Genomic DNA, 58,358 nt, shown 5'->3' with positions numbered 1-58,358 from the left:
TTTCAACGGAAAGGTCTAAAAATAAAAGTGACTCTATAATGTCAGGAATTTACAATCCTGTCACCTTTTTGGTTTCTTTTCAATTGTGGTTCGTACGAAGTATCAATATTGTGATAAGGACAAATATTTTAGTATTAGGTACATTGTTTGTTTGGTATTTAGAATCGTTTATTGGTCTAACATATTGCTTCAACTTGATGCGTCTTTACTCAAACTTTGAATTAAAATATACAATCATTATTTAATTTTATTCTAAAGTAAAGAGATGATAATGGATGAAACAAAGAATTGCCTGTTATAAACTCATCTGCGCACAGCTAAAAGAAACATTATTTATTATTTTAAACTTCAGTGTCCTTTCAATGTGACAAAGCAATTTTTGTTAATGAATACAAATCAGCATCATTTCGCAGTCGTTCTCAGTGTTGTCCTGTTGGTGTGTAGCGAGGTCAGCAACAAATCCTCTATAATGGATACTAGTATTCTCTTCTTAGTTAGAGTAATTAATAAAACCTAAGCATCTTATTCTTTTGTTTAGGAATTTTAACAGAAACATGACTTAGATCTCAAACAATATAAGCATATTTTACTGTAGATAAAGAACATGAAAACTTATAAGTAATCTAAGTAAAATTCCAAATCTGTCAAAATATTATGTTAAGTATGTGTGCTCACTTATTGAGAGTGTAAAAATGTGTCACATAGAAGTAAATTTTATTTCAAAGAAAGAGTCTTTACGAGCAATGTTGTTGAGGAAATATCCTTTTAAAAAATTTTGTTTGTATGTATATGAGAATATTTCCATTTCCCAGTGTCTTTGCCTGTGATAATATTACGTATCGATTTTGTACTATAAAACCCAAATTGAGGCGCCATCGGGGTTTACTTATTTATATTTTTTATATTTAATCGTACGATGGCTTAAAATTATATAAATAAAAGTAATAAGGAATCATTCTTTGAATATTATGAGGTGATAATTTCGGTCGGGGTGTGATCAAATCTATCATAAAGCCCTTAGGGCTTTATTGGATTTGATCACGCCCCGACCGAAATTATTACCTCATAATACTCAAAGAACTATTCCTTATTCCTTATAAATGTTTAAAATTTGTCAAGTCATGACACTTTATGCAAAAATACGGAAACAAAATGGATATAGATATATAAGTTCCGTGCCAGGCATTATATCATCCAATACTCTTAAAATCATTATTAGTTTATTAAACGATGAATCGTCGATTATGGATGTTTGTTGTGCAGTGCTTGATCTTTCCCATGACTGTCTGTCAAAATAAACAAGGCGATGTTTTTTGCATGCCACCGCAAAGGTAATCTTTACTTCTTCTTACATCTTTATTTGTACCACGTGGTTTTTGATCGACGGTAATTGACACGTGCTGAAAACTACAAGATCTTCGCTTGACTCAGTCATCATAAAAGGGACTCTCTAAACGGAACGCATTACAACTTTCTCGATAATCTATAAATGGTTTACCAATTTCAGTTCAGTTTAAAATGAACAGACAAAAAATGTTAAAAAAAACTAAAAAGTCCTCACTTTAAAAAAATGTACATGTACATGCTTTCAAAGTAATGAATCTGGTTATTTTAAAACCATTATATAATCATTTGCTGGGAGAAGCAAAAAAGACGTATCTCTATCAACAAACATGTCCAGGAGAATATTCGCGAGCCCTGCATGTTTTCTATTATTGTTGATATGCATGCGTAATACATGTAGTAAAGAAAGTGGAACTCCGTAACACGTTGCAATGTATATATTTATGGGTTCTGCATCATTATTAATATCAATTTAATAATTAGATTTATTTCATGGAAAAAATTATAATTTTTTGAAAGTTTAAATATTTCTGAGTAGAACAAAAATACCAAACTCGATCGGAAAATTTGTTCAAGCCGGGTTTTTAGTTAGATGCGCTATACTGTCTCATTAACATTTTACCAAAATATCTTTCAATACAAATTGCATAATATTTATCGATAGTCTGTGACCAATTAAAATGTTTCAGTTTGTGTTAATTTTTTTTTTCGTATTTATTTTAGCATTGCCATTGTATGTTGTATAGGATTTTATAATAGTGGAGACAATTGTATAGGTACATGTATGTATGATTAAATTTATTTGAGAACTTGTTCAATATGGTAAAATTGTTCATCTTTTTAAAAAAGATCCCACAACCAGGGAGCGGCAATGGAACATGGTTTTTATTAGTTGCCGTGATTATAAATTGAATGCACAAGTGCACTTTTTAGTAACCGCTTCCGTTTGACGAATTAAAAACATATATATGAAGAATGCGTTTATCCTAGCATCTCCAAATATGCTTTTACTTGGGCGTCTTACTCAATTAGACTTAGATCCGTCTATTCATCGGAGAATCAAAATAATCATACACATATATGCTAACAGATATGGCATGTGACACATTATATTTAATTTTCCCTCGAAAATAATGCAGAATGTGAACCAGGCACCTCAGGTGAGAACTGCTCCTTGACCTGTCCACCAGAATTCTTTGGAATTCAGTGTACAGATCAATGTAACTGCTCCCCGGACGAGTACTGTGACCCAACAAGTGGCTGTTTGGCAAACATCACAGTAGTTACATCTACAAATTTAGGTATACTATCATCATTCAAAGAAAGAGACTTAGCATTTTCTAAAAAGTATTGATTCAAAATTTTAGACTTAATTAACATACTGAAACAAAATCTCTGAATGTTTTGCTATTTTTAATTGTAAATCTTGGCTTGAATGACAGGACTAAAAACGTCTGATACAATGACAAATATTCCAAAAGTTTCTGACTCAAATCACTGTGAGTTTTCTAGAATATTGGCTTTTTCCACTTCATTAAACAAGATCATTCTCCATTTATATGTATCCAAACATACATGTATTTGTATAAAGACTTGCATTACAAAAATTTGTATATTATCTTTTCAAGATTATTATGTTGACGATGTTTAAGACTATGTTTTTAAAAAAGAATCTGTTCAGATTTTATAAATACAAACACTTCCAAGTTACAGTGTAAGTTTTAAATTGTCAAAGTCAAGTTCGACATAGCCATTGATTGTCGTTACAAAAAAATGAAATTGTTCTAAATACTAAAAAAGGATAATCAGACGAACTTTGAAATATTTATTATAACAAATTATCAATAGATCATTTTGTTGCTTTAAGCTGTCGGAGTGTGAAAGTGAGTTAACATTTTAACATTGTGTCAATGTTTATTACTAGCTGATACAGGAACTGGGTTCCTAGTCAAGTTTGTTCTTCCGTTCTCACCTCTCGCCATTGTTGTTCTGATTGTTGGAACGGTTTGCATCAGGTATATTGAGTTAATATTTTGAAATGATGTTAAAATCGATATATTTATTGTATTTTTATGATTTTTATTATCTTTTTATTGTCATTAAAGGAGATGGCACGTAAAAACCACGAAGAAAACAAAAGGTAAAACTATACTATGAATATATTATTAAGGGCTCTAAAAGAATTAAATAGGACGAGCAACAAAACCGAAAAATTGTTACTTTTTACTCGGATATTATCAATGTTATCAAAACTCGATTTGATTAATTCTAACAATATATACTTTATTTATTAATATATGATGCATTTGAATATGACAGTAGCTTGCGTTGCGGAGTATGTAATATTTACTGTGATGCCTGCTACCTTAATATCCCAATTAAGCACCAAAATATCGTTATATTGTTTGTATCAACAATTAACTTAATTACTTAAATAACTATGCATCGCAATAGCGGGTAATATAAATTCTACGATCCTAACTACATGTATCTTCATAGGTCAAATGAAGCATTGTATTGTTTATGTTATGTCTACTATTGAATTACGTATTCAAGTATCCGTTAAAAGTATTTAAACTAATATCATTGTCGATGAATACGTTATACAGAGAATCCGCATATTCATTATATAAGTAAACGTTTCTAAGGTTACTCGAAAGGTCTGAGATCGTTAGCTTTAGCTTTTGTCGATCGAGTAGATAAGGCACATAGGCAGAAAAGGTATAAAAAGACATCAATAAACATTGTAAAAACATTAATACTTAAAAAAAAAATCTATTACGTTTTTTTAATAAAAATAATGCGTTTATCTTCATACCGATCGTTTGTGCTTTGGGTGACCTGTTTTTCTTTGCTGTAGATGAATTGTCATTATCGAAAGATGTAGCTGATGTCGACACCGAAACCCAACAATCAGCAAGGAAAGGACTTAGTTCCAGAGAAAATATATTACAAAAGAAATTCCCATGACAAAATTAATCACAATGCGAATCTTAGTCAAAAGGAAACCATGGCCACAGGGGGAGGCCCACCTCCCTGTCCTGGTCCATCACCGGATGTCTCATCAGATCAGAGGGAAGAAAATGTCCATATCAACTGGTGTTCTCTCGGCACAGTTTCTGAGAGAAGCAATGAGGTCTTACAAATAAGTTGTATCGACAAGGGTACAATTCAAGAGCAAACTAAAGACCAACAATCATATATTTATTCAATTTCGAGCAAACACTCAAGAAAACAACTACATTGTGATAATTCAGATTCAGCATGTTCAAACGTAACCTACGATGAAGAATTGTATGCAAATAACCACAGTATTGAGTATTCCAACAGTTGTTTTGGACAGGAAGGGGATTCTGATGAGTACTTTGACGTCAGCTACGATAAACAAAAGAAAATGTCTTGCATTGTACTACCTAATCTTGACGCTTAGGAACTAAGTCATATGAAACTGAACATTTTATGTCCGATTATATAACTGTAAAACAATTGTTTAGGTTTGATACTCAGTGACATTAACATACATTTTTTATACTAATGCAAATCAATGCGTTAAATGCGCTATATATTTTAGCAATTTATTTAAGATGAAAAAATCCGGGGGGGTTTTATAAACACGTCAGTTTTTGTTCGTTTTTTTTTTTTTGGGGGGGGGGTATCATAGCCTAAAGCCAAATGAAATTGAAAACAGGTGATACATGTAGATATTAAACATGCGGGATTTCACAATCTGCACGACATCTGCCATACTCTTACTCTAATATGCCGTGGTTGTTTAATGATTCATCAGTAATTGACTCATTATATGTTGGAACTATAAATGTTTTTATTCGTTAATGCCTAGAACAATTAAAATTTTATAAAACCAGCTGTTTGGGTAGGAAGTTTGCTTCAAAATAATTGAGAGGAATATAGCTGTCTTTATATAGATCAGTTTTTTAACTCTTGTCAGAACACAGGATGTGTGATTAAAATACATTTTCTGTTATCATAATTGTAGCATTCCTTTTTTTTAAAGTTGAAAAATGAAACCCATTACAGTACCTTTCAATGACTTTTTTCAAATTAAGTATCGCTTTGGCAGTCTAGCGTTTGCTTATAAAACTATTAATTACCTAGTTCTCTGTAATTATACCACAGACGGAGTTAAGCATGATTTTATTTTGTCGATTGTTTTAAGATTACGTTTTCAAAAAAACATATGATATATTAGCTGTTATTACTTGTTATTAGAAGAATTTAATGTAAGTAAATTGGCTGTGTTTTGTTGTTACAATCAACAATATGATTTGCTATGTATAGATAACAGTAACTTGAAGAAGAAACGTTTTTCCTTTAGTGTTGTTGTTTATGTTTTGTTAAAATACCAAGATATGTGTAAATATACCGAGGTGTTAGGAAGAAATAATGTTAACACTTTTTACTGTTGAAATGATGCGTATACAAAAATATATTTCCAAACAAAAGTTCACAGTAATGATAAGCAATACAGTCTTTTATATTTTGCCTCAAAAATTAAACCTTAGGTTGATAGATTGAAAACAAAATGAATTTAATTTCTATGTTAGCAAGCGAAGGAATGTAGTCAATCATGTACATTGCATCAATTGCCACAAATTTTAATGATTTAAGAAATGAAGATAATAATTTTTCTATTGATCGACGTATCAAAGAAAAAATTGACCGGAAAACTTCATCAATGCACGTAGCGCATTGATGAAAACGTTTTCCGGTCAATTTTTCCTTTGATACGTCGATCAATAGAAAAATTATTATCTTCATTTCTTATCATTTAATAAAACATTTTCAAATAAAAAAAATGTGAAGTGTCATTGATGTAAATAATGTAAATGAAGCGGCGCGTATGAATACAAAACAACAACAGCAACAATATTCAAAATGGATGCACCTTCAGCTGATGCAAAGCTATTGAGCTGAATTTGATGGATTAAACACTAATAGTGAGTTAAAATCTGAACCGGCTGAATTGAAAACGAAAGGAAAATACATGCGATAGCTTGTGATATTATTCACTGTGCAGAAAAAATCGTAATAAAACTAATTTTCATGTGAGATTGCTGGAATATGCAACTGGACAACCATCCAAGGAAAGGCGATCGTGGACGAAAATAGCTGATATGTCAACAAAGAATAGTATGTATAAGCGACTTTTGTAAACGGTGTGGTAACTATAGATAGCCAGTGATGTACTTAAATGGTATATCTGCCGCTTGGAATGCGCCGAAGGAGTTGATGCATTACTCATAGCTTTTCTTTACGACGCTTATTCTGATGAACGATCATGTACGTGTGAAAATTTAAAAATTATTGTTACCAAATTTGAACAGCAGTGTTACCGTGAAAGTTTATAGGCCTATATGTTCGTTATAATATTCCTGGAAAAGGAACAGCCAGCCTCGCTGTAAATGTTGATTGATCTCAAGCAGACGAAATCGTGAGAAGACGCTTAATTTTCTATTTCGTGAATCAAATAACGTGTTTTGTTTATTTTTGAAGGTTAAACTTTCAAGTTTTGTATATTCACAATGTTGCATTTTCATTTTGTTTGCTTACAATAAAACAGACTCAACTTTGCATTTTGTTGATAGTGTTTATCTTGGAAATTCCCGTTCTATAAATAGTGTAAGATCAAAACAGTTGAGAAAAGTAGATCCGGCAAAAATGTTATTGATGCAGGTATCAAAGAAATTGTTCGACCAATCAGAAGCGCCGATATCTCATCAAACGAATAAATATTAAGTGATATATGTGTAATTGAGAATATTTAAAACAATTCCTAGGTAATAGTGTTATTTCAAAAAGAATAATGTTACCTATAAGTTATAGTGCTTTGCTTGCAAATCAAATACTTTGATTTCAATTACAAAAAGAATAACTCCAGGCATATATAACAGACATTAAACCAACTGTTTCAATACATCTTTACTTTGTTAGTCCTGGCTGTAGGCAGGCAAATCGCCAATGTCACTATAAATTGCACAACTTTAAAAGTATACAGAAAACCGAACAGCTCAACGTAAAAGCTTCCGCTATACCGATTAGTTACACAAAGAGCCACGTTTTGTCAAAAGTGTTGGTTTTTTTGTTTGTTTGTTTTTTTAATTTCAAGAGAATTGTCTATCTGTTTTAGTTTACTTATTAATTACGTGTTTCAAAAACAATAATATGCACTTTGGACACATACAATATGCGCATGAATTTTCCATAAAGACACACCAAAAGAGCCCGGCTTTCAGTACTTCAGTACTTTGATTGAAATTTCCACCAATAATTCTTCTCATTTAATCTTTATCATTATGTGGTAAACACAAGCTATAATTTTATTTTCTTCCATACTATCAAATGCTGTTTTGAAATCGAAGCTGAGGAATTGCGAAACTATCAATAAGGAAATCAATCCAAAAATGCAGATAACAGTTCCCACTGATAAATTATAGATAGGAATCATACTCGCAACAAACACAGGAAATATGCTCAAACATTAGGTTATACATTGTGTGTCATCACTTTGTACTTCGTTATGAGATACACAATGTTGTATAAGCTGGTGGTTTATTTTCTGTGTTATGTAACATTCTCGTTGTTTGTCAAAGTATAAGTGGAACTGGGATTTGTATGAATCCAAACAGGTGGGTGAATTCTTCGATAACGTACATTTTCTTATTTTAATATGAATTTTTAAAGTCAGCGGTTAATTTAACGGTTAATTTTATTTAAAGCAAATGTATTTTTATTTTAATAATATATTACAATTTAATTGTAACATGTTTTAATAAACCTGTGCAACACGTTATAAATAACTTTTGCATTACGGTAACCATACATGTGTGTCATATTTAAGTTAAAATATAAATAATGTTGATCCTTGAAAGCATTAAATTTTTAGCGATTTGAAATATTTCCTCTCTGAATTAATTTTTTTCGACATATACTTCTATTTAATGTCTGAATTTTTTTTATTTTTACTCCTGGGTATGATTAAAAATTTTAAAAAATGCCACAATAGAATACACACCAGTTTTGGGCTGCTTTTTATGATATCTTTCTTTATTCTTTTTTGAGATCATTTCAAATGACATCACATAAAGCTTCTTTTACAATTAACTTTACAACACTTTTCGATCGGAGTTATTTGGCTTCGCACGAGCTATTGCATACGTTGCACGAGCTCTTGCATTCGTTTCATGCATTTGTGTGGTCGCATCAACTCATGGACATGCACACTTTTTAGACGAGACCAAATGCGATCCAATTTATTGCAGTTCAATGCACGAACATTAGCACGAACGTTTTACAACGTTCTGTGTACTCACTGTACTCGCAAGAGCGATGCACATTTTTTTAACGATAGTAAGATAATACACAGCTGTTTATGCGTGCGTTGTGCGAACACGAGACTGTTGCTCAACCTGTCTCATGTAAACTTGCAATGTTTGCAAGATTTACTGTTTTAGTTTCCATGCTTTGCCAATAATGTATACAGGATACAGGGTCATTTTCGCCCTGTGATATTTTGGCTTTTACGTAGGTTTTGCCTTGTCTTGAATTTGCCCCAGCAATATTGTGGTAAAAAAAAGAGATAATGTGAAAAACTTGGGATTGGCCAAGTCTTAATCTGCTAACTGACAAAAAAAGTGAACTGAGCAAAATTAAAACGGGGGCGAATAGTTCACTTATACAGTATAGACTGAATAACCATATTTGTTTCAGACCACAATCGACCTTGATTTTTGGTTGTCGCTTTTGTCATCTTCTTGGGTGGTATCTTATCTTGCATTCAAATTATGTCAACCTAAAAGCGTCGGAAAAGGCGGTATATATAACCGTCATTATGCATTGGTGCATATTCAATCGTATGATCATCTGGTTCTTTTGTGCGATCCCATCGCGTCATTTTACAACACTCACTTCCATTGTACAACATCCGCATATAGACGCAATGATTTTATGCTTTTACATCGCACTACGATTGCTCTGAATCGTGCGAGTTTCGTACGAGTACTTGATTTATTTACGATTATATTGGAAACTGCTTTAAGGGGCTTTAATCATATATCATATTACAGCATACTACGAAACGTGTCTTTAGAACTAAATTGTTTAACTAAATACGGGAATGGCTAAACCTAATAAAGAACGATATTTTGAGGAATATTTACGATTCTTTAAAATAAAAATTTATTCCCGCTGTTGATTTAAATTAAAAAATTAGGAAAATTTAAACAGTTTAGTTTCGTTTCGTTAGGTATTCACCTTTTTTCTATTTGTTTCAGCTCATCGATTAGATGTTGCTCAAATTTTTATTTGAAGGATGGTGAATGCTTAGGTATGTATTTGTGATTTAAAGTACTTGATAAACTTTGAGAACGACTTGAAATACAAAATAAAATAATTTGACATTTTTTATGTTTTTGAAATCAAAACACAGTCTTTTGTACCCAATAATATTGGACCTAATTTTGCACCCAATAATATTTTTTGCTTTCACTTCATAATACAGTTTTGTAATTTGGATGTTAGAATACGAATTATGCAATTCTCTCATATACAATATTTTTGCATGAGAAAAATATTAAAACCATAAAAACAAGATATAGATTTATCAGATTAAATAGAAAAAATACAAGATCGTAAATAAAAGATTTAGATGAAATAAAATAGATTTTGGCTTTAATGATATTATAGATGTATTTCATAATGGTGACGGAAATATGAACAGTAATCCCCCCCCCCCCCGATAAAAAATATTTCTCGAAGGCTTTGCCCTTAATATTTTTCTAACATTTATGCAATAACGTTTTTATTATACCGAACAACAAATAATTATACAGTATACGTCGATTTCTAATAGTTTTTCGACTTTTCGAAAGATAAAAGTCGTGATTGTTCAATTTCTTTAGGTCATTAGGTCTTTTTACCTATCAGGATTTAAATTTAAATTTCTTTTGTTTCAAATGGAATAGAGAACGTTTCCGTAGATATAGTAGGTCTTCTTATTACATTTCAAAATATAGCCCCTTTGCTCCTATTTTGTCGAAAATAGATCTTACTGACATAAAGACATGATTTAATTGCTACTCCTCTGAAACCACAAGAGATAGATACTTTGAACATTGACATATGTTTTCAAAACATCTTAGGAATGTTTCAATCTATTCATATCGGAAGGATCGGAGGCCCTTTTTTGCAGTTATTGCCCATGAAAGTATTAAAATTTATATAAAATCACGTCTACCTTTTTACCATCTAATTGTATCATTAAAAAAACTTCGGACCACTTAGAATGGAAGCGTCTGCCTTAGCTGAAACAAAATGACATAAAGTTCAAAGGTCAAGGTGATTTGTTAATCTATTGATAATTATTCATACCGTTTTATTTACATTGATGAACAAAAACATCTTAAGACATTTTAAAATAGACCCCCCCCCCCACTAGCTTTTACCGTGACACAGTTACAGAGTTATTACCCTTTGAGAAGGACAAGCTTGTAATCGCTACTCCTCTGACCATTACAGATAGAAACTTTAAACAGTGTTTTATGTACACTTATAGGGTTCTTCAATCTATTCATACCAAAAGGATCAGTTAATGGCCCTGAAATTATTTTTAAAAATCCATAAAATCACTTCATCCTTTTTATAGAGAATTCAGACCAATTAGAATAGGAGCGTTTCTCTTGGCTAATCAGTATGACATAAAGGTCAATGGATAAGGTCATTTTAAAATCTGTTAATCACCTCACCGTAAACAAAAATAAGATAAAAGAGAATATCTCTAACTGTTCAAGAACAGTTAGTCTGCTTGTTGTATCTCTTTTTATTCGTTAATTTGAATCATTGATACTTAAATTGGGTTCTGTGATATTAAGATAATTAAACTAATTTTTATTTAATCATATTTGTTTTTATCGAATCCTCATACTATTTGAAATGAAAAATCCCGAGAAATCCGAAGAGGTGCAATATGATATTCACACGGTGTTCTGTTTACCCTGTCACGTGATTTTCTAGATCGATCAAATGACGCGTTCCATAGAAAAACAAGACTAAGACATAATCAACTCACTTGTTTATTCCCAACTTCAAGTCGCTTAAACTCTGTTTTAATATTATAGAAACGACTTTTACTTTTAGCATTGATAAGTTTCTTGTATTATATCAGTGATGTTAAAGCTTGTCTAATTAACCAGCTAATTCCCTGATGTTAATAAGTGGAGTGTTAATGCAATAATCAATCAAGTATATACAGGAAATTATCAATGCAACTTCGTGTTTCATCTAAAGGGTTGATAATTTTAATACAGATTTGATATAAACATTAAAAAAATATTTTTAGCATTAAATCATTTTCATTCATCATCATAGAAATTTTGACAGACGACATGAGTCATGAATGTTTTAAGTAATGCATGCTCCAAATTTCCTAAATGAAACAACGAGGAGATCCAGTTTTAAATCAAAGAACTAAGATTTTTCATTAAGAAATACTGATATTGAACCTTAAATTTGTAGAGTGTATGCCAGGCTACAGAGGTGTAAACTGTTCAGAAATTTGTCCACCTGGATATTTTGGACGTCTTTGTAAATTACAATGTCACTGCTCTTCGGACATGTATTGTGAACCGACAGCAGGGTGTTTGTGTAACGCAACCAGTGTCAACTGTACAGATCCAAGTCAATCAAGCTATCTCCAATTAAAAAAAATATCTCGTCATTTATTAACGCGGGTGATATCAAAACACACTGTGTTAAACAGAAACTATCGTTAACATGTTGCTTATCTTTATGATATTAATTAAAAACGGTCTATAAATTACAGAATACATTACAGAACAAGGTGTTACAGAGGCAATAACCAGTGATGCACAGGTTTCTCAAGCAAAACACTGTGGGTAAAATAAATCACATTGCATTACGACAAGATTTATTGAAATAATGAATGTAAATATATTAAAACAAAGACAATTTCCAAAAACGATGATTGTTGAGCTACTCTTCCTACTTTTTAATATCGATTACAAATGATACCAATATAGAATATTCAGAAGTGTTTAAATAAATTTAATTCGATTTCAAAAGAAAAATTGTTTTACTTGTATCTGATTTTTTTACAGATGTCTTTGAGACTTTGTCCTCTTTAATTGTCATTGTGTGTTTCGTAGTCGGCTCGGTATTTTTCAGGTAGAAGTTCTCCATTTATTCATTTTTATGACTTCGAAAGTTTCCATTGCTGTCACTGTCAACAGTACAACTAATTTTAAATCATTGTAGGAATATAAAAGTGCAGAATAGAAGAAAAGGTAATTTGTCATATAATTTTTGAACAATCAATATGAATGATAAGTGAATCTGAAACATTCAAACAAAATATATTGAAATAAATTGCATGGCATGAACGTATGCAAAGCGAATCGATTTTTTTTACTTCATAGAATCACATTCAAAGAGCAAAGTGACAGACTTCAACACCGGAGCACAGTTTCCAGCGATAGAAGAGAACAGCGTGACATCATCCGATGTTTACAATCATTTGAACCTTAGAGCTGACTGCCCAAACATATCTCTTTACCATTCCGGCAAGGCGGACACATTCACAGACCCAGTGCCATGTTCTAGAGGGACACTGACTAACACCTGCCATTCGCATGAGGAAAGTATTCATGTCAGCTGGCGTCAATTTGACACTGCTCGTAAAAACAACAAAAATGGGTTTGTGAGAACCTCTAAAAATAACACTCACATGATAGAAGTCAATGATCAAACGACAGATACAGAAAAACATACTTACTTCTCATCAAGAAAGTATGGTAATACAGAACATCAAGTAAGCAATCAAAGCAAGAGACAACAGAAATTTTGCGACGGATCAGCCATGTTCGAACTCAAGCAATCGGTTAACAACACAGCTTTCCTCGAAAACAAATCAAAGAAAGACAATGCATCATCGGTTTTATCCAACAATCAAGACTTATATGTAAACTATGATGATATCGGGTATGCTAACTGTATCTACGGACCGGAAAGTCCTTCAGACAGCGAGGACTCTGACGTCTACTTTGATGTCAGTTATGAAGGACAGCTAACTGTGCCTGCCCCCACAGATAATAGTTATTGTTTTCAATTACCTTTTTCATCTGAAACTGGTCAAGAAATGTCAGATTATATTAACTGTGGCTCAATAATCTAATTTTCAACACTTCAAATCAAAGCACATCAAGTGCAAAATAAATGTTGTGTATTCAAAATATTTTAGATAAATACACACTAAAAGCAGGAAGTTACAAATTAACGTTTTCAAAAATTACATCAAACTTGTGTTAATTCTCTGCAGTACTATTTCCGAGAGCAACGGATACACTTTGAATTGGATATTGAATAGTATTTCACCATTCATAATGTCAATGAATCAAACTCCTAAAAAATATGTAGGATCAAGAACGTAAATTGATAAACCTTGCATCAATATGGTAATCTTTTTTAACTTCGGTGGTCAGGAATATATATTAATGATGAAATTAAAAAAAAAAAATTATCAGTTACTTCTTTTTAAATGATTGGTTTGAATAGATTTTGTTTGAAAATGTTTACTTCACTAATCATAGATGTAGATTTTGTTTAACAATTATATGTAATTATTACACCATTCCATCAAATTTCTGTTCGATCTCAAATATCATATTGATTTAGTCATGCATACCAATTAAAACACTTAACAAGATACAGATCGTTCCATTGATGGTTGTATTTAGAACAGCCATATGAAACATTGAATTTATGGCAAGTACTTATATCACTCTATATTAAGTAATTTAATAGCGTTTAACTCCAAGAAATTACCAATTTCTAATGAAAACATCTGGAAAAACAGATAAAGCTCATTCTTATTCGATAGCTATTTTCATTTAGCAAATTACAGGAATGAAAACTAGATGATGTAACAGGTGGCCGTATAGCAAAATTATCAATTTTCTTTTCCTGATGATGATCAAGCAAACAATTGTATTCCCAAATCAGAAAAAGTAGAACATTAAAACAATTTTTTTACGTGCACAAAGTCAAAAGATACTAAATATTCCCATTATCAAATACAAAGATTGTAACAACTGTCATTTGAAACAAATTGAGACGTTTCTATTACTTTTTGCATATGATTTCAGAAAAAGGAATCCCACTGTATCTTATGTGTTGTAACTTTTTTCTCTCTTTCTCTTAACTTTACAAGCGTTTCACTATCATTGAGTTTTTGGTTTTTGTGTCAAGCCCCCCCCCCCCCCCCCGAAAAAATTGTCCTCAAAGGAATATGAAATTATAATAAAATATACAACCTTAGTTTAATAACTGTCATTGATTCGATGATTAAAACAATATTTTTATCCCTATTGCACAGTTAAGAAAATAAGTACTTTGTTTTTAAAATTTTCTTTAAAAAAATGTTTTCTCTGTGTAAAACATTTGAATACATCCTCATTAAAACTATTAAACAAGACAATTCATTGACTAGAGTGTAATTGACTCATGGTCCTGTTCCCAATAAATTAGAAAAATCATACTCTTTTGTTAAAATGAAAACTCAATTCAAACTATTAATCAATTAGAATTGTTTTGTTTTTGTTGGTGTTGTTTTTTGTGTGTTTTGTGGGTTTATTCAAGCACGAGAATGGGGGTCGGGGCACCAGGAGATTATAAAGAGAGTAAAAGACAAAATACTGGTAGGTTCGAATTCGAGACCGGAAGCAACTCAATTTTTGAGATGTAAAATAGTATAATACGGATTTTTGGAAATGAACTTTGTGCAAAATTAAATTCGTGATTTCTGTGTTGAGCTAAGAAAATTACGACGATCTGTTTTCAAATCCTTTCTTAATTTCTTGTTTGTTCCTTCATATAACAAAACAAATGTTGACTGAGTTTTCGGGCAACATTGATTATATTAGCCCCGTTCGGACGAATATATTGCCCTTCGCTTCACATCGGGCAAGAGTCTAAGATTGATACTAATATTACACTGCGAAATACGTAGTTGCTTTTGATGAATAAAGCTAATTTTCATATCAATACTACAGGATGAATTATTAGTTTAATAATTGAGATGCCAACTTTTTGAAAAGCAAAATATTTTTTCGCATATAATATCATGAAATATCCATGGACTCTTTAAATGCTGATATTAAAGTCTTCGATATTTACATTAAACCCCTACATTGTTGCAAATAGTGTTTTCAATCTCCCTGGATTTAGATAAAATTAGTTTTTTTCTTTGTTCCCCATCAAATGACGACGGCGCTTTCTTACTAAGTCTACATTCTTTTCATAATCCACGAGATGCTCCGTTTTTCTTTTTATAATGTTGTTAATTTTCTTCTTACCAACTTGGAACGTTTTCGCCTTCTTTCCAGATTATACACCTCCTTTATCTGATTCAAGAACTTTCATTTTTTTTTTACTTAAATAGATTCAATTCTTTCATTTTTACGTTCAGAGAACTGAAATCTATAGTTTATTTTTGTTGTAAAATTGAGAAAGTCAACACAGTTGAATATATCTATCTTAAAACACACAAATCCATGCTTAGATAAGCAAAATAATAGGGATCTATAATCAGCTAACTTTGGTGAAATATCACGTTACAGACGTAATTTGTTATTTTTATAATGGACAAAATGACTGCTAAATGCAATGTAATTAAGTGATCTGTTATCCGATATTTATAAATCTGACATATATAAAATAGTAGTTACAGAGCTGACATCAACTCATATGATATATTGTTTCATAATTTCATTATAATTATAGATAACAAAAAATCAAATTCAAATCCTTGATTACTTTTTTTTATCTTTTTTATTTATCATTTAATTTTACTAAATGTTATATATTTATAAATGCTACATAGCACATTTTCATAAATTTTGTCTCAAAATGTGTTTGTTTTTGATGCACACCGAAATCATACTTTCATACAAGTGAGCTATTACATTGTAAAGAGGAAAAAGTGGAGACAAACCTTATTGGTTTATTAATCTATATAACATGGTTTCTTTCTAGTTGGAAAGAATCATCTCCCTGTGACCTAAGAAAATATCTATTAATTGACAAGATTAAGTTCCAATAAAAAAATACCCCTTTAGAAACTCGTACCGCTGAAAACAAAGTAATGGCGGCACACTACTAAAATCGGTATAGTTAAATTGGGAAATATTCCGGAGAAGTTCATGTATCATCAACAGTATGAACACTTGATGATGAGTGATTGGTAAGCTGTTTATCGAATATAAGCGTGTATAAGTGACTTAAGTCTATTAAATTTACTTTTGTTTTGTACTGCGTATCTTAGCTTTGATTACATTGGTCACAAAAGATGACAGAAGATTAAAAATATTAACACTCATTTAATTTCCCAGTTCTTTATTATCAATATTTATAAAGTAATGTATTTGGAAACAAAGATAACGAAAGTAGATGACTTGCAATTTAATATCAGAATACCATAAACGGCAATTCATATTGCAGTACTAATTCTCCCATAGATTCGGCTTTACCCAGCTGTTTTTATCTTTATTCAGCATAGGGAGGAAGGTTGATATGATAACAAAAAGGGAATTTACGTTAAAGTTAGAGTGATATATGAGTTTTGAGATGGCTAACAGTTTGTGTGTTATTGTGACTTTTCATACATAGGTAAACTGGTGACTTTATTCAACAAATGTAAATTTCATAATCATGCCATGAAAAAAAATAATTTGTTATCCAAAAATGACTTATTTACTTAACTTGTTTTGCTTTGTTTTTTATATATGCGTTTTTATTAGTAGAATTAAACAGAAATAACCAAACTTCCTTATATTTCATTGTGGCTCTTTTTTCTGTCAACATAACATATGTTCCCTTCAAACAAGTCTGGGGTTTTGTCCAAAAATCCTGCAAAAAATCAGAAATGTGAATTGTTTTCAAGTAATCAGGATACGTTCTGTTGAATATCGTCCATTAAAACTATAATCTATCAAACAAAATTTATTTTTAGCACTTTCTAACATTTTCTGTAAATTGAGATATGTACGGCGATGATGATAATATGATTTGCAAAATCAAAAATCCAAACTTTAACTATATTGTTCTCTATCATTCGCAATTAAATTCAACAAACTGTATTTTGTTTTGCTTCGAACTAGAATGCATCGACGACATTGGATTAATTGCGTCACGTGATCGCTTTATAAATTTCTTTACATGGCGAGTGTCAAAATTTATACGGCAACATGGCGGACGTTACGTTATTTGAGCTTATTGTTTACACAAACGTTCAACCATACATTTAGTTTTTAATCCCTAAAATACTTAGAGTGACCCCTTCCCCCCTTTTGCCCGTGACGTAGTTATTACGATCCTACAATGGCATCCAGGTTAGCACATATGACTAACGAGGAAGGTAAAAAAAATAGAGAATCAAGCTATGAATTTAATTGCTTGTTTACATATCAAACTTCGGTCCTCGACAAAACAAAATACTTACTAGGTCGGTTACTCGGCTCCGCCACGCCTTCAATGGACTTTACTTCCCCACGCATTTCTGTAAACAGTCAGTAACAAACATAATAAGTAATATTGTGATTATCACTGGATTAAAATTCAGGTGTAATGTTTAACAATATTCTTTATATTCTCCCGTTAGTTTTTTCTCACAATTCATTGCAAAAATGGTGCCAAACAACAGCAAGAAGTAACGTACCCAGATTCGATTATGAAATAAACAGCAAGTTAAAACGTTCATCAGGATATTAATTTGGTTGGTCACTTAATCAAATCCTGATAAGCCCGAAAGGTATTTACGTTTGAAAATGTCAAACCGTTCAGAATTATTAACATTACCTGTTTTTATGTTTACACTAATGCAACAGTTAAAAATGAACCGCATGCGGTCAAAATTTCATTTTTTTTCATTGCATTTTATTCAAGAAAATATGTCACAGAATGCCATCATTACACATATAAAATAGAACAGATAGAAAAACAGACAGTTTCTCAGCACTATGCACTTTCATTGTGAGTCTATTAAAAAAAAATTCACAAAGAACTAAAAGTTTTTGCCATTCTGTAAGTTCATATAAGTGTAATAGTCAGTTTACATGGAACCATTTTGTAACAGGGGTCCTTGTAATTAAGGTATTCCATCCATAACTATCATATTTCATATCTAAAAGATTGCAAGTTTGATCACTAAAATTTTAGTGTGATTTTGAGAAGTTTATCAAATAATAAAGTTTTACCTTTGAAATCTTTAAAAAAAAATAATTTTGATAAATTTTTCATATGTTGAAGTCTATGGAAAAAATGCATTTTTAAATATGTTTGTTTAGTACAAGTTATTTTCTCACATTTCTCTTGGTAAAAAGTTGCAAAAGCTTTCTCCTTCTTCGAATATGCTAAAATAATTTATAGTTTACGATACATATTTTCAGAAAATGATTTTTTAAAAATTTTCCTAAAGGCCAGACAGCTCTTTAAAAAGTTTTAAGTGCAAAACTTTCATTTAATTGACTACATACATACACCCAAGTTTGGTTTATGTCAGCCTCATATTAGCTTTAAAATATGTATTTGATGTATTATAGATCAATCAAAATTGTTTAATTCACCTTAGTTATGGATGGACTACCTTAATGATCATGCAACGAGTTCGTTGATATATAACTTATTCACTATAGTTTTGATTCAAAAATAATCCTTGAAATATACATTATATCATTCTGATACATAGTTCATATAAAATATATATATAACTAATTTTGCAGGCATAAAATATGCATAATAGTTCAGTGCTACATATATTCCCTGTCACAGTATCTGATAAAAGATTGATTCTTAATATGATATATTTACATTTTCCAGTGTCTTTGCCTGTGATAACACTACGTATCGATTTTGTACTATACAACCCATAATACAAATGACGCCAAATCGAGGCGTCAGTGGGTTTTTTTTTATTTATATTTAAATATATTATCGTACGATGGCTTAAAATCATATAAAATAAGTAATAAGGAATCATTCTATGAATATTATGAGGTGATAATTTCGGTCGGGGCGTGATCAAATCTATCATAAAGCCCTTCGGGCTTTATTGGATTTGATCACTCCCCGGCCGAAATGATTCCTTATTCCTTATATAAATGAAATTTAACTTTCTAAACTGTTAAATTTCCAATTAGATAGATTTTGGTTTGTAATTTTTCCCTGTTTGTATTTTGATATAAAAATATGATGTAACAAAGCCACGTATGGTTATCTCTATGATATCTACTTATGTATATGGAATAGTGCAGAAACATATTAATCTTTTGAACTGTTTGCTTCAACATATACCATTCAGTCTTTTAATGATGACACGCTTAAAATTACCATCACGTATGAATCTATAATTAGGTTATCACAAGGTTCTGCACTTATAAATAAAATATTTCTGATTTTATGCCCAAATTAAGACACGAAATTGATAAGGAGGAAAAAAACACATATGTCTTTGTAATATCACGATGTGAGCAGTCAAAAAACGTGTACTATGAGTTTATGAACAACAAATAGGAAATGCGATCGGCAAAGGTTGGCCGTTCTCTGTGAAGAATCGTATCAAACATTTATTTCTTTCTGCGCCTATGTAACAACAAACAAGACTAGTAATGGCACAATGTTTATTTACATGTTTGTTGTATTGTGTAAGCTTTACCTTGTCTGCAAGCATAGACATAAGTGGGCCTGGAGTTTGAATGCCACCGAACAGCAGGTTGTTATTTGCTTTAATCAACGTGAATACTTTTTTTTAAATGAAGTTATTCTGTGTCTTAGAAAACATGTATTTACAATTTGTTTACTTACTCTGATAAAATTAAATCTATACATGTAATAGCAATCGTCATTTTAGTGAGAGATTTCATTTTTTTAAATGTGCTGCATGATTAACAGCTGCAAAAGTCGTAACTATCTATCGTAACTATCTTGCAATCCTTTATAAAGAATAAAAATATAAATTGCAATTTGATCTCAAACTACAAATGGAACACAGATCAAACAATACATAATAGTTTTATAATAAGAACCCGTTTGTTCTTCTCATCTTGTTATTCCGACTTTGATTTGAAAAAAAATATAAGCAATGATGAATTGAATCCTGTATTGAAAAATATTACTGGTTGGTACACGAGGGTCAATAACAAAATAAAAAAAAATGTGGCTGTCCTTCATATATTTTTCATCAAAGTCACATATGTCGAATTAATTTATGCAAGAACCGTTTTTGTATTGAAATACGAAGTTCCATTCCATTTAATGAAAAGGTGATATTATTACACAATTTTAAAAACTTTATATGTTTTTATTTATGTCAAGTTGAAGGTAATTTGAAGATATTCTTTGTGTTTCAGCACCACCAGTAAATGTTGTACAGGATATATTCTCGTAGGAAACATGTGTGTAGGTGAGTAAAATATATTTAGATTTATACCCAAAAGAAATTATCAAACTTTCCTACTAATGATCGGATAGATTTGAGACTTTTCCATACAACTTAATTTGAATTGTAGATGGTCATTGGGCATCCAAATCTATTTGGCGCAAATTATTTTATTATTCTCTCTTTTCTCGATTAGTATCAAACTAAATATGTTAACTAAATGTAGTCTAGTAACTGAAACAAAAAAGGGTTAAACCTTTATATGGAAAGCCTAAATCAGTTAGATGTCTTCCCTCCAAGACTTTTTAATGTAAAATGATTTGTAACATGTTAAGTAAAGTCATTGATAATATTTATATTATTAGTCTATGATATGGTACATACCGTGAGTTGAAGGTTTATATATATATATATATATATAAACGGAAAACTCTGTAAGGCAACAGGAAAGAATATATTTCTAATACGAATTTGTCTTAAATGTTTGTTAAACGGTCTGGTAAGGAGTCGACTCCTAGAAAAATACTTCACAAACTACATTCTATTCCATAACATATTCTGTTAAAGATGCAAGACATTAAATTTTTCATCAAGAAAAAAAAAAGGTTAACCCTTCGAACATTACTCCACCGGGACAAAAATTTTAAATTTTAACCTCTTTATAACTTGTTTTAAATTACACAAAAAACAGTTTCCATCTCTAGAAAGCTTCCTATAAAGTGCTATTAAAATCATGTAAAAAGTCATTTCAGAAGGAATTTCAAGAGCCAGAGGACCAAAAATTTGATCTATCATAACTCAAAAATATTTTCAAAAAAGCAATAACAGATGAGGTTTGAAAATTGACGTTTTAGACAATTTATTTCTATAAAACATTTTGTTAAACGACTCCGGAGTTGTAGCATAGACGTTGACATTCCTCCGCTTGGTTTTTCCGGCCCAAATATTTTTGATGTTTCTCCCGGTGCAAAAAGAGTAAGACTTTTAAAAAAGATTTTTAATTCTATACAGTTTTCACTCTCGAATTTTATTCAATTAAAACCCTTCTATACCTTTACCTTACTATGTTTTTAAAAAATATTTTATTTTCAATATAACATAAAATATTGATATTTTAGTAAACTTTATGCAAACTGGAGAAAAAAAACTTTATTCAAACTGTCACCTAATTGTTAATTGTGTACAGCATTTGTAAAACATACAAAGGTGAATAGAAACGTCCATATCAAATTGATTTTCTATAGGCATTTTTTACTTGCTATCATCAAGAATATATATCTCAAGTTCTACAAAAGATTAAAAGACGTCCTTTATTTGTATCACAACTTTTTCAACGTGTTACACACTTTCCCTTATTCAAATTGACACGTGTAAAACAAATATTATTTGATGTATGTAAACAAAAATCATTATTAAATCAAAACGCCTATATGAACTCTTGTAGAATGTAACCCTGGCTACACCGGTGAGAACTGTTCATTGACCTGTACATCCGGGTACTTTGGACGAGGGTGTAATAAACGATGCCGCTGCTCCCAAGATGAGTATTGTGATCCAGCAAGAGGATGTATGTGTAACTCAACAAGTGATTACTGTAGAGAACCAGGTATAACATTTTGACTACAATTATGCAATTTCATTACCTGAAACCAGTGGCATATTCGTATCGGCGTTTATTTGACACTAAACTTCGGAACCATTTTATTAACATCATATCAATTTTTACGATTCATAGGGACATAAGAAATTATATAAAATCCTACTTGATGAGAAATAAAGTTTTATCTTACCAGATATGGAAACGTGTATAACTTCTAAGCTCGAACTATTAAAAAGGTTTTACACTTGCAAATGTGTTTCCCTAATATAAAAGTATTTGAAGATATCGTTATTATTTTCAGCATAACAGCAATACCAGCAAGAGGATACTGCTTTTCCTACATAAAACAAAAACTAACCGACTGTTGTTATAACACCACAGATATGCTACTGAAAACAAGTATACGTAGTTTTAACATATTTGATAAGCTTCTTTAAAACATAATTTTTTGATGAGGGCATTTAGCATCGGGTAGGGGGGGGGCAATAGGGAAGGAGCTTTTTCTCGCAAACATTTTTCCTCACCATTACAGATAAAAGAAAGGTAAATTAACATAGAGGTGCCCCTACCTCAGTCTTTTGGGAACATATAAAATAGAATTAATGTTATACGAAGTAATAGGTACGTAATGTTTTGCCCCGTAATGCTTTTTGGAGTTCCGTGTTGCTCTGTTTTGAATTTGTATTTCTTTTTATGGATTTTTGAGATGGTTGACGGCTTGTTATTGTCATATTTCATAATTGTTTAACAACATTTTTGAAAATAAAATAAAAAGATAAATAAAATGTTGGTGTGTTCTGGACGGACACCGAAAATAAGTTTTACCATTAAGTGACCCGTTTAATTTTAAAACTGTAAAGTTGGTTACAAAGGTCACCTAATTAACGACAGATATTATAACATATGTATTCAATGACAAGAATAAGTTCAAATGATGAACACCATTTAATAAACTCGTACCGCAGACAACTCAGAAAGTGCGACACACTGCCAAAAAAACGGTTAACGATAAAGTTTAAATCAGAAATATTTAGTAGGAGATCATGCAACATAGATGAAATGGACACTTGATGATGAGTGATCGGTTAACTTTGTTCTCTAACATAAGCGTGATGTAATAAGGATGGTGACAATTTCACTTTAATCCACCAAATGTATCTATCAAAAGCAGGCAGTTTCAATGGTACACTTTTAACATTTGTTACCACGCTGAGCATCAATAAAATCAGTTGTGGATATTTCATAGACTGGCTATGTTTTGCTATTGTTGTTACACAAACGATATACCTTATTTTAATCTTATCATTTATTATGCACATGCTGAATGCATACCATTCATTCTTTTATTTTTTTCTCTTTATTGGTTTTAAATATTTTATTTCGCAATGCTGGTAAAGAACTTAAATAATTATTAAGAAACAACGATGACGTCTGAGATCTAGAGAAGTAATGCATAGTTATTCACGTTGAGAGGACATAATCAAAATGTATGTCCTCTTCAAGAGTGTGCAAGTAGTCCAGAAAAACTTGATGGTAGATTTCAGTGAATTTCTTATTGGTCAGATATTCAAAACCATTTTCTAAAAACCCTTTTAACAACTGTAGAATATTTGTAGAGATTAGGAACTGATCAACCTATGGAGCCCTCTCAGGTCAAAGATCCTCTGTGATATTTTTGGTCACAAACGATGACAGTTGGTAAGAAATTAACAGCCAATTTCCTAGTTCCGGTATCAATATGTATGAAGTATTGTATTAGGTAAAAATTATGATGAAAATAGAAGCCTTGTAATTTAATATACATCCGTAAAAGGCAATGCATGTTACAGTACTAATTTTTCCATGAATGCAGCTTTTCCCAGTTTTTTTTAAATTTCATTCAACAAAGTAAGGACGATTGATGTGCTAACCAAAATAAAGTTCACGCTTAAGGTATAGTGATATACATATTAAGTAAACAGGTGAATTTACTATGTAAACGTTGATTTAATAATCATGACATGAAGCAAAGCAATTTGTATCCATAAATGATTCATTTACGTAACTAGTGCCGATTTGTTTCTGATGTAGACGTTTCTAATGATAGAATCAAAGAGAAATAATAAAACCTTCTTATACCCCATTGTAGCTCAATATAACATATATTACATAAGATATATTTGGGGTATTGTGCAATATGTCTGCAGAAAATCATGATTATTATTTGCTTAGTAGTAATCATGATACTTTCAGTTGAATCTTGTCTATTAATACTATGTTCTAAAAAACAAAATTCATTCATTTGAACTTATTGTATCCCTAATATTTGAAGCATATTGAGACGTCACGGTGCATGATGAAAATATGATTTGCAGAATCATACACTCCTATATGATTATTTTGTTCTCTATTTTCGCAATTAAATTCAAAAACTGTATTATGTTGTTATTACAGGTTTACAATTCAGATGAAATATTTTGAGGATAACAATATTCTTTAGATTCTTTGGTTATTTTTTTTTTCAAAACATTCTTGTGTTTCAGTTCAAGTTAGCTTTAGATAATGTGTCCGTTGTCTTTCATCGTTGTCTTAAACGTTTTACAGTTTAACTTCTTATACAGAACCACTTGGTAAACTTCAACCAACCTCGGCACAAAGTATCATTTAGTGAAGGGAATTTAAGTTTGTTTAAAGGAAGCGCCACGCCTTTTCTTAAGAGGAGACAATTTTGAATTGTTAAAAATTTGTTGGTATTTTTCGAAAATCTTCTTCCCAAAAACGATGTGGCCAGAAAAGCTGAAACTTGTTTGGAGACATTTTCAAGTAGTGTAGATTCAAGTTTAGGCAAATCATGGTCCCCGAAAGTGGGGTAGGCGATGTGGCCTCTGGACTTCTTGTTATATTAACAATAGTGCAACATTTACATCTAAATGAGAAGTGCATGTGGTTATAATTGTAAAGTCATTAAAAAGTGCACACAGAATTGTTCATATTAAAGTGTAATAGTCCATATACGAGGAACCATTTTGTAACAGGAATCCTTGTGTTTAATGATGACAACTTCGGGTTTGTTGATATATAATTTATTACCTATAGTTCTGAATAATCACCCTGGAAATATACATCAATATCATTCAGTTACATAGTTCATATAAGAAAATTTATTTCTTTTATATGCATAAAATAAACATTATAGCTTAATGCTATAATGTCGAAGAGTTATTCCCCTTGACACAGCACCTGATAAAACATTGAATCCTACATGATTTGAAAAATATTTCAATTCCTAAACTATTTGATATAATTAATTAATTTAAAGGAAAAACTTTTAACTTGTAATTTATCCATGTTGGTACTTTAAATTCAAAAAATAATAAAAACAAAGCCACATAAGCTAATTTCTATCATAGTATATCGAATACTGCAAAAACATAATGATCTTTTGAACTGTTTACTCCCACATGTACCTTCAATTTTCAAATGATGCGACGCTCAAAATCACCATCATCATGGATGAATTTATAATTAGGACATCAAAGGGTACTGCACTTCTATATGAAATATATTTGATTTTATGCCCAGATTAAGGACACGAAATTGATAAGGAGGAAATAAATTTATCCGTGCTTGTATTTTAATGAAATAAGCATTCAAAGAACGGGCATCCGTGACAAAGGGTAACAAATAGGAAATACGTCTGTGAAAGTTTGATCCTTCTCTGTGAAAAGTTGTAACAAATATACGGTCTTTTTCTGCGCCTTTGTAACAACAAACAAGACTAGCAATGGCACGCCGTTTATTGATTTGTTTGTTGCATTATGTAAGCTTTACTTTGTCTGCAAGCTTAGAAATACGTGGGTATGGAGTTTGTATGTCACCAGATACGTAAGTAATTGATTTAAGTAATCTGAATAATTTTTCAAATGAAGTTTCTTTACAATTACAAATGAACAAGCTAAAACATTGCATTTTTTGGACGACAAAGTAATTCCATGTGTTAAAAAACGTAAAGTTGCAATTTGTTTGCTTTTTTATGAGATTAGATTCGAAGCTGTTTTCACTGACTTTATATTTTTTTTATGTCGGTAATTGAAGAAACTCTTTTTTCAGCAAAATTATTAAATGTTGTACAGGATATATGCTCGTAGGAAACATGTGTTTAGGTGAGTAAAATTTGATTTAAACAAATGCCATTTATTAAACATTCATAGTACTGATATAAAGTAAAGTAGACATTATACGTATCATCAGTAATTACAATTATTAATTTTCAAATTCCGTCTTGAAAAGCAGTAAATATTTTTGTCATAAGACTTATGTTTTGAGTTTGCCTAAACAGGAACTGATGGACTTTGAAACTTTTCCATACAACTTAAATAGTATTGTAGTTGTGTCATTCGGCATCCAAATCTGTCTGGCACAAAAAGCACCGACAACAAGAAAATTTTTAAAGAGGCATTCCTGATATTTTTCCGATTATTTCTTTTCTCGATAATTTTCCGTGAACACGTTCAGTATTTGAACTAAAAATGTTTATAAATACAATCTAGTACATGGCAACAAAAAAGGACCTGCATCTTTATATAGAAGGACCCAATAAGATTTAAATCTTCCCTCAAAAGCTCTCTTATATAACATGTTTTGTTATGTGTTAAGTGAAGTCATTCATTAATGCATGAAAGAATATGTTACATACCGGTTGTTGAGGTTTTAATGGACCAGGAGACCAAATCTTTATATATATATATATATATATATATATATATATATATATATATATATATATATATAATTCAAAAATAATAAATATCCAGAATAAAATCACAAATTGATCCTATTTACCGCAAACGTTTTCTAGTAGCAAACGTTTTCTAGAAAACGTTTGCGGTTAATAGGATCAATTTGTGATTTTATTCTGGATATATATTATTTTTAAATTATTTAAAACTGTGCCGATTTATTTTTTGTTGTAATTGGAAATTATATATATATATATATATATATATATATATATATATATATATATATATATATATATATATATATATATATATATATATATATATATATATATATATATATATATATATATATATATATATATATATATATATATATATATATATATATATATATATATATATATATATATATATATATATATATACTTTGTAGTATAGACGTTGACATTCCTCTGCATCGTTTTTTTTTATTCCCCAAACTGTAAGATGTTCCTCCCTGTGCTAAAAGATAATCAGACTTTTTGATTCTTTGCATTTTTTTCTGAAATTTTATTTAAATTTTATCCGTGCATATCATTTGATACTGATAAATACATTTTAATTACTTTGTGCGCATTATTTGTCAGCAGCATGTTATTTTCTGACTTTTTATATGATAAATGAACTAAATCAATTTTATGTTTTGATTTATTAGTTATCTTGAAACTTTGATTTCATTCATTGTCAAAGAAAACATATAACCTAAACTAATTTTAACAATGATATCACTTATTCAACGTGAAATTATTATATTTTTGGTAAACTATATGCAAACTGTCTCATAATCGTTAAATATCCAATTGTAAAACATACAAAACATATCAAAATGATTTCCTAGAGACATTTTTTCTTGTTATTATCAAAAATCTATATATCCCAATCTTTTCAAAGGATTAATAGACGGCCTTTATTATAATCGCAACTTTTTCAACGTGTTGCACACTTTCCTTTATTCAACTTGACACTGGTAAAACAAATATCATTAAATATATGCAAAAATATTTATAATTAAATTAAAACGCCTATATAAACTCTTTGAGGATGTAATCACTGGATGAAAAATCAAGTTTCAGCAAAACTGAAACTATATGGAAACCTTGCTGAAACTTGAAGTTGAAGTTTCATGTATAGTTTCCGCATTGCGGAAACCATTATATCGATTCAGCAAGTATCCGTTAGGTTTCAGTCAGCAGAAACTTTAGTCTAAGATTCCTGATGGTTTCCGCAATGCGGAAACTAAATTTGAATCGTGTGAATAGTTGTGTAAATTATTATGGAAATATCAATCAGTTTCAGAACATTTCCGCTAGGTTTCAGTATGCTGAAACTTTAAGTTAAGATTCCTGATGGTTTCCGCAATGCGGAAACTAAATTTGAATAATGTGAAAAGTTGTGTAAATTATTATGGAAATATCAATCAGTTTCAGAACATTTCCGCTAGGTTTCAGTATGCTGAAACTTTAAGTTAAGATTCCAAATGGTTTACGCATTGCTGAAACTATTACTAAAATTGATTTGAGTTTAATAGTGATATCATTTATTTTCAACAGGTTTAAGTTTAATTCTAGCCTAATGGTAATGAATCCGAATATACTAAAATGTATAGTAAGGTTTCAGCGTGACTGAAACTATATGTATACATGTAACTATCTTCAAATGTGGCAAATATGGCGATTAAGAACATTTATACTAAGTAATTAATTGAATTTGAAAAGAAAAACTGATATCTGATCTTGTTTAATGCATATGATGAAATCATTAATCTTAGGTACTCGGGCACGTGTATACATGTGTATACATTCTTTGTCCAGGTGACCTTCTCTGTGATTTTCCTGTATATTCTGTGTGGATTGCAGGGTTTTTTCTGTCAGGAGTGAACAAAAGACAGTTACATAACATATACACAGTACGAAGCGTGAGTTTATAACTGGAGCCCGGCGGGAATTTATTTTCAATTTGTGTGTACCTGAGTTAGTAAAACTGATAAGTAAATTATAATTATTTAGTAAAATAAATTAATATACCAATTTTGTAAGACTCCTTAAATCATTTAGTTATCATTTGAATGAACCTTGAGGTACAGTAACTAATTAAGCAAACAAATTAAGGTAAAGTCGTTGTAAATTTTTACAAATCGTACCAAATATTCGTATAACCTGAAGTTTAGAGCTATTTCATTTCTTTTTTAATACCACGCCAACACATGTACACAGGATTTTTTTTTTAAAAATTCTACAGTTGATAATAACAAGTAAAACCCACTTGGAGTTTGAGTCTAATATAATAATTGTTTAATTATTTACATGCATTTCAGACTTTACTACATGTATGACTGTATCATGATTCACTGGCGTCGGAAGCAAATTGAAAGTGGGGGGGGGGGGGGCTAGACTTATCCTCAGAAATATTGAGGAAAAACCCTAATTCCCAAAATCATGAAAATCCTAATCCGTGGGGGGGGGGGGGGGGGGGGCTAGTGTACAGTCCGACGTGTACATCTTACTTCCCGGCTTGTTTAACGCGTTTGTATTTTAATTTCATAAGTATTCTTAACGTACTGTTCATCGCATGACCAATCAGTGCACATGTGTTACTGTAAGATAATTGCCATCAATTCATCGTAGTTGTAAATTCACCGTACGGGTGAACGCTGTTAACCGGACCCCGTTAATTGATCAGCATCTAATTATATTTGTGATTTCTGTGTGTTCATGCAGAACCTGCTCTGGGATGAACATAATATTTTCACACCTCTATATTTTGAATAAGAATATGACCGTGCTTAGAATCGCGGTGAAAATTGGACAAGTCAAGACTAACTTGTCAGTAAACTATATATGGCTATATAATATTAAGTTTGGCAAAATCATCAGTACATGTAAATAAAATATAGTTAAAGACAAAATCTGATACGTATGTCTCATTAAAACTTGTTTAATTTCATTAGACATTTGTAAACAAACGGTCGGCCATTTTCTTTGGTTAATCACGTGTTACAAACACAATTGTAACAAACACACGCCAATACTTTGTCGTATTTAACCAGGAAATACTGACTCCGACAGTTCTTATTTAAAATAAATATACATGTAAAAAGTATACTATTCGGTAAAAAATGATAATTTTGATTAAACATTATTCATTTTAAACTATCCCAAGATGCACTTTTCCAAGATTTAGCGGGTTCTGATTGGTCAGTATTGGCGCACTTTATGATTCCGAGCGAAGGTTAAAATGGACAAGAAGGTGCTGATGTAAAATGGAGAATTGAGAAGCATTAATAGCCTCTACAACAAGGAGATAATGCAGGAACGAAGAACTCATGTCAAGGTAACTTAATTCACAATATAGATACCCCCAATAACATTTTCAAGGCTCTAATTTATCTCTAATTTGTAAACGAGATCTCGCGCCATCAAATCAAGATGGCGTCATTTTTTCAAACTTGGTTCGGCGTTTTAATTTTTATTACCGTATCTCTTTTAGATATACGTTTTGACCAAGTTAACCATTAACCAACTTTATATGCATGATAATCAAGATTATCCAGGGTATACACATATATGATTATATAAACGTCCCTAATATATGAATGCTTGGTCGGTAAACAAGACGAACAATGAATCTTTCGCACATTATACAATTTACAAACTCTAAATGTAACGAACAATTTTTATTAATTAAATCCGGAAAATGAAATCTTTCACGTTTTTCTTTTTCAGCATTGACAGCATACAAAGTCAATGTTTCCGGTGATTTGCATCCTCTGTTCGGTGATTCGGGTGAATGTTTTGACCAGCTGGACGATGTGAACGCAAGGTATTGCTTTGAAATTGATTATTTTCACCATTAACTTATAGGCCTACATGTGTTGGATGTTTATAATTTACTGTAGTAATTTTTGGGAAATCCAGGTCTAAGTTCTTGAAAAGGAGGTCGATGGTGGATGGTGGGGGGGGGATGAAACACACTTATTGTTGATAAGTTTTTCCATTTTTCAACAAACAATAATAGAATCAAAATGAAAATAACATAGCTTCAAACATAAAATGAAACATTTTAGACCAGATACTACTGTAGTCATTATATGACATAGTTTAAACAGCAACTGGCAACTGCATAGTAGCTTCTGTATTCAGAATTTTATTCAGAATGCTTTTATTACATGTTAGGCTGAATGACTTATGTTTATTGTTTAAAAATCTAAATGAAACTTTATTATTCATGTTTAAGATAAATAGAACAGACATAAAGTACAGCCCAGTGAAAGGAACAAGTTCATCGCAAGAAGAAGAATGTTAATGCTACCACTGTCCAGAACTACTAAGTCTGCTGTAGCCATGATGTGATCATATGAGTGCTTCACCGGTCTGGACAATGCTCGAAAGTCCCCCAAAAAGGCCTATTTCCATAAACTACGACTCGGGTTACATCAACAACAGCCAAGGACACTTATTGATTCGAATGGACACATCTCTACGACCCGACTAATCCTCTGCAGAACAAGACTTTTTAACTGTAAAGTATTCTCATTTCAAAAAACCTATAAACTATAAAAGTACTTTTTTATATGATCAAATACCAGTATATTACAATGTCTGTCTGTAAGCTAGAATCTTAGAAAATCACATGGTTTTGAGTGGTATTTCCCGGCCAACCCTGGTTTTGACTTATTAAAGGATTGATTAGACCTTGCAGATATTAACTTTCATTTTCTTAAATAATTTGTTATATTTGCAAATATTGCATAACATATTTTAGACTCCATGTAACATATATCCTCACACCTCCAAGTTGATAAGTGTTAACTACTTTTTTTCCATTTTCTTTGTTTAAACATTTATTGATAACTTTGCAGCAATATATGAAAAATTAAGAAACCACATTAAATGTAAAAACACTGCATTAGGAGATGAATGCATGGGTCATAGAAATGATAAAATACACCAAACAATATTCAATTATGTCGTATATGAAAATATATAAAGACAACATATACCCCATGTATTACAATTTTTATATAACAAAATTACTTGGATTGAAAGTTGTTTCCATGTGGGTTTTATTTTAATCTGTGTTATGTAACTAATATATAATTGGAATTAGCTTTTATATCATAAGTAAAATGCTGGTATTGATGAGAATTGTAAGGTGAATGATCTGTGTGATACTTTTTATTTTATACATTCATGCTACAAAAAGCAAGTACATGTTCATGTAGTAATACTTGTCATATATAAACAATGTATATTTTACTTCATGTCTTGGATTTAAAAATATTAATGTAGGTAAAGTAGTGAAATGTAGGAAGGTAAACCGTGTGTAAAGAAGAATATTCATCAGGAATGAAGTGTGTTGCAATCAGCATAATTAATTAAATGTGTACATCATATTTTTGCACATGATTTGACAGACTGCTCCATTGTTATCTTTTTATTGGCCAACAAGCTTTTCATATCTCCCTCTGGGTCATCTATTAAATACTGACAGGCTTATGATATTAAAATCTGATCAGTTGGTACATCATGGGTGAAAATTAAAAGTTCACTTTGGACTTAATGGATTATCAAAAAAATGATATCAAATCCTGTTCTATTGTAAAACATTAGATTATATTACTAACAAAGAAAAGGTTTATCCCAACTTGTAAGTGGGTCACTTTGACCTCATTTCGGAATTTATTGACATATTCAAATCAAATCTGGGTCATACCTCTATAGTCAACTACTATCTTGTAGTGTATTTTTTTTTTAAAGATGGATACTTTAGACTTTTAAAAAATAATTTATGGTGTACATTTTCATTGTAGTTCAAAACAAATTGAGACAAGTGTATCATGTTCATGTAACAGTGAAGTTTTCTTTGTTTATTCATGTACGTGCAGTTATTTTGTAAATTGCATTCATATTTTTAAAAAAGTAAGATCTTTGTTGCATTTTTAAAGGGAGATTTGATAGGCATTTAATCGAGATGAAAAAAAAGAACAAATGTAAAGATTTTTATGGGAGTTTTTTTTCTTGTGCAATTTTATCATTTTTTAAATAAAAGTCCCTAATAAGGGAATTGCCATATGGATGTTTCTCCATTATTGTATCTTGGCTGTATTTTATTTATTATTGGAAACAATTTCAGATTTTTGAACAAAATAAATTTGGAACTGTTTGAAATTGTTTTGTTTTTACATAAAGTAGAAACCTTGCTCAGCTTTTGTGAAAGCAAAAATATAAAAAGTTTCAGTAAGTTTCAGTTGCGGAAACCCTTTGTAAACAATATGTTTCCCAATTGTATATGGAGGTTGAAACTATGCAGAAACTTCAAGTTTCAGTAAGTTTCCATGGCGGAAACCATTTGTAAACAATATGTATCCCAAACGTATATGGAGATTGAAACCATGCAGAAACTTCAAGTTTCAGCAAGTTTCCGTTGCGGAAACCATTTGGATTCATGGACAGCCTAAGTTTCAGCACTGCGGAAACTTAATGAAACTTGAAGTTTCCGTGCTGAAACCTGTCGGAAACTTAAAGTAACCTTAAGTTTCCGCAGAGTTTCCAAAGGGTTTCCGCAGGGCTGAAACCAGATATTTCATCCAGTGAATCCTGGCCACGTAGGTGAGAACTGTTCATTGACCTGCACATCCGGGTACTTTGGACAACAGTGTTACCACCGATGTTGTTGTTCACTGGATTAATTTTATGTTTTGATTTATTAGATATTATCATCAAATTTGGGTTTCATGCATTGTCAAGAAGAATATATAAACTAAACTTTTTTTAATATTTTATTTTTAACATAACTTTAAATAATGATATTTTAGTAAACTTTCTGCAAATTGTCACCTAATAGTTAATTATGTACAGCATTTTAAAAACATACAGGTGATCAAAAACGTTCATATCAAACTGATTTACCATTGGCATTTTTATTTTGTTCTTACTATTATCAAGAACTTGTATCCCATGCTTTTCAAAAGATTTAAAGACGTCCTTTTTTCTTATCATGACCTTTCAACGTGTTACACACATTTCATTATGTAACTTCACCCTTGTAAATCAAAAGTCATTAGTTGTATGTAAATAACTAATGCTAGTAATTAAATTAAAACACCTATATTATCTCTCCTAGAATGTAACCCTGGCTACATAGGTGAGAACTGTTCATTGACCTGCACATCCGGGTACTTTGGACGACAGTGTTATTACCGATGTAACTGTTCACTGGACGAGTATTGTGATCCAACAAGAGGATGTGCTTGTAACACAAACAGCGTTAACTGTTTAAAAAGAGGTATGAGTTTTGACCAGAAAAAGCAATAATGCAATATCATTACGTTAAAAAAAGGTGATATATTTGTAAACTGGACTACTTGACACTTTTCACCAGAACAATGTTATTTACATTATTTGGCTATTTATCAAATACAACAAAACTGTAAATAAAATCCCTTCAAGATTTCATTTAAAATGTATAATATCAAAGCTCGATTTTAAACAAATTGTTTACATTTGCAAATTTTTAATATGAAACTATTTCAATAAGTCGTTGTTATTTTTACATAACAGCAAGTTACTGTTTTCCTCACACACACAACCTAACCGACTGATTTTATAACAAAACTAATAACGCAATGAAAAATAGTGCTATATCTATTTATTTTGTTTATCAAATACCTGCAATCATAAAATGGTTTTTTTTTTAATACGACATGCCAATTAAAGCAGCTGACTAGATCTACACAAAAAATATGGAGCAATGTTATCACAATAGTTTGCAACAAATGTCAACATGATTACGCGACCAACTCGAATTTATATTCTCATATACATCAAAAATTTATCTCCTCAATATTTTATTTACAAAACTAGAGTTGACAATAGAAATTTGTAAAACTCTGCGGTTACTATTTGCATCGATATAATTACCTTAATACATCAGATGATAAACTATGATCGCATAGAATAAGAAACACAGTTCAATAGGAAAATATGTAAATGAATATAACATTTTTTTTAACATAATAAACTGGAAACCGAAAATTATTTTTTGTGCATATGTTTATATCTACATGAAAAACATATATTGCATTGGATTCAATTCGATATTTAAAACTTGTAAGTCTCATTTAAAAGAGTATTAATATTTATGAATATTGTATGTACGCTTCCGCTTTCAGGTATATCTTTAATTTGCTTTTTTTACTATTTCGATTTATCATTCGATTTTGATAAATGTTTATGCACTACATAACACGTCAACAAATTTTGTTGAAAGTAAAATTGAAAAGATTTATTAAAAAATGTTGGTGTGTTCTAGTTGGACACCGAAAACCACTTTTCCCCCAAACTGACCCATTTCATTTTAAAACGGGAAAAGTGAAGACAAAAGACAAAATATTTAGTAGAAGATGATGGAGCATAAACGACATGGACATTCTTTGACAAGTGATTGGTAAGCTTTGTTTTCAAACCTAACGTGATTTTACATGGATAACGACAATTTCTTTTCAATCAAATTGATGTTTTTAAAGATTACTTTTTGTTTGTATTCCGTATCTGAACTTTGGATACCTATCAAAAGCAGGAAGTTTCAATGGTACATTTTTAACATTTGTTACCACGCTGATCAACAATGGAAGTCAGACTTTGATCTTTCATAGACGCTATGTTTTGCTTTTGTTGTTACACTAACGGTATATCTTTTAGTTCTAATCTTATCACATATTATTTATTAAATAAATACATAGAATACATACAATTTATTCTTTTATATGTTTTTTCTTTATTTTATTTCAAAGGTTTTTTTCTCGATGCTGGTATAGAATTTTAATTAATATTATAAAACAACAACTTCATATGGAAGTAATGGTTACTTTATGTTTAGAGGACATATTCAAAACATATATTATCTCCAAAAGTGTGCATGTAGTCCCGAAAGACTTTATCTTAAATTTCATTGCATTTCTCATTGGTCAGAATCTCAAAATCGTTGTTACAAAAAACCCTTATAACAACTCTAAGATACACGTAGAATTTATGAACTGATCGACCTAAGAAGGAAATCAGGTCAAAGACCCTCTTTAATATTCTTTGTCACAAACGATGACAGAAGGTAAGAAATTAACAATTATTTAATGTCCTAATTCCGGTATCAATATTTTTAAAGGAATTCATAAGGTGGCAAGTATTACTTAAATAGATGTCTTGTAATTTAATATTTTTCCTAAAACAGAAATCAAATTTACCCAGCTGTTTCTTTTGTTTGTTTTTTTTTTTTTGCATATAGAGGAAGGTTGATGTGTGAACGAAAAAGAGAAAGAGAGTTTACGCTTTACGGTCCTTAGTATAAATATACAGGTGACTTTATTATTCTCAGATCGATTTCATAATTATGACATGAAATGCAACAATTTGTTATCTATAAATAACTCGTTTACATTACTAGTTTTGCTTTGTTTGTAATGTAGGCGTCTCTATTGATAGAATCAAAGAGAAACAACCAAACTTCCTTATATAGCCCATTTTTGCTCGACATAGCACATGTTTTTTTTAAAACAAGTACGAATTATTGTGCAGTATCACTGCAAAAAATCCTTATATTATTTGTTGGTTTTTTGTTTTGTTTTGTTTGGGTTTTTTTGGGGGGAGGGGGGGGGGGGGTTATCATGTTACTTTCAGTTAAATATCGTCTATCAATGCTACGTTCTAAAAAAACAAAATTCATTTCTTTACATTTATTGTATCCCTGACATGTGCTTCAAATTGAGACATGTTCGACGCATGATGAACATATTATTTGCAGAACAATAAACACATATGAACTAGTATAACTTTTGTGCTCTATTTTATTCGCAAATAAATTTACGTCTGAAAAAAAAATGTTCAGAATCATTAACATAACCGTGTTTCTATATTTACAAAGGTGTAACAGCGCATGCGGTGTTAGTTCATTAAAAAGTTCATAAAGATTTGAACAGTTTTGCTATTCTATAGGTACAAAAAAGTGTAATTATCAAAGACACCAAGAACAACATAACTATAGATAGTTGGTATGATATTTATTGTTTATGTTTGGCGCTACTGGCCGCAGTGATGATATGGAGGTTACCACTCGGCTGCCCCCACCAAAAACCATTATTACCTATTCAAAGGGATTTTGCTGTTTAATACAAATTAAATATGTGCTCTCCTCAGCGAAAGAAAGAGACTATGCTTTGTCTTTATAGTTTATTAACCCAGCATTACTGTCGAATGACAGAGTAAATTTTAGAGAAAAACAAAATGCAGATGTTCACTTACACATTCACAAAAACACATTCGCACTACAAAGTATTGGTTTTACATGTAAAATATTAAAGGATAAATTCACCAAAAAGTAATTCACAATTGTATTTACCCTGTAGGCCTCTATTTATAAGCCAAAGTTGTAAACTGGCTGCACAAGCCATGCGGTTTTGATTACTTCCTAAACTATATCCGGATACACTAAATACCCGTAAAAATATAATAGAACACTATTAAACTACTTCCGATTACACTAATAACCCGTAAGAAAAACAAACGTAACAGAACATTCCCCGTCTTATTTACAAGTAAATCACTGAATTAAAGAAATAAACTTGAAATCTAAACAATGTTAAACAATGTCCTCCCCTGATGGAATACTTTTTCATGGCATGAGTGAATCAGTAACTTTGCCAGGTGAGACTGTCCAGGTAAGATGATAGGATTTTGTGTCAGTCTGACTGAGATAAGCATTCTTTAATCGTCCTCCTACTCGTAAAGTTCCATCACTGTCCAGGAATGAATTCAGCTGTACCAGATTGCTGTCCTTGTTTATCTGACACTTTCTTCGCAAGGCATCAATGTCCTCTAAATAAAAATTTCGTTGGGTCTCCTTGATAATGAAAGTTTCAGCCTCCTTCATAATCTGGGGATTCAATTTCTTTGGCTCAGACAACTGCGTCATCTCTCTTTTTGCTTTGAATGACTTGATAAATTGTTTCAGGTGGGCAATGGCTCTCACTAATGTTATCAAGCTTCCGAACTTTCTGAATCTGTTGATCAAAGGCGATTCAGCTAGCTGCGTCCTCTGTACGATAAAGTCTGTTCTTATTTCCCTGTCATTTTCAGGGTCTAACAATGGAAACACTGTATTGCAGTGAATACATTCCTCACTACTTTGCAAGAACTCGGGTCCATTTAGCCACATGCTGTCCTGAAGTTTTGACGAGGGAATGGATCGTGTAGCTAAGTCAGCTGGGTTATGCTTGGTGTTCACATATCTCCAGTCAGATGGGTTTGATTTGCTTCTTATATGGTCCACTCGATTTGACACGTACGTGTAGAAACGTCTTGTGGTGTTGTTGATATAACATAGAACCACTTGGCTGTCCGTGTAAAATTTGACACTGTCAGGCTTGATGTCGAGTGATTCTCTAATGATCTCATGAATCTCTATGGCCATCACAGCAGCGCATAGTTCTAGTCTGGGTAGGGAATGTCCTTTTGTTGGAGCTAACTTGGCTTTTCCTATAAAAAAATCCAATACTCACACTGTTGTCTGAGAAACAAGTTTTCAGGTAGGCAACCGCCCCAATATCTTTCTCCGAAGCATCAGAGAATATATGTATTTCTGTATTGGTGGCTTTAGGTAACTGAGAAGTGTAGCACCTTGGGATCTTAATGTCTTTCAATGATTCTAAGGAATTGATCCACTCACTCCACTGATTCATGTATTCTTGAGGAAGCTCATCATCCCAGCCAGTAGTTCCTTGGGAAATTTCTCTCAGAGGCATTTTTCCTTTGATCTTTACGGGAGCAATGAAACCAATAGGGTCAAAACTTCTGTTAATCAATGACAAAATGCCTCGTTTTGTAAATGGTTTTGTCTCTAAAGGTAAGTCGAACATAAAACTGTCTGTTTGTAGATTCCAAGTAAGTCCAAGACTCTGATGAAATGGTAAGTATTCTTCAGTAAAGTTCAGGTTCTGAATCTCCTTTGAGAGGTCTTGGTTAGGGACGTGTTTCATAAGCTCCAGGCTGTTTGATGCGATTTTATGAAGCTTCAAATTTCCTTTATTAGCCAGGTCTATTTGAGTTCTCTTTATAATGTCTACAGCCTCTTAAACTGTTTGGGTTGACAATAGACCGTGATCCACATAAAAGTTTCTTATAACAAAGTTTTTTACATTTTCATCACTTGCTTCTACAGTTTTTCTGAGAGCATAAGTTGCAATCGCCGGTGACGTTGTGTTACCAAACACATGTACCTTCATTTGGTACCCAACTAAGTCGTTGTTCATATCATTCCCTCTATACCAAAAGAAGCGAAGATATTTGCAATGATCTGGTTGAAAATAAAATCCATAGAACATTTGCTGAATGTCCACTGTTACTGCTACCAGTTCTTGACGAAAACGTAATAGAATTCCAAGAAGATCATAAGTCAGGTTAGGTCCAGTCAGCAAGACTGTTTAACGACGTGCCCTAACACTGCGCTGATGAGTCAAAGACCACGCGAATTTGTGAAGGCTTTTTTGGATGATAAACGCCAAAGATAGGCAGGTACCAGCACTCTTCTGTGTCGGGAAGTGGAGGTACTTCTTGGGCAAAACCTTTGTCCAATTTCTTCGGCAAAACCTTTGTCCAATATGTTTGACATAAATGTCAAAAAGTGTTCCTGCTTTGTTTTATCTCTCATTAAGCTTACTTCAAGAGACTTTGCCCTCTTCAGAGCAAGTTCTCTGTTGTTTGGTATCAGTGGTCTATCTGGTTTAAATGGCAAGGGTGCTTCCCAATTTCCTTGGTTATTTTTTACCAGTCCTGCTTCCATGATTGTTTCAAATTGTCGTTCTTCAATTGATTTCCCTGGTTTGTTGTCGTCCCTTGTTTTGATGAAAAGATGGCTGTCTTGTTCACAGAACAAAGCGTCAAGGTTACTCTCTTTAACATGAAAATTGATGCACGGAGGGTGCAGACTTGGTTGTCCATCATGAAGTATGAAAGTTTTGTTCACATTCACTTGACTACTTTTATGAGCTCTTCCAATGCAAGTTTCTCCTACGATCACCCATCCCAGACTGATCTTTTGTCCATAAGGAGAATAAGAGCTGCCAATGCGTTGGTCTTGCACATAGTGAACACTAATGATGTCTCGTCCTAACAAGAGAAGTGTTTTTGCATTGAAGTTTATTGGTGGTATCACGTGCGCTACATCTTGGAGATGTGAGTAACATCTTGCTACTTCTGCTGTAGGTATTTCGTCTTTGTTATCTGGGATTTCATTGCATTCAATCAATGTTGGTAGGTGAAGTACTGTTTGGCCATCTAACGACTATATGTTGTAGTTTGATGCTCGTCGGCCTGAGGTAAGATGTGTGCCTGAACATGACGGCAAGGTGTATTGTATTTCTGATCCTTGTTCACCAAAGATATCAAAGAACTCTGATCGTGCCAGCGACCTATTACTCTGATCGTCAATGATACAGTATGTCTTAATTGCTTTCTCTGGTTGGTCTTATGGGTATACTTTTACTTGCACTATCTTTGCGCAGGATTTTTTGGAAGCTCCATCTTTACAAATCAAAGTACACTTTGACACTACAGGTTGTTGAGTGTTAACTTGAACGTTGTTAGTGGGTGCTGTATCTTCCCCGCCATGCCTTCTCCATCCTTGAGAAACCATACTGCTTGACCTTTGGTTTCGTGTTGCATCTGGCTAATAAAGTCCAGTCGGATGATGGTTGCTTCGACAAATGCCACATATCACAGTTCTCACTCTGCAGTCTTTGGCCATGTGTTTTACAGTACCACAACATTTGTAACAAAGTCCATTTTCCCTCAAGAATTGTTTCCTTTCTGTTAAGGATTTTGATCGAAATGTTCTGCAATCATTCAGAGAATGATTTATTCCATGTATGGGGCATAATTTAGCATCTTCAAAAACACTCTGAGTGATGTCAGTTTTGATTGTCGTAATCATGGTGTTATGGGCTGCTTCTCTAGGTTACCATTTTGGTTGTTCTCGACTAGCGACAGTGTAGGACTGCAAAGTCTCATATTGGAAGCTTGGGTCATTCTTGACTAGTGCTAACTCATGAATGAATTGAACGAATTGGCTGAATGTAGGAAAAACAACATTATGAGTCCTTTTGTATTTCACTGCTGTTGTCACCCACTTCTCTTGAAGACCTGTAGGAAGTTTGTTTATCACTGGATTAATTCCGGCGGAGGTGTCAAAGTAGGATAACAAAGCGCTGTACTGAGGATTCTCCTTGACGGATTCAATTTTACTTAAAAGATCTGCTAGATCAAAAAGTTTCTTAGAGTCTCTAACACCCATCTTTGGGAAGGCTAAGAGCTTTGCCTTTAGTGATGCCTCGACGACTTCAGGACGTCCATATTTGTCATTGAGTCTATCCCAGATTTTCTCTACCCCTCTCATAGGGTTGTGTGAATTAGCGGCACGGTTGCTTGCTGCATATCTTGAGGATTCAGATCCCAAATACTGTTGTAAGAGATCTAATTCTTCGAGAGGAGATACTTCAAGTTCTCTAAGAATACTCTGGAATGTAGTCTTCCAACTCACAAATGTTCACAAAATCATTATTTTTCGGATTTTGAAAAGCTTCCATTGGACTCTTTGTGTAAACATTTTAAAACATTTTATGCATCTGCAAGAAACTAAAAGGGAGGCGTTTAGTCCAAAAAGTATATGATAAGTTTCAACGCCATTTTCTCAAAATTAGAGACGTAAACATTGTTGATAACGATGCATTTAAGCAAATCTTGTGTTTCAAGCAATGACGGTAAAACTGTAACAAGTAGGAATGGGTTCTAGAAAACCCTAGTGATCTTCAAAATTTAAAAACAATTAAATTTCATGGTTCTGGTCCAAATAAGTATGTTACTTTAAATGACCACTCTACTAAAAACCACCAAGGAGATTCTACAGAGACTGATGAAAGTCAGGGTAATCGGTTGTGCACTGTACAAAACATCGCTTTGAGCCCAGTGAAATCTATTGAGAAGTATTTAGCTGTATTCAACCCAAATTGTGATTCATTTTGGTAACCTCCTAAATCAAAAGAAAAGAAAACTGATGTTGTTTGGTGTGAAAATATTCCTTTTGGTAAAAACACATTGTGAAATAAAAAGACAGTTTTAAGTGAGAAGTACAAGTTAAGCAAATCTTACACAAACCATTCTTTGCGTGTCACTACAATTATCCTATTGGATGAGGAAGGGTGTGAGGCAAGGCATATTATGTCAATTTATGGACAAAAATCTGAGACAAGTATAAAACGTTACAGCAGAACAGGAGAATCCAAAAAGCGGATGATCGCAGAAACAATTAGTAACAAAATTCCAGGTAAGATCATTTTCACTCACCATTACTTTAAGATTGATACTAGTATCCTCATAGGGAACCCACCAGCAGAAAGAGCAAGGAAGAGCCAAATGGAAAAACGGGTAATCATTCTTTATGAACATATGTTCATTAAGTGCTCATTTAAGGTGATCTATTAATTATTTGAAAATGTAAGATTTAAATGATGGAAAACTTTAATTGAGAGAGCTACTTTATTTATAATACAGATGCACCACAGCAGAGTGAAATATCTTCCCCACTAGATGATGGAGGCGACAATTTTCTAGACAGTGTTATGACTGAAGGTATTGTTTTATTTTCCAAATCGTAAAATTATCTATAAAGACATTTTATAACAGAGCAAATATGATTAATATGTATGATTTTGCTTTTCAATGCAGGTCAGGATTAAGGGAATTTTCAGTCATTTCCAGATGACATGGATTTGTTAGAGCTCTGTCTTTCCCAAGAAAGCGCTCTTCTCCAAACTATCCTTCCAGAATCTGATTCACCAAACCCGTCACTTGGTGCCACCAGTACTAGCAGCTCCATCTATGTCCAGAGAGTACTAACAGAGCGGGCTGCAAATACCAACTATGGCCAAATATGGTTTTAAACATGTTAAGAGATTCATATGCATTATCACTATAACACGCCTAATGATCATTCAAACTGAAGTAATGTATTTCAATAAACGTACGAAGTTACCAACCTAAAAACCTGTTTCTTTATTTTTTCAGTTAGAAATGTTCTCAATTAATTGCTGCAAGATTAAAAGATCACTGTATTAAGTTTGTTTTACTATCATTCTTAATATTTAACATTTAGGTCATCTAGGTATTGATTTACAATGATCTGGATGAATAATGTTTAAAAATCTTTTATAACATACAATTATGAACACTATATACTTAAAATAGAATAAGGTTATGTAACATTTATTAAATGCCCAGGCACTCAATACCCTAGAACATTCTTCCTTTGGTGCAGGGAACAGCTTAGTATGTTCTATTGCCCTTGGCCGTTGGCCTCTGGCAATAGTACACATTGAGCTATTCCATGCACCTCGGGAAAAACATTCTGGTCTATTGACTGCCCAGGCATTAAATCATTGTATACAAATATACATTATACAATACCAATGACCAATACAAATATGCAATGTTCCAAAGTTCATTGGCTAAGGTATAAGGCCATGTAGCCATGATATATAAAGTGAAAGAAAATTGATCAATACACATGCATCCATTGGTGTTGGGATGCGACGATAACGCCGCTAATGCGAGAACTGCATAACATCAAAACATTACCGTGCACGTGACTATTGCTCTGATGGGCATTTAGGATCCACATCCTTAGCTGCAACATAAATTTACAAACCAAGACACACAAATAATAACATGTTTGTATGACTATAAAATATCAATAGTATACACCATTTAACTTGTTACTGTGATAAATGCGTATATTAAAGACACGCTAAAATATGCAATATTATTCTATAGTCAATTCTTAAAAATGCGACGCTTAAAATCGTCATTATCATGGATGAATTTATAATTAGGACATGATTAGGTACTGCACTTCTACATGACATATTTTTGATTTTATGCCCAACTAAGTGCACGAAATTAATGATGAGGAAATAAACACATGTGTGTTTGTAATATAATGATGTGAACAGTCAAAGAACGTATGTCTCTGAGTTTATAGTCAACAAAGAGGAAATGCGTCTGTGAAAGTTTGACCCTTCTCTGTGAAGAATTGTAACAAACATACATTCTTTTTTCTGTTCCTTTGTTACTGCAAAAAAGATTAGTTATGGCATGCCGTTTATTGATATGGTTGTTGCATTGTGTAAGCTCAACTTTGTCTGCAAGCACAGAAATAAGTGGGCCTGGAGTTTGTTTGCTACCAAATAGGTAAGTTATTGCTTTGATTAATCTGAATACTTTTTGAAATGAATTTCCTTTAAAATTACAATTCCTTTTCTTATTTTGATGAGATTAGATTAGAAGCTGTTTTCATTTACTTTATATATTTTATTTATGTCGGTAATCTGAAGATACTCTTTTTTCAGCAAAATCATACAATCTTGTACAAGATATATGCTCGAAGGAAACATGTGTTTAGGTGAGTAAAATTTGAATTTAACAAATACCATTTATTAAACATTTATGGTAATGATATAAAGTAAAGTTGACATTATACGTATCTTCAGTATTTATAATTATTATTTTCAAAAATTTAAATAAAGTCTTCCGTCTTTAACAGCAGTTAATTTTTTTTTGTCGTCAGATGTTTTTGAGCTTACATCAGCAAGATCGGATAGACTTTGAAACTTTTCCATAAAACATTAATTGAATTATAGATGTTCCATAGGGCATTCAAATCTGTCTGGCACAAGAAGCACCGACGACACGAAAATTAAAATAAAAAGGCATTCCTGATATTTTTTCGATTGTTTCTTTTCTCAATAATTTTCCGTGAACACATTTAGTATCAAACTAAAAATGCTCATAAATGTAATCTAGTAAGTGATACCAAGAAATCAGGGCTGCACCTTCATATAGAAGGCCTAAATCAGTTTCAAGTCTTCCCCCAAAGGCTCTTTTATGTAACATCTTTTGTTATATGTTAAGTGAAATCATTCACTAATGCGTAACATTAGATTTTAATATGGTACATACCGGTCGTTGAGGGTTTTAATGGACCAGAAGATCAAATTTTTAACCATTTATGTATATAAACGGAAAAGACTGTGAAAAGCAATAGAGAAAAATATATTTCTAATACGAAATTGTCTTAAATGTTTGTTAAACGGTCTAAAAAGGATGGAGTCGATTTCTAGAGAAATATCACACAAACTACAAAATTTGTATTCTTTAATTTATTTTGTTAAACATGCAATATATTGCATTTGTCATCAAGAAAAAAATGGTTGACCCTTCGAATATAACTCCACCGTGGCAAAACATTTATCGTTCAAATCACCTTATAATTACAGTCATTTCATGCATATCTTTTACAATTTAATGCTATGCTATGGTATGCGATTTTAATGTTATGCTATGAGATTTGTAAGGTATGCTATGAGATTTGTATGCTATGCTATGAGAAATTGAAATGAAGGGCTTAATGATATGGTATGCTAAGCTATGCTATGGTATGCTATGAGATTTGAACAAAAACGCCTCCATACACAGAAGAGTTCCACACATTTCGAAGTGAAATAATAAGAATCCAAAGTTTACCTCAAATCTATCATGTAAACATTTATTTTTTTAAATAAAAACATTTAAAACCGAATTAAAATAATGTTGTATGCTATGCTATGGTATGCTATGGTATGATATGACGAATGCGATTCTATGAGATTGTATGCTACGGTATGAGATTCCAATGCTATGGTATGAGATTCCAATGCTATGCTATGAGATTTCAATGCTATGCTATGCTATGGTGTATGTTGTAAAAGATATGCTTGAATTGACTGTATAACATGTTTTAATTTGCAGACGAAAACACTTTCCATTTCTTCATAGCTACCTATAGTGTGCTGAAATAAATCATGTATAGGGTCATTTCAGGAGAAGTTTCAAGGATCAGAAGACCAAAGCTTTGATCTATTATAACTCAAAAATATTTTGAAAAAGCAATAAAAGATGAGATGGGGAAAACAATGGTTTAGACAGTTTATTTCTATAAAACGTTTTGTTAAACGAATCCGGAGTTTGAGCATATACGTTGACATTCCTCCAAACGTTTTTCTGCCCGAAAAAAAAGTTAAATGTTCCTCCCAGTACGACAAGAGTAAGCAGACTATTTTTTATAAAATTCATGATTCTATGCATTTTGGTCTGAAATTGTATACATGCATATGCTCATCAATTAATACTTTTTTATACCTTTAAAATACTAGTGCGCATTATTTGTTGGCAGCATTTGTTATTTACTGACATTATATATAGGCCTAATTTATGAACCAATTCAATTTTATGCTTTGATTTATTAGATATTATCTTGAAACTTTGATTTCATGCATTGTCCAAGAGAATATATTAACTAAACTATTCCTGAACTATGATATGACTTATAAAACGTTAAATAATGATAGATTTGGTAAACTATATGCAAACTGTCGCATAAGCGTTAGATTTGTACAGCATTTGTAAAACATACAAAGGTTATCAGAAATGGCCATATTAAATTGATTTCCTATAGGCCTTTTTCTTGTTATCATCAAGAATTTATATCCTATTCTCTTAAAAAGATTTAAAGACGTCCTTTATTCTTACCACAACCTTTTAACGTGTTATACACATTCTCTTATTCATCATCACCTTGTTAAAAAAATGTCATTAATTAAATATAAAAAATCTTAATTAAATCAAAACGACTATATAAACTCTTATAGAATGTAACCCTGGTTACACCGGTGAGAACTGTTCACTGACCTGTGAATCCGGGTACTTTGGGCCTCAGTGTAATGAACGATGCAGCTGCTCCCAGGATGAGTATTGTGATCCAGCAAGAGGATGTCTGTGTATCTCAACCAGTGATTACTGTAGAGAACCAGGTATAACTTTGTGACCAGAGAATACAATTATGCAACATCATTACATGAAAACAGTGGTATATTCGTATGAGCGTTTATTTGACACTAAACTTCGGAACCATTTCATTTACATCATAACAATATTTTTACGATACATAGGGACATAAGAAATTATATAAAATCCTACTTGATGAGAAAAAAAGTTTTATCTTACCAGATAGGGAAACGTGTACATCATCTTAGCTCGAATTATTACAAAGTTTTTACACTTGCAAATGTGTTTCCCTAATATTAAAGTATTTGAAGATATCGTTGTTATTTTCAACAAAACGGCAATGCAAGCAAGAGGTTACTGCTTTTCTTGCATAAAACAAAAACTAACCGACTGTTGTTAAACGCAACTGGTATCCTACTGAAAACACGTATAATTTAACATATCTGATAAGCTTCGTTAAAACATAATTTTTTAATGCAGGCATTTAGCATGGGGGGGGGGGGGGGCAATGGGGAAAAAGCTTTTTCTCGCAAAATTTTTATTTCAACATTACTGAATAAAATAAGGTAAATTAACATAGAATTGCCACTACCCCAGTCTTTTGGGAACAAGTAAAATTAGAATTGATGTTATACGAAGTTATAAGTACGTTATGCTATGCCCCCCACACCCGGAATAGGATTTACATGAATTTGAGAATTTGCATTTTTTACTTTGTCAACAATTGTTGGATGAGTTCGCCTCCCCCCTCCCCCTACCTTTCAAAATTGATGCTACGCAGCAATGTTAAGGCGTCCCGATGCTAAAATACGGCTGAAAACGATATTTGAATCATCGCAAAAAGCTTTGACAGGGGTATTTCTTAAAATCTATGTTACATTTATTTACACCGATATTAAACATTATATTTGATGTATTTTTGTGACGTCATATGTACTTTGTAATCACGTGACGGGCGAATCCTAATATTGCAAATGATCTATTTAAATCGCATCGGTGCAGGTGGTTAATGACATTAAATCAAACATATTTTTAGGAAAAATCCTTAGTTAAGTCATATACTTTGAAGTTCTTGCTTGGGAAAGAAACAGATGTTTCGTTTATAGAAGAAATCATCAAAATAATGCTCATTTTTACTAATCAAAAGTGATTGGGGTAAATCCGTAGGTTTCCCAAGCACGATTCACATTGGTTCTTATATTCTCTACTGGCCAATTTTACGTAAAATATTCTAAAATTGTGTTGATCTTTCACCTGCGCCAAGCTGGTTCTACATGCATTAAAATTTCTTCATTCGTTTGTTTACACGTAGCAGGGAGAGTCTCCAAACCACTAGACATAAATAGTCTTTTACTTAAAACGAAGCTTTAAAACTGCCGACTATTTGATACGGGTTTTTAATATGAATGAATTCTGTACGTCTAGCATTAACAGCAGCATCTATGTAAAAGAAATGTGCGGTATTATACTGGTTTGATATAATTCACTTTAAACGTTAAGATACATTCCCTGAGAACTATCGACAGGAATGCAGATCGTGACGTCAAAGTTAATTATGACGTCATATCGTATGAAGTACTGACAAGTGACTTTCTACATGTCGCTTTAAAATCCATCGGGAAGCCTTAACATGCCTGCGTACGTACATGTTTTGTAACAGAATTTGATTCATTCATTTACTTACTGTAAAACAACAATTATCATAGACCTAAATAAACCTAGATTTTGATTCAGGTTAGATTATGTTTATGGTCGACATCGTTACCAAATGTTATTGAAAATTTTACGTTCACAATCTGTCTAAGTAACAAAACACTGAGAAAATGTCTGACTTTTCCTTCAAATCCCGATCAAAATTTTAAATCGCAATATTACTTACCTGTTTAATTCGTGTATGGTGCATTAACAATGTCTACCATTGTAAGTTCAACACAAGTTTCTGAGTTCGTTTCGTTCTATAAATAAAAAAAAATTCTTTGAAATTCCAGAGGTAAATTGTGCTCTATAATCAAATTCATCTGTCTACGGTATAATTAATTTTTAATTGTTCTCTGTTACTTTGTTTTATTTTCAATCGCTTAGTTTTCTGTAACTATAACGTCAACGTATGTAGTAAAATTCCACCAAATCCAATTGTTTTTCTATAATATTCGAGTGAATTTTCTTAACCTTGTCTTGTGAAAAAATAGTGCTGTATCTATTTGTTTTTTTTAATTATTATTATGTATACGTCCCATTTATGATATTATTTAAATTTATTAATATTGTATGTAAATGTTCGTTATCAGGTATATAAAGTACTACTGTGCAGCGCCTGATGATCTCAAAATTAATTTTCTTGACAATTATCTACCGCTAATAAATATTAATATGAAACTTTATATGTATATATTTATTTTTCAACCCAATGATAAATTTAAGAGTACACGACGGATGTGACCGGTCAGCAGAGGATGCTCACTCCTCCTAGGCTCCTGATCATACCTCTATCTATTTCGGGATCCGTGTTGCTCTGCTTTGAATTTGTATTTCCTTTTATGGAATTTTGGTATGGTTTACGGATTGTTATTGTCATTTTTCATAATACGTTCCAAAAACATTTTGAAAAAAAAAAGAAAAGAATATATAAAATGTTGGCGTGTTCTGGACGGACACCGAAAATAACTTTTAATATTAGGTGACCCGTTTTTTTTTAAAACGGGGACAAAGGTCGCCATGATCGACGACGGATATAAAAACATATTTATTTAATGACAAGAATTAGTTCGAATAATGAACACCATTGAAGAAACTCATACCGCAGACAACTCAGAAAGTGCGACACACTACCAAAAACGGTTAACGATTAAGTTTAAATCAGAAATATTTAGTAGGAGATCATGCAGCATAAATGTAATGAACACTCGATGATAAATGATCGGTAAGCTTTGTTATCTAACGTAACATGATTTAACAATAGTAACGACAAGCTCACTTCAATCCACTGAATGTAACTAAAACAGTTTTATTGGTACAGCGTATCTGATCTTTGGATATCTATCAAAATCAGGAAGTTTCTATTTCAATGGTACATTTTTAACATTTGTTACCACGCTGACCAACAACGGAAGGCAGACTTTGATCTTTCATAGACTGACTATGTTTGCTATTGTTGTTACGCAAACGGTTTACCTTTTAGTTCTTATCTTATCACATATTATGTATTAACTAAATGGATACAATTCATTCTTTCATATTTTTGTCTTTCTTCGTTTCAAAGGTTTATTTCTCCATGCTGGGATAGAACTTTAATTTTTAAAACAACAACTTTAGATAGAAGTTATACCTACTTTATTTATGTTTAGAGGACATATTCAAAATATTCATTATCTCCAAGAGTGTGCAGGTAGTCCTGAACTGTTTTATGTTAACTTTCAATGAATTTCTCATTTGTCAGAATCTCAAAATCTTTGTTTAAAAAACCCTTATAACAACTCTAAGATATATGTAGAAATTATGAACTGATTGATCGACCTAATCAGGACAATCAGGTCAAAGACCCTCTTTAATATTCTTTGTCACAAACACTGACAGAAGGTACCAAATTAACAATTATTTACTTTCCTAGTTCCAGTATCAATATTTTTTAAGGAATCCATAAGGTGGCAAGTATTACTTAAAAAGAGGCATTGAAATTTAAATTTTTCATAAAACGAAAATTCATTTTACAGTACTAATTTCCCAAAGAATCGGATTTACCCAGCTGTTTTTATTTTTTTTAAACATATGGAGGAAGGTTGATGTGTGAAGAAAATGAGAGTTTACGCTTTACGGTACTATATATAAAAAAGCAGGTGACTTTATTATACTCTGGTCGATTTCATAATTATGACATGAAATACAACAATTTGTTATCTATTAATGACTCGTTTACATAACTAGTTTTGCTTTGTTTGTGATGTAGTCGTATCTATTGATAGAATCAAAGAGAAACAACCAAACTTCCTTATACCCCATTTTAGCTGAACTTGGCATTTGTTGCCTTAAAATAAGTACGAATTATTGTGCAGTGTCCCTTCAGAAAATCCCTAATATTATTTGTTGTTTTGTCTTTTTGGGTTTTGTTTGTTTGTTTGTTTGTTTGTTTAATCATCTTACTTTCATTTAAATATAGTGTATTAATGCAACGTTCTAAAAACAAAATTCATTTATTTGCACTTATCGTAGCTTTAACATTTGCTTCAAATTGAGACATGTATGGCGCATGATGAAAATATGATTGGCAGAACAATATACACATATAAACTAGTATAACTATTGTGTTCTCTTTTATTCGCAATTAATTTTACGAAACGTATTTTCTTATTATTGCGGGTTTACAATTCAGCTGCAATATTTTGAGTTTAACAAAATTCTTTATGTTCTCCGGTTAATTTATTTTTTTAAACTTGATCGCAAAAATGACTTTTAACACATGCAAGGAGTAGCGCATCTAAATTAGCTTAAGAAATAAACAGCAAGTTTAAGGTCGCTTTATAAAATCCTGATTTGCCCGTAATAAATTTACGTCTGAAAAAAAGCAAACTATTCAGAATCATTAACATAACCGTGTTTCTATATTTACAATTGTTCAACAGTTACACGAGAAACGCGGGCTGTGACGGTTCATTAAAAAGTTCATACAGATTTGAAAAGTTTTGCTATTCTATAGGTTCATATAAGTTTAATTATCAAAGACACCAACAAAACTATAGATAGATGATAATGTATTTTTTTTTATGTTTGGCGCTACTGGTCGCGGTGAGGATACAAAGTCTGACGATCCGTGTATGATTGAATTGTGCATTGGGTTAGGTTACACATCCACAGATGTCACAATTACCAATATGCAATATATTATATTCTTACCTAATCAAGGGGAATTTGTTGTTTTATTACAGATTTTAATTTTAATATTTTTGTCTATTTTATATGTGTATTCCGTTTTTCTTAACTATTGAAACGATCTATTGAACTGCAGGTCAATAGACTGTGATCTATTAGACTACCGGTCAATAGCACTACTAAGTGACCGGGAATGTCAGTACTTTTTTGACTTAAACTCAAAAAAGTACTGACATTCCAATTTTTTACTGATAAACTTAGACATTTACTGACAATGTACTGATATTACTGATAAACTTAGAAAAGTACTGACGTTTTTACTGACGGTACTGAGAAACTTAGAAAAGTACTGACAACTTTGACAGTACTGATAAACTTAGAGAAGTACTGACACTTTTTGCTGACGGTGCTGAAAAACTTAGAGAAGTACTGACAAGTACTGATAAGTACTGACCCCATTCTTCTTTCTCCTGCTAGAGCCTTAAGGGTGTGAAATTGTATTAAATAATGTATTTTTAATCATAATAAAGAATTAAATGTCAATTTTATATGTAAGTTTATAAGTGAATGGGGAAATCGAGCCTTGTTTTTTGAAAAAAAAGAAACTGGCAGATTTTATAGTATTTATGATGTTAGCATGAGAACATACACGGCATACATATAAATGTGTAAATATAGTACTAATGCTTTCTATAAATGTAGGGAGAGAGAGAGAGAGAGAGAGAGAGAGAGAGAGAGAGAGATGCATTGTCCAGTTCAGTAATTCATATGCATTATTGTATAGAAGTATAGAATTCTTTTAATAAATGTATATGTAAAGCAATGATCCAGTTCATAAATAATTTAAGTTTTAATTCAAAACACTAACACTTTGTCAAATGATGTTCCGAATTCAAAGTCTTCCTTTTCATGGTTGAAATATTTTAAACTGATAAATCAAACTTTTCAAATTCTGTTTTCTTTTCTTGAAAATGTGGGGGGAAAGTATTAAGGGATGTTAAACCAACATACTGCATTATTGTTTAGCATTACCGAACATTCAGACCTTAGGACGTGTGTGCATATACAAGTACACGTGTGTCTGTCACCTCATTGTTCCCAACTTCGCTACCATGCACTGCAAATTTTCAAGAAGGGCCGTGTACAGTTGCTATAATATGATCACTAACTGACTATTCAGATCTTAGGAAGTGTGTGTATACATACATGTACGCGTGTGTCTGTCACCTCATTGTTCCAAATCTCGCTACCGTGCACTGCAAATTGTCAAAAAAGGCTGTGTACAGTAGCTATTACATAACCACTTACCGAGTGTAAAAATATCGACACCCTCTTCTTTGAAAACTTTAACTTAACAGTCATGTGTTTTCAGGTTCTTTGATCAATTTATTTCGTGTAAAATAATACATTGATTGATAAAAGATAAAATTTACTGCTCTAAGTTAATTTAAATAATTATACATTGTAAGTTATGAAAATTAATTAAGATCGCAAATTTACTTATTGAGAAATATTGGCTATCATCAATTGCGATTTACAAGATTAATTATTCTACTTCCTGCTATCGTATCTGCATCATTACACCAGGCAAAAATGTCAAAATATAGGTGATCATTTCGATCGATGTGTGATTATCTGCACCTGCTAATTATATGTTATTATACGCTTTACCTCAGGCAGGAAACATGGGTCCTCCACATATTTGGGTATTTTTCTACAAATTACAAAAACCGGTCATTTGTTCAAATCATGACCGATCTGCATCAAATTTAGATTCGGATTATTTCACAAAGACAAAATAACTGATAGACACTTTGTCCTCTGTCCCAAGGGTTTCAAGCTTACTGCGATCATATGTATACGGAAACACAGCACATTAATTCACTATGTAAGATGCGCAGACCCCAAATTTATTTCAAAAGAGTAGAAATATTGTTTATGTTTTTGCGGGGGCGGGGGAGGGTTCTGAGCCATATTTATTTTTTTATGAAAATTTAAGAAATTAGATTTTTCCATGGAGGGTGCAAGAGGAGGGGGGGGGGGTTCCAGATTCCCCGTAATTCCGCGCATGGGTGATACGGGTAGATTGAATGTTAATAGCTAGGTGTTACTGACTTTTCGTTTCTAAATAATTATCCAAACTCATGCTAAAAACAGGAATATCATAAAATCCGCCAGTTTCTTTTTTTTCAAAAAACAAGGCTCGATTTCTCCTTCACTTATAAAATTACATATAAAATTGACCTTTCATTCAAGTAAAATTGTAAAAAAAAAAGAAAAAGTTAATTCTGTTTTGTATATACTGGTGTTTATATTTGTGTTCCTCTTTATTTTTATTTAGAATGGGTTACCGTATGTGAGTGACGAGTGCCGGGTGAGTGTGCTATTTTTAGATCGAGTATTTAAAGTGACCGGTTTGGGTGCAGTGGTCAGTAGAGGGTCCGGTAACGACATCAGACGGGTGCCATGTTTTGCAGCTCCTGATTTAAGATATGGCAAATATCTCCTGTTAGTATAATACTGAGGAGAAACGGGTAACCATTGAATTCTGGATTTGTTAGGCGGACACATGCCTAGCCGGTAAGGTTGTTTTGTTATTTTGCACATTTTGCTGGTAATTTGGTTCTTAGTGTTTTTTGGTCGTATGTGTGTATGTTTATCGGGACTTTATTAGTCACAGTGTGATATTTTCAGTGCATAAGGGTGTTTGGTACAATTTCCTGAAATACACACTGTGGGCGCTATACGGGAATTGTCCTGTGAAAGGTCATGTGGGTAATAGACAAAAGTCGGGGACGCATTCTGTGTTGAGCGGGGCGTAATTTTCTGTCCATGAAGTGGTCGTAAACTGGAAGCGAGAGACCTGTGAGTCCGGGGCTCTCAGTTAGGATAGCGATACTAGAGGGACAGACAATTTGACGAGTGCAGGAGCGTCTTGAGTGTGTGGTGTCCTTGAAGTGACTGAGGTCCTTTTTAGAGAGAGGTTTTAAGTGTTTAAAAGTGACTGTTATTACAGGCTAATTTTCATATATATCGAGCTGAAATTTGAAGTAATTGTAATGTCACGGTTTTTTGAATTAGTGAACTTTAACATTATTTGAGTAATTTTTCAACAAAATTTTTATTGGTTGAAATAGCTTCTAAACAACATTTTGTAGTTTACTTCCATTTTATATCTGATATGTGATTTAATTTTTTTATCTCAGTTGATAGTATCAGATATTTGTTCATTTGTTTAATTGAATTATTATTCTTTTTTTCAAGTTATTTTCGAATGAAAGTAGCTTGAAAGGGGGAGTGGGAATAATGATTTGTTTTGTTGTTTTTTTATTTGTTTTTTTTTCAAATTAAACTTGTTTGTTTTCTTTACAAAGTCTCATTTTTCATTCAGCCGACAAAATCCAAAAGAACTCATTACAAAAATGTCATATATAAGTTAGATAATCATTCAATTCTTTATTATGATTAAAAATACATTATTTAATACAATTTCACACCTTTTAGACTTTAAGAACGACGGGGTCAGTAATTATCAGTACTTGTCAGTTCTTCTCTAAGTTTTTCAGTACCGTCAGTAAAAAGTATCAGTACTTCTCGAAGTTCTCAGTACCGTCAGTAAAAACGTCAGTACTTTTTAAACTTTATCAGTAATGTCAGTACATTGTCAGTAAATATCTATGTTTATCAGTAAAATATGGGAATGTCAGTACTTCTTTGACTTAATAGTGTAGACTGCTATCTTTTGGACCGCCGGTCAAAAGAATGCGATCCGATGTATTCCGAAAAAAACCGATCCAGGTTTCGAATTTATATTAGTAACAGTAAGATAAGCAGACGTCAGTTGTAAACAATGGAGGCAATGGAAAGTTTTTAGGTAAATGTAGAAGACTTGAGTTAACTAATGGATAACAAAGATTCAAAAAATACAAAAAAGGCATTTAAATAAATGTTAATGTGCTGATTTCCTATTGCGTGATAAAAAAAAACATTTTTTCGGCGTTTACTCCAAAAAGTCCATGATAAATTTACGATACGGAATTCAACGCCATTTTCTTAGAATTAGAGACACCGACATTGTTGATAACGATGCATTTAAGCCAGCAAATCTTTTAGTTTTAAGCAATGATGGTAAAACTGAAACAAGTAGAAATTGGGTCTAGTGAACACAAACTCCCCTATTGAAGCTGACAAACTGGCTGTATTTTATACATCATTTGATCTAAAAAGAAAAAACCCTAATGATCTTCAAAACAAGGTGTTTATCGATTGTTATTATACATATCTGCAACCAAGGCAGAGAAAACTTGAGAGAACTTTAAAAACAGGACTTTTCATTCCATGGTTCTGGTTCGAATAAGTATGTGACTTTGAGGGGCCACTCTGCAAAAAAACCACCAAGGAGATTCTACAGATACTAATAAAAGTCAAGGTGGGCGGTTGTACACTGTACCAAACAACGATTTGTGTGCAGTGAAATCTCTTGAGAAGTATTTAGCTGTGCTCAACCCAAATTGTGATTCATTTTGGCAACGTCCTAAATCAAAAGAAAAGAAAACAGAGGTCTAGTATGAAGATATTTGTGTTCGTAAAAACAGTTTGGGAAATAAAGTACAAGTTAAACAAATCTTACACAACCCATTCTTTGCGTGCCACTACAATTACCCTATTACATGAGGAAGGGTTTGATGCAAGGCACATTATGTCAATTTATGGAGACAAATCTGAGACAAGTAAAAAAACCTTACAGCAGAACAGGAGCATCCTAAAAGCGGATGATAGCAGAAACAATTAGTAACAACATTCGAGGTAAGATCATTTTCATTCACCACTACTTAAGATTGAGATGCTCTTGCTTATAGATTTATAAAAAACTCTGATGATAATTATAATATTGATATGTAATGTAATACGTATTTTCTTTATGTTTATTACCGACATGACTCTTGATTTGATTTATAATTTTGATTCAAATTTTATTCCTTTATAAATTCAGGGACCACAACAGCAAAAAAGAACAAGGAGGAGCGAAAAGGAAAAACAGGTAATCAATTTATATGAACATATGTTCATTAGTGCTCTTTTGATTATTTGAAAATCTAAGATTTAAATGGTGGAAAACTTTATTTGAGAGAGCTACTTTATTTATATTACAGATGCACCACAGAAGAGTGAAATATCTTCCCCACCAGATGATGGAGGCGACAATTGTTTTATTTTCCAAATGGTAAAATTATCTATAAAGGCATTTTATAACAGAACTAATATATATGATTTTGCTTTCCAATGCAGGTCAGGATAAAGAGAATTTTCGGTCATAGCTCAGTCTTTCCCAGAACGCACTCTTCTCCAAACTATCCTTCCAGCATCTGATTCATTCACCAAACCCGTCACTTGGTGCAACTAGTATCATCAGCTCCACATATTTTCAGAGAGTACTTATAGAGCGTGCTGCAAATACCAACTATGGTGTTTTATCATGTTAAAGAGGTTCATATGCATTATCACTATAACACGCCTCATGATCATTCAAACTGAAGTAATGTATTATAATTAATGTACGAAGTTACCAACCTAAAAACCTGTCTGTTTAATTTTTCAGTTAGAAATGTTCTTAATTAATTGCTACAAGATTAAAAGATCACTGTATTTAGTTTGTTTTACTATTATTCCTAATATTTAATATTTAGGTCATGTAGGTATTGATTTACAATGAAATGTACGCATAATGTCTAAATATCTTTTATAACATATAATTATTAACACTATATATTTAAAATAGAATTATTTTAATTATAATGATATAACGTTCATTTAATGTCCGGGCAGTCAATACCCTCAAACCGTTTTCTCTTGGTGCAGGGAACAGTTTAGTATGTTCTATTGCCCTCGGCCATCGGCTTCTGTCAATAAAACACATTGAGCTATTCCATGCACCTCGGGAAAAATATTTTGGTCTATTGACTGCCCAGGCATTAAATCATTGTATACAAATATACATTATACAATACCAATGACCAATACAAATATGCAATGTTCCAAAGTTCACTGAAAAGTTCATTGGCTAATGTATAAGGCCATGTAGCCATGATATATACAATGATAGCAAATTGATCAATACGCACTCATCCATTGGTGTTGGGGTGCGACGATAACGTCGCTATTGCGAGAACTGCATAACATCATAACCTCACCATGCATGTGACTATTGCTCTGATGGGCATTCAGGATCCACACCCGTAGCTGCAACATAAATTTAAAACCAAGACACACAAATAATGTTTTTATGACAATAAAATATCAATAGTATACACCATTTAACTTGGTAATGTGATAAATGCGCATATTAAAGACAAGCTAAAATATGCGATATTATTCTATAGTCAACTCTTAATGACGCGACGCTTAAAATT

At 31.9% G+C, this 58,358-nt stretch overlaps 1 long non-coding RNA gene and 2 pseudogenes across 1 annotated transcript; all 3 read left to right on the top strand.

Moving 5' to 3' along the window:
- Positions 1 to 1,214: 1,214 nt before the first annotated feature.
- On the top strand, positions 1,215 to 4,865 carry LOC128188623 (uncharacterized; annotated as a pseudogene).
- Positions 4,866 to 7,795: 2,930 nt separating this feature from the next.
- LOC128190784 (uncharacterized) lies at positions 7,796 to 13,549 on the top strand (annotated as a pseudogene).
- Positions 13,550 to 30,038: 16,489 nt separating this feature from the next.
- Positions 30,039 to 33,333, top strand: LOC128188626 (uncharacterized). The gene is made up of 3 exons (XR_008244172.1): positions 30,039 to 30,496; positions 30,889 to 30,985; positions 31,400 to 33,333. It is a non-coding gene; the product is annotated as an uncharacterized LOC128188626 (long non-coding RNA).
- Positions 33,334 to 58,358: the final 25,025 nt, after the last annotated feature.

Source organism: Crassostrea angulata, chromosome 6 (assembly GCF_025612915.1).
Source record: "Crassostrea angulata isolate pt1a10 chromosome 6, ASM2561291v2, whole genome shotgun sequence".
NCBI classification, from domain to species: Eukaryota; Metazoa; Mollusca; class Bivalvia; order Ostreida; family Ostreidae; genus Magallana; species Magallana angulata.
This window is presented reverse-complemented; position numbering and strand designations above follow the sequence as displayed.